General features: G+C 38.4%; 3 protein-coding genes across 3 annotated transcripts; 2 read left to right on the top strand and 1 right to left on the bottom strand.

Annotated features, from left to right (window-relative positions):
* Window positions 1-18,683: 18,683 nt before the first annotated feature.
* adamts15b (ADAM metallopeptidase with thrombospondin type 1 motif, 15b) lies at window positions 18,684-24,565 on the bottom strand. The gene is made up of 8 exons (XM_030778109.1): window positions 23,702-24,565; window positions 22,445-22,577; window positions 21,624-21,791; window positions 21,171-21,454; window positions 20,743-20,920; window positions 20,351-20,553; window positions 19,575-19,750; window positions 18,684-19,458 (listed from the first exon to the last, which is right to left on the bottom strand). Exons 1-8 carry the CDS (start codon window positions 24,563-24,565, stop codon window positions 18,684-18,686), a joined length of 2,781 nt encoding a protein of 926 aa, XP_030633969.1.
* Window positions 24,566-27,188: 2,623 nt separating this feature from the next.
* LOC115815143 (A disintegrin and metalloproteinase with thrombospondin motifs 8) lies at window positions 27,189-64,893 on the top strand. The gene is made up of 13 exons (XM_030778108.1): window positions 27,189-27,950; window positions 28,832-29,071; window positions 29,779-29,911; window positions 30,166-30,333; window positions 31,438-31,730; window positions 31,996-32,182; window positions 32,280-32,452; window positions 32,647-32,822; window positions 32,957-33,075; window positions 59,297-59,397; window positions 63,410-63,449; window positions 63,821-64,122; window positions 64,492-64,893. The coding sequence occupies exons 1-13, from the start codon at window positions 27,189-27,191 to the stop codon at window positions 64,891-64,893; spliced, it is 3,096 nt and encodes a 1,031-aa protein (XP_030633968.1).
* On the top strand, window positions 39,283-42,981 carry LOC115813942 (zinc finger and BTB domain-containing protein 44-like). Its single transcript, XM_030776634.1, has 5 exons — window positions 39,283-40,325; window positions 40,568-40,652; window positions 40,909-41,060; window positions 41,482-41,782; window positions 42,692-42,981. The coding sequence occupies exons 1-5, from the start codon at window positions 39,308-39,310 to the stop codon at window positions 42,975-42,977; spliced, it is 1,842 nt and encodes a 613-aa protein (XP_030632494.1). The 5' UTR covers window positions 39,283-39,307; the 3' UTR covers window positions 42,978-42,981.
* Window positions 64,894-72,089: the final 7,196 nt, after the last annotated feature.

Genomic DNA, 72,089 nt, shown 5'->3' with positions numbered 1-72,089 from the left:
TGCATCAGTCAAGTTCAATGAACAATAAAAATGCTATTCAGTCGTATTTTTACACTTCTGAATGTACAAAGAAAGATCTTGCATCCCTATCACTCCAAGAAGCAGACATTTTCATTTTCTGAACTTTTTTTTAAACATTCTTATGATATGCAGTATATTTTGCAAAGACCACCACTGTTCTTACTAGGACTAGAAGTCCATTTGCATGAAAGTTTACCTTTTCTTAAGTACTGAACAGGCTAGGTCACTTCTTGGCAGCTGTTCTTACTGAATGCCAGGCAATGAGATGGTTTATTTGTAATGAATTCACAGGGATGGAAATAGTTAGGCAGCCACCTGGTGCTCTGCTGTTTTTTTTAACAGGCAGGTGATGCGGAGAGACCTTCCAAAGCCAAATCATGGTCCAGTTTAGTACCACTGCTCATTAATGTGAAGTTTTGTGAGGAGAGACAGCAGTGTCTTCCCCTTTGGGACCTGTTTTAGGATTCCACAAATGTATTGTATGCTATGAAGAGTCCACAAAATGCATTCAACTAGGGTCAAATTAAATTGCTTGGAGCTTGGAGCTTGCTCCGTAATAAAATGTATGATAAAATTTATAATAAAAATTATTACTGTTTTTTGCTTTGTGCAGAGCATTTAAACAAATTTCTCAGCTTTGTTCTGTCAGATTTGTCGGAAGATGTTACCACTATAACACCTAAAGGATTTCTATCAAATATTATATTATTATGAAAATCTAATTGAACATAGGTGATTAAAACATTTTAGAGCAGTCTTTAGTGGTCCCAGAGTATCAAGTGACATGAGGTGCAGTGACACATACTGAATGAGGGAGGTGGCCCAGCTTTTAGTGACAATACGAGAGGATTGCCTGGCATGAGGCGGTCAGTCTGGGGACAGTTTTGTTTTTGAAAGATCGTTGTATCAGCAAAATTCCCAAATGTCTGAATGCAGTGTAAGCACTTGTAATGGTCTGTTTGGTGATGCGCGCACACGCACACGCACACACACACACACACACGCGCACACACACAAAGCATTTCCTGAACTGATTAGTGAATAGTCTGTGTCGATATGACCTAATCTTTGTTTGAAGGGTAAGTTCCTGGAGGAAGGTGCAATTACTTCAATTATAGTTTTTCTGTGAGAGGAGTGAGCGAGGGCATGTTATCAAAAATGTGTTCTCTCGGACAACTTTTATTAACAGTGGTGGTTTGGATTCAGCCAAGCATTTGCAATTTTATAAAATACAGCACAAATAATAAAAGTAAAATAACCAAATTCAGCTACAATTTGAAAAAGTATAACCTACATGAGACCTGAATGTTTGAGTAAGCCTATATCCTTTATTTACTATAAAGTGTAATCTTAAACACCCATCCCAGGTTCTTCCAGTTGTGAGACAGTTTTTGGAACATCTGCTATCCAAAGTACTGTATCTGTTTTTGCTGTATTATGCTGAGAGAAGTTAAGTCCAGCAGTCTCATTTCTTATACCTAGCTACACAAGAATAGCTGAGGGAATCCTGTTGTTGTTGGCTCATTGCTATCTAAAAATCTTTGTTTGAAGCACCATAACATTTAAAGCAAAACATTCAGACAATTTTCAAGAGCTTCCGCAAGCTCCACACTCACAGAGACTCACAGATTCTGTACTGGACCATAGATCTGTTTCCAACTCAAGACATCTGCAGTAAATCTAGCTGACCATGCTACAGGTTTTACAAGATCATTTTAGGGGGCCTAGCTTAAGTAACAAGCTTTACTTTAAGACCATCTAGTGACAAAAGGCACAGAACTCCATAACATGTAGAGAGACACATGACAATATTTTAGTCCCTGAGGAAGAGGATGGTGTGTATACGAGCATGTCCCAGACTGGAGATGAAGTTTGCTTAGTTTTAATCATCTGAAGGTACAATTGTTTGTAGGGTTTACAGGATTTAGCAGAGGCACACCCCTTTTTTAGCCCATCGCTTGGTGATTGATTCATCTGCTCATTAGACATCTCTGAGAGAGGCTCTCTCATTAGTCCTCCCAAGTTCTAAAGGGGCATAAAAGAGCATCATGAACTGCTGGCGCCAAAGTTATGTCAACAGCCTGACTGAGGAAGAAGAGGAGCCATCTTGAAGAACTGCAGTGGATGCATCAAAGGCTTGTGGTTTAAACAGTCAGGGATTAATTTATCTGTTGATATAACATGACTGCATTTAATTAATCTATGTGAGTATTCATTATCTTGACTATTTGTGCAGTTTAATCTTTGAAGTCATTCTGTTAGGCTGCAAACAGATGTGTTTGTACAGAAGGATATTCTACAAACCAATTTCCTTGCCTCAAATTGTACATAAAATCCAAATAACCTTTTTTGAATTTTTAGAAATATACCTAACATTATCTAATGACAGGCATATAAAACATTATTCAATATATCATAGAGTTCTGTGTGCTCCATGAGATCTCTGCTATTATATGTTCGCTCTGTATTGCATGTAAACCATACAAATCTCAGTATTTCAACAAATTGATATACAACAACTCATTTTTCCTCACCCATTACAGTAGAAGCCACTGCCTTGTCTGAGGAAAAACTGGCATTGACTTAGAATCACCCAGACTTTTTTTTTTCTTTTTTTTTTTTACTACAAATTCTATTATATACTGAGAACACTTTTAAATAAGTTATAAAGTCAATCAGGGTTACGTTTTACTGGAGAGAAAACTTCTGAGCCATTCTTCTCTTGATCTATGTGTAATGCTTTGAAAATACTCAGTGTGTGGCTAAAAGTAATACTGATATATCACTTCATTCTTTTTTTCAATTATTCTGGTAACACAAGGACAGGCTGCAACCCCTCTAGTTTAATAGATCATTGGAAAAGGACAAAGTCCATCCTTCCCACACACCCTTGAGAAAGAACTAATAAGGGCATAATTGGGGATTTTCCAGTTTTAGAGAAGATTTAGGTTGCCATGGTGAAAAGGTGGGGTACACATCAAAATAAGGGCTGAGCTGAGAAGTGCATTGAGTGTCAAAAGAACATTGTGAAATGAAAAGCATTAAGGTGGAAGAAGTGAAATCATACACTCTCTGAATCCCCCTCTCCTCAAATTAAAGTCTCACACTGTCTTTATGTAACCATCAAAAAGCTGTTTTGTAAATTACCATTATTGTTTGCTGTGAATTGCCTTGTACATACTGACACTTTCCAGCAAAAACCAATGACAGTAACTACACAATTAAGGGGGATAATCATAATTTAACAAACATAAAAAATACAATCCAATAAGCAGTAAACTGTCATGAAAGTTACATGTATATTCACACCCTTAACTGCAGCTGACTTTTTATCTCAAACATGAACAGACCTCTCCACTAAAATGCTGAACAAAATACTGTCGAATAACCTTGTTCAACTGAACAAAATCCTAAATCTCCCAGGAAACAATGTGTTTTCAAGCTGTGTTTGGTCATGTCTTTTGTCCATATGCTGAATATGAAACCTCAATCTAAAGCCAACAGAGAAACGTCATGATGTAATCCATTGGCAAAGCTTTGGCCTCGCGGTCACATTTAGCTCGGCCGCTCTCCCTTTCTTTCTCTGTAACCCCACTTCCCATGTTTGCGCATAATTTATTTAGACCTATTCACACACACCCACAACCCCCCCCCCCCCTCTCCCCCCCCCTCTCCCCCCACCTACGCCCAGCTCCCCATTTTCATTGACTGCCTTCCAGTCCACTGCATTCTTACAAATGAAAGCAGCCTGTGATTTTGTCACATAGCTTCTATCTAGTGGTTTTAGATGTGACTTTGTCAGAATGAGCTTTGCTCCCAATACGTGGTAAGGCAAGCTGATAACAGTGTTCAGCAAGGGTAGCCGATGATGAAGTGTGCTGAGGAACTGAACAATGACCATTTCTCTGCCTGCTAGCCTATGCACAATTTCAACGCTTGCTTGCCCTTACACAACAAAAACGCCTATTGTTATCTTAAGGGGATGGAACTGATGGATGCCAGGAATTCACAGTCAGTGCCAACGCTTTGATCCTTCACTTGGTCTTCACCCCTGTTTGGCCTTTCAACAGCTGAAAGAGTAGGGTTTTTTTTTTTTCTCCATCAGAATCAAGACTTTGGCTGCACAGTGCATCGCCTAATGTGCTTTAAAAAAAAAAAATAACACACGCTCTCCTATTCAAGTAATCAAAATTGTCAAATCACATAACACAACTGTACAGATAAAGCTGATTCACAGCTGACTTGTCGCCTTTGAGAACTCAAGTGATTTAATTCAGTTCTTCTGAGTTCATTGGCATTAAGAAAGACAGTGTGGGTTTAATCTTGCTTTGCCATGCTTGCCTGACCAGTTCACACTGTAGTGATTTCTCCTGCCTGATACTGTCACTAGCTCCTCAGAGTGACAGAACAGAGGTAATTTGCCTTTGCTCTGCTCTGCAGGGCTCAAAGTAATGAAATCTTCCACTGTTTTCTCTTTCAAGTGACTTTAAGAATAGTGGCCTGAAAAGCCCAATTAAGAGAACAGCGGGACGTCCAGTGGATTGTTCTTGCTCAGTGCTCAATTATTCTTCCTTCTGAATCTTTCTATTGAATAATCTGTCTCAATAAGTAAACGTAGACCAACTGTAGATGCCCTTTTTCAAAACATTTAAATGGTAGTATTAACCATACAGTCATGCTGCTTCAGGCCATGAATGAATTTGCATCAATGGTATTTAATAATCTTACATTCACAGATGACTTAACTGACAGAATAATGTTTTCTAAACATGTTCCACAGTTTAAAGCAAATTTACTCAGGTTCGTGAAATGCCACATGTATGCATATATCAGATTTTAATCACATCCTTCATTCTTTACATCACCTACCTTTACAACAGACAGTGTCACGATTCTGATGGACATGCATATCTAAATCAACAAACGGAACGTGCCGGATCTACTTTCTGGCTGCACGCGCTGACAGTTCGCTGATGTAACGTGGGAGCTCAACCCTGCCAACACGCCTCATCAATCATGCAGCTCATCAAAGGATCTGCATGTCACACAGTTAAATGTCCACGACTCACTTAAAAACGTGAAAAGTGTGGTTATAAAGCCTTCAGACGACTGACTGCTGTTGAGATTTTTGACACTTTGTGGATCGGTGATGTAGTGGCAAATTTGCTCATGTCATTTTTATGTCTATCACAGAGGTTTTTTAGGGGAGGAAAGATCAGTGCTACAAAAAAAAAAGTATTGTAGATCCACACCTACACTCCTCAGATGGGAGTTTAGATGTCTGAGCTGTACCTCTCAGTAGAGATCAAGTGTGCGTCAATCAGTAATGTGTTTCAACAGATCAGAGATTGGGTCAGCTGTCTGCTACAAAGCCATACTGTCTTCGATCCGTTTCTTGTCATTGCTCTGTCAATTGTTTATGAGGTGATAAATCCATCAAAATCCAGCTGTAATAGGTTATTCTTTACTAGACGTCCTATACCTTACACAGTAATGTAACTGAGTGAGCTCAACAAAGCTGTATGTGTCTGTTGAGCAGGAAGCGTTGTGTGAGAGGAAATACTGTATTGCCTAGCCTCAGGAGTGTGATAAAAGATAGGGCTTTATACAGCACATAAACAAAGCAACAGTGTAGCATGTGTTCCAAGCATGAGGGTACTCTTAAGAAGCCTTCATTATAGCAATGCAGTTTGGCCATCACTCCCATTTTAATTCAACCAATTATCATCTCGATTTCTGACAGAAGCCAGAAGTGTAGCCCATGTTTATATATTTTTTACGCATTTTCTGAGATCTTTCGGAGCCAAATTAAATGGATTTAGTTGTGATTAGAGGGGAAATTTCTACTACTGTGTGTCTGGCTGTTGTACAGAGTTGCAAGCAGAAATGTACTGTAAAGCACAAAGAGTAAGTGTTTTCTTGGTTAAACTCCTGCTTTCATTACAATTTTATCCTACCTATAGACAGCAATTTTCACATTGACCTGTAATGTACACATAGATCATTAACAATTACTTCACAATTTATGTTTGTATGCATTTACCATGCATTTTAATCACAGAAAAAAACTGAATGAGAATGGGAATGTTTCAAAAGCCCAGGATTTTTCTGGATGTGGAGGAGTGCAGCTGGCTGAGGTTTGATATCTAAAGCAACATATCACTCAGCCTGCAGGCCTCTCTTCTACAAGGTAACAGTTCAATTTGTCAGCTCTCTTTCCGCTGAGCCTAAGAAACAACGCAGTAAGAGGGTTTGAATAGTGATAGTCTGGATTCAGTTGTCTGCAGTTGTTGTCAGCACTACCAGCCAGGGCCAAGTTCTTCTTATCCCACTGAAGCCCTGTGGACTTTTTGATGTTCTCATGATGGATTTTTCTCATCCGGCATTTTCGCTGCCTAAAATCCCACATTCTCGCACGAGGGTACGGCAAAGCGTATGAAAGAGCGCAACGCCTAACACCAAACACATCTCAGCTGTCACAGTTCATCTTTCCAAACTGGTGATGAAATCAACTAAGACTGGAAAGGAATACTAAGCTTGGGGAGAGTGTTCTTCAGAGATATCCTTGGGGAGAATAAGCGTTGTAGAAATATCCTTTCTTTAGGCAGAACAGGTGCTTAACAAAATACAGTCTCTCTGGGTTACTGGAAAGAGTCTTACTTGTCAAAACTACCAGTCTGTCATTAATCCAAATGAGATGTTTCCGTTACCAATGCCGCAAAAACAAACAAACAAACAAACAAAAAATAGCAAAGAAGAAATCTCAGTCTCACTCAGTGCAGAGAGAACTTGCAACGTGCTATACCTACTGTATTTCAAAACTTTGCTACCTTTTCATGACATGTTTTATGTTTAATTAGCAAATGTTTCTTGTCTTTAATGACACTTAAAAGCTTCAAAAAGCTTAGCAAACATGTGACCAGAATCTGCAAAGGCCTGTGTGGAGATCTCTTAGTCCTTTATAAGCAAACTTGATAGCTTTAAGGTTTAGCATGGAGGACTTTACAAGGCAAATGGCTCCAGTGTTCCTCAGCAGGACATGATGCATCTGGAGCCCAGGCACACAACAGAGACTGTCTTATGAATGCTGACTGAGATGTCCTTTTGACCTGTCTTTAATTACAGGTTACAGTGCACTGGCATTTTATCAGGTCAGCAGGATCCTTGTTGGCATACTGAGTTACATCATGTTAAAAATCCCTTTTTTTTCATTTATAATTTGAGAACTTTACAGTGTTGCTGCAACAAAATGCAAATGTTGATTCTACAAAATCATAGTGACAAACAAGATATTTCTGTTTGTTTGATATAGTTCAAGTGTGATTTTTGAGGAGCAGACTTTTTGACAATTATACTCAACATCATTCAGTGACAAAATAAAGGAAATATTTGAGTTAATTGGGGATGGACATGTAACAAATTAAACGTACTTCCACAAAGGTTTAAACAATTAAAGAGGATGTTCACCCTTGCTTGCCCAGAATTGTCTCCTTGCATTAATCTGTCAACAATAATTTGTTATGTCATTGCCATTGTTGCTATTGTTGCTATGATAACTTGCTATTGTGCAAGTATATCAACACAAAACTTCAGAGGACGTCCAAATGAAAATAGTATTACATCATGTCTTGAAGTCTCCAATTAATGGTAGGAGCTGCTGCTTATCATCACTTCTGAAAAGGAATAATAACATTATCAACAAGATTACATATGATTTGGAAAACCCAGATTAAATATAATTAATCCCAATGATACTGGGAGATTATGAAGGGCTTTCTGTAACAGCACTTTTACCAAAAATGAAACACTTAAAGATAGAATTTCTCATGGAAGAATGGTGTCACAACACCTCAAAAAATTTCCATTGGTGTAGAACCTTTTACTGGTTAACTGAAACTTTAACTGTTAAGGAGACTGAGTACATCTATCAAAATGAACTATGAACATGGACTGTGAAAACTGTGTGAATCAGACGATACATAGTGCTAAATTTCAAACTTTTTTGCTCCTTGAACCCTGTAGATATATTTGATAATTCCTATCAGCTGTTAAAGAAAGATAAACATTATTTTTTCTGTACATTGTGAACTGCTTTGTCCAAGAACATTGGTCTGATCTCAGAAATAAAGAATAGCCTCCAAAGACATTACAAGGCTGATAAGCAAGAGACCCATTTTGAAACCAATGAATGTGGGTGGTTTGTATGGACATCTGTGCAGTCACTGAGTGATATGACTTAACACTCTCAGTGGATAAAATTTCTTTTGAAGAGTGTGTTTCATGTTGGGATCGAGGGACCATCCTTTTGAGATGTCTCTCCATGATTTTTTGTTTGTTTGTGAGGAAATACACTACGGTATAGTTGTTCCAAAATGCTCTCACTAAGAGGGGATACTTTATCGCAGGCTTGGTCTCAGCTGAGCATTTTGGGTGGAATAGCAACACGTATGTGGTTTGAAACAATTCTCAAATCTAAACCACAATTATTTCAAGACCAATCGCTTCAGCATGAGTGATGTGGGAAAAATATTAGGCGATGCAGCTGCAGCCAGAGTAATGCTTTCCAAAGGAAAATGAGGAGTATCATCTATTAAAGAGTGTGTCAACAACACCAGAAGAGAGAAAGATCACCTGTTATTAATGTTTATAACTGTACATATTATGCAATATATGTGTTACTAAAGTGGTATTAAAAGAACACTAACACAAAATGTTTTCCTTGGTAAACTAACACTAGCAGTTCCCATTATGACGAAGGGACAAGCTGTTTGGTCTCAAGAGTGAGATCGCTTTTCCGAGAATAGGTTGCTAATTTGGCTTTTACCAGACGAGCTGGACATTGCTGAACAATTCACACTTTGAAGGAGCTGTTGCTGAGATGTTATGAGAGCAAGAAAACAAGGTTGAGGGATAACTCTGGGTTACAAGGCTCAACAAATGTCAAACTTGTTTCTGGACGCGTCATTCATCATGAAAAAAAAGGAATTCTTCGTTCAGGACATGTTAGCTGAGGGAAAGAAGCTCTTCTTTTCTCTAATAGTGATGGATCACTCACACACGCTGCATACCTCACAGGAATTCAAATGAAATCTTCTTAGAGTACAGGTAGCTCCCCGGGCCCTGGAACACACAAAAAGCTTTTTCACAACAGCTTGTGAAAGACCCTCCCCAGATTTTTTCAGCTATAAATCTCAGACCATGTGTTTCTCAGCGGTTAATCGGGTCTTACTATTTCATCATCATGTTCAGAATATACACACTATTTATTGACCTAGTACTACGCATGTCTTTGTACTTTAGAGCACCTGCAGTGTTTCAGAGATGTTAATTTTCTTCAACTCAGAAGGCATACTCAGGCTTTGTGTACAAAAAGGTAGTTTACACAGTAAGTGTTGGAGCAAAGCTGACAATTCTTTCCAAGCTCAGCAGTTTTCCAGGAGCAATAACAAATAGGCTTATACAGTAGAAGTATATACATTTGAAACTTTGCTTGATGATTTGCCAGTTCAGTGATATCATTTATTCAGCTAACCAAAAGATGGCCTGCAAATTGCAAAGGAAAGACAGCTATATGCAGGATCTGTCACAGTGAGACTCTTTTACTTGTCCGTAACCATGGTGAATGCATACAGTCATGGTAAATACTGACTCAAAGCTTTCTGTTCTTTTCAGTCATCCTGTTTGCCTTCATACTTGAATTACTGCACAAGCCGTCAGCTCAAAAAGAGTTTTATCCTCTGAGAGAGATTATATCAAGTTTTTATCAAGAAAAGTAAAAACAAAATAAATACTGTCATTGTAGGTAATCTAAACGTATTACCTCAAGTCATGTATTGTGAAAGGTAATGTGTTTAATACTGGTTATTAAGGAATACTGGTCAGATAATCTGTAGTTGTCATAATTGGCGGATATTATCAAATAATCTCTGTGATGCAGACAAGCAGAAAGGATGACTTCAGGGGGGATTTAAGATCACAAAAAAACCCAAATATTCTACAGCCAAATCAGAATCAGATAACATATCGACAGTAACAACCAAAAACACATAGTCATAATCATAGAGATTTAAATACTATGCTCACATCTCATGTCCTTTGCTACGCTTCAAGCGTGCGTCAAGATAAGTGTGATCTTGCACAGAGAGAATTCCACTATGTGTCACATAAACACACAAACTGCTTTTTGAAACCTTTTGCACAAAAAAAAGACAAAATAAGTCATGAGCCCAATGCCAAAAGATGTTCCTATTTATCGATGTTCTTCACTGATCATCTTTCCGATACTCATGCTAATGTCTTAAATGAGGGAGAATGTGCACTTGTGTTTGGATTTAATCCCCTCAAACACGGACATTTAAAACAGGGTATGGAGCTGATTAAGTCTGGTAAACCACAGCGCACTGATCCATAATTACCTCACCACCAACGTCTACAGAGAGCAGTTTTGGATTATTACCAGCATGGGAGAGTCAAGCACTCCGGTTTCATTACTAACACCTGCCACTTGTGTCTAACGTATGCACACACGCTAAAACACCGTAATTAACCTGTATAATAAAAGCCTTGCTGTAACAACCTAACAAGTCAATACCATTGATTTAATGAGAGCTCCTAAAGTTCTGCATATTTACTGCTTTCACTGCTTCTAATCTCCGTCCACAGGTAATTTTTGAGGAATTTTTTCATGAGGTCATATTATGTATATTTTAAGCATACATGTGAGCATGACATGACATCATCATTTACCCCGAATAAATTCCTCTAGGCCTTGCAAGGGGCAGTTTGCTCAGATTTTAAAACTGTTTGATAACTATTTTGCGTTCTCCAAACCATTTGAATTTACTTAAACTCGCCGTAGCTAATTTTGTCAGTTTTCTTTGTCAGACTGTTTCAGCTTTGGAGTGGAAGTAGTCTGTACATAATGCTATTTCTCCTTAGCAAACAAAGATATTACTCAATGATTACTTGGAGTCACCACAAAGAGTATTTTTTCCTACCGTTGATCGGTTACACCGGCTTATTTTTTCATCAAGAACAAAAGAGTGATATGGGTTGACTGAAAGAGTGGAAAGGAAGGCGCTGCTTGAAGCACTCTAAACCTTACAAGTCTCACACACAGAATGTGTGATTGTGCTGCCAGCTCTCAACATACCTCTGTATTCAGTAAACAGAAAGGCCCTTAGACTCCAACAGAGCAAGGCTCAACAGGCTGGAGAAGAGGGGGGGTTGGTAGTGGTGGTGGTGGGGGGAGGGGGGGGGGGGTGGACGGGGTACACTCTCACTTCAAACACCCAGCAGATGAGTTAACGCACAACAAACACCTTTGCTGACGCCCTGAGTCTACCTGTGAGTTCAGAGCTGTTAAAAGTCAGAGTACAGCAGCTGACACTTCTTTGAAGTACCTGCCAAATTATTCACAATGTCTCTTACACCTACAGCGACATTTACTAAACAGTAACTTCTTGTCCATCTCTGAGAGAAGGTATCTTTGTGTGGTTGCCTTGGGGATTTCAGTGTGTTTTGTCAAAACAAATGACTGACCACTGGCAAGTGATGACAGTAACACATCTCTAAATCTTTCACCATTCATAAATTGTTATGAATCTAAATAAATCTCAGTGGACAGATCATACACCAGAGCTATGTGTGGCATCATCCTAGAGTCCTAATATACATTATTACAATTACAATGAGAAAGTCAATCAAGAGATTATAACGAGAAATGAGAGAATGAGAATCTGTTTAAGTTCACAGCATCAGTGTGTCTGATTTATGATCCCTTGTCACATTAATTTGCCTGAAATGACGGCTGATAAACGTGGACCTGCAGTCCATTGGTATCCTCTGTGAAATACCTAGAGACAGTGACTGACAGGCATGTCACAGACGCCTAATGGGTCGTATTGTGATTCTACATGCCTGTTCTCTTTCACTTCCTCTCAGCTGCAAACACAGCATGGAACACCAAACTATGCACTGTACAGTAAGTTGAGCTGAGTTCTCAGCTGTTAGTCAAAATGTTGCTGCCATTCAAAAAAGGAAGCTCATGTAAATGGTTTAGCCTTGAAAACATTCCGACTCAAAGGGATGTGAGGAAATTTGTCTGAACCGTTAGGCCAATTTTCACAACTTTCACTGTTGTGACTTCTTTAATTTTTTGAATTAGTTTCATTCTGATTTTATATGCTGTATATAGCTTAAATGTAAGGGTAACGTACATTTACTGCATATGACTGAAATAAGTTACAAACTTATAGTTATAGCCTTCACAAGGCTAATGATGAGGTGCCATTGTGGGTAGTTGTCTTACTGTCTTACTCTCCCAATAAACAATGCAAATCTTTCCTTTTCTCCAGTTACTACCACTAACTAATTAAATTACAGAAACTAAAAGACTGTTTTTGTTTTCTTATTATTTACAATGCCACAAACCCAGGTTCCATGCAGACCTCATCAAGAAAACTGCAGAATTATTGTGCTGTAAGATATTCATTCAGTTAGAAATATGACTCACATAACTGTGGACACTACAACAGCATTACACATGGTTTTTCAGTCAGTCCTATGACACTGAATCCAAGTTGGACAGGCCAAAAAAGGGAAGGAAATAAACATTCATCAGATTTATCTACACAGCTGTTGCGTGAATATTCAGCTCAAATCTCCTTTTGCAACAAGAGGCATCTGCCTTTTCCTATGTCCTAAAATGATCAACATTTCACACTTGCTCCCCTGTCTAGTTTTCTAAGAAAAGAATGACAATAAAATTAAGGAAACACGCTGGGGACATGACATTGAGAGCCTCCTGTTCAGTAGCTGAAAGACTGTAAAAGAAAATCTGATAGCATGCCAATTCTCCCTTGACTGGGTAAAGTCTGCATATTGTTGTTAGTCATAACCAGCTATGCTTGTCTTATGACCTAAATATTTTAACGGCACATTTAAAACGAGGGTGATAGCCTTCTTCGGAAAAATAAATTAAGCACTCTGTATGGTCCTTCTAAATGTTCCTTCTCTTCTTCTGTGGAGATTACAACAGCACTATGAGCACTTTATTGGACTGCAACGTCTGAATGTACAGACAGCCTTACATCAAACCTTTGTCTAGTAAATCAGCATTGTTTTTAAGAGGCATCATTTAAGGAAAGAGCAGAAAAAAAACTTTTTTTCTGAATAAACACGTTAGCGTGTACACAAGTATACACCGTGGTGTAAAGTAAAAAAAAATATGCACAACTGTATTTCAAAATTTGCCAGTATGGTTTATGGCCAACTCAATGAGTCAGTGGAACATCCATTACATAACACATCTGAGAAAGTAAAATACATATGATGACAAGTGTGATTCAAATTATGAGTCTGCTTTCATTACCACTCTGCAAATATATACATATTCTGTCTTCCAAAATCCAAACCATAAGCACATGCCCTGAAGTATGAAAGAATGTGCCATGAGGCATGCTATAATAGAAGACTAACCAGTGATCTGCATACTGAGTTTTAGTATGTGTGCAGTTTTATTAAGGCACAGAAGTCTTAAAAATAATCATTCTTACATCTGAAAATAATCATTCATCCCATGTAAAGATTTTGTCTTGATGATAAATATAGCACTCAACCATTAAAACAAATAAAACAACAACAACAACAACAACAACAACAACAATAATAATAATAATAATAATAATAATAATACAAGTAACATAAAAACACAGTGTAAAATGCTCATGCTGGAGGGTTTACAACTACAGAGGGTTAATAATAACCGCAAAGCCAAATTCATTTCATGTGAAACAGTCAATCAAATGGCAAATCAGATTCTACTGGACTGTTACCAATAATCCAAAGTCCTATTTACAGGATAAACATCATTATCACCACTGAGCTGAGCTGCTATCAAGAGAAAAAAAAAATCTGTTCACTTGAGAAATGGTCATTATTGTCAGTGGTGTTACTTTAAACACAGAAAATATTTACAAAGTGCAAACAAACTTCAAAGCTTTGGCATTCCATGTTGGCTCCTGTGTCACTGTCATGCATTCCCGTTGCTAAACCTGCCTGAGCACGTATGAACTCACAAATGTACCACAAAACTGTCAATGGCTAAAGATCCTTACACTAAATTTAATTTATTTCTGTTGGACTTTTTCCAGTCCTAGACTTCAGGAAGACATTGCGTATAAGTCGTCCACATATTTCTGAGGCGTGTGTAATGCAGCAGTCATGTTACGAGCTTAGTTCAATTTCTGACATCCGGCCCTGTATTTCAGAATACGACTGAGCCAATGTGGAGCACCTGTTTAGCCAAGGAACACGCTTTTTTCAACCAGCAAACAAATATCCCTATGCTGTAGTGTTAACTTTTGTCCAGCTGGCTATAGGAGGAAATTTGTTTTCTATTGAATTCAGGTGCTTTCCCAGTCAGCCCAGTCTTGTTATGGCTGATTTTTTGAAACACTGATGTGGAACTTTTGAGCCTTTACTCTGACATGTCAAAGATGAGTCATTAATCAAAAAAGGAACAAGAACACTCTCTGACCAATCACAACCCTTAGTCCTGCTTATGCTGACAATAATAGGCTTGCTGTTTTCATTTAGACCCTCCATCCATCATCTCCAAGTTAAACGCCCTGAGGAGCAATTTTTCAACATCCTAAAAACATCGTCCGACTTGTATGGCTGACAGTTTTTCGTTTATGGTTCCAAATGTCTTTCCTGGGTTCCAGTGAGAATTCACTGAGGTTTCCTGAGAATCTTTCTTGACAAGTTAACTTTTTAGTTCAAACCTATGTATTGTAAGTTCTATGTATAGCCAGACTTAACAAAGTTATCAGCTAGGCTCACAGTCAGAATATGATATGGAAATATGTGAACTGCTGAGGGACAGGGAACAAAGCCTTCTTTTTATCAATACACAACATGCAACACACATATGTACAATGCATTTACATACAAAGAAAGATACAAAAATTGCAACCAAGCATTAGTGTAACTTTCAATACATTTAGTTGAAAAATTGCTGAAGGTTTTTTGAATTCTCAGTTTTCAGTCCACAACCCATAATTGAACAACATGAATTAACAGCTTTAATATCAACCAGATATACTGGATACAGCTTTGACACATATAAAACCTACTATGTAGCTACAGGAATGGTTTGTGTTGAATGTTTTGCCTGGAAGAATTCTCTCCAAACAAATGTGCTCCTTAGATGCTGAAATGGAAGGAAATATTTCATTGAATTAACAAATAACTTTCATGAGAGAATTAGCAGCAATATTAGTAATCGACTCCCTGATGAGAAGTGACACAGTGTCAAATGCCAAATGCATACCTGGAAACACAGCATATTACACATGAGTGCTGATTCAGTGATTCAAGAATTAGAACGTCAAACTTCAGTTGTTGTTAAACATGTCTATTCAAATGCTGAACTTCTGACATAGCTTTTTTCCAGTCTGTTGTTTATTTTTAAAGGTTGTGTATTTAGTCTGTATCTGTAATTGGGAAACACTGTGACGAACAGAATTCATTTAAAAAAAAAACAAACAATAGATCTTCAAAACATAGCAAAACTTCTCAAAGCTCACAAAACAAAGACACAGAAAAGACAACAAGTGCAACAAGGCCATACATCATTTGATGAAAAAGCACCGTGTTTGTCCTATGTTTATGATTACTCTTGATCATATGTCATAACAAGGTTGGCACCTTAAATGTGATTGTCTATGACCTGCTGAAGGAATTCATTGTGAGAAATCATGAAAGACATGGTGGCAATGGCAGCACAGACCATAATGAGTAGGTCACTAGCATAGATGGAAAAGGTGACCTGAATGAGGGTGACAGAAGTGTCAGGACCAAAGTGTACTGGAAAAACTTTGTGTTACACTTTAACTTGGTCATCACTGCAAAATTATTGGAAATATGAATTGTTACTCAAAAGCAATCCAGGGAAGAATATAATGAGTTAAGGAGTTCTACCGGTCGCATATGACATGCACAAGCTTTCATCTCTATCATTTATTTCATAAAGGATGGGTAGAACTCAACTATTTGAAATAGATGTTCATTTGGAATAGATGTTTTCACAAAACATGAGCCGCTTCTTTGAATAGCACAAGCTAGTTAACACAAACCTTGCCTCACAGGTCAAATAACATCAGCACACCGGTGGAATTTAATGATGTTACAGTATGACAGCTAGTTTGAATGATGGTACCACCAAGTAGTGCTAAGTTATACCAAAAAAAAGAGAGAAAAAACATGTGGAAATGAGGTTGAGATTCAAAAACAGAACTTATATTTATAAATCATGTGTTACATCGGTTAAGAAGTAGAATAGAATGGAATAGAATAGAAAACTCTTTTATTTCGGAATCAATTTAGTTGTCATTTATAAGGGATATAAACAGGTTCACTGGAGGACGTTAAAGATTGCAAAGTCCACCACTCCTTGTTGTTGCTGTATCATTCAACTGTCCTTCTTGGAAGTCAAGGACCATGACAAAAGGAGATGTATGACCTCACAATCCCACTCTACTCCTCCATTATAGTACACCAGCCTCTCATGGCCCTCCAGTCAGTAGATATCCATTACTTCAGATGTCCATTGCCAGCTGATGACTTGGTGGGTATAGCTATCTTAAGTTTTGGTTTTTATGTGGGTACAAACAATAGCATGGTATGGTCAATGTTTCCAAAGGGGGAGTGTGGGGAAGATCAAAATGCCCCGTTAATGGTGAGGTAGAACAGGTCCATGTGCTGGGCAGATACTGTGGTAGATCAGATGTCATACAGCTGTTATTGAAATCAGGAATATGACCAAGTTTGTTCTCAAGATCATGAGTGTGATCAGCATAACATAAACGTACTAGGCAAGTTCTTGTGGATTCAGATGAACTTTCACAATCTTCATTAATGCCCTTAGAGTATTCATGACATCTTTTTCTCTTTTTCTCTTTCTTTCTTTCTTTCTTTTTTTTTTGAATACATAAATTCAGTGTATCTCTAATTTTGCAGCTTGATCAGATCTTGTTTTCTAACTGTCCAGCAGTTTCTATCTACTTCTTTAACAATGATCTTAGTAACTACTACGAAATTCAAATACTAATTCACAAAAGTGTATTAATACAAAATTAATCTCTTGAAAAGTGAGCATGAGAAAACACAATGATGTGTAATTTCGGTATTTATTTGTGCACAAATACATGTATGTATACACAGTATACAAAAGACGCTGAAAGCAAAATCCTGCTCCATAAAGCGCAAAAGATTAAGAAAGGAATGTTCAAATAGAAACAAAGGAATGATCTTTTACAAGTCAGATGTGGGTCATTAAAACCAATATCACCAATATATATATATATATTAGAGAGAGAGAGAGAGGGAGAGGGAGAGAGAGAGAGAGAGAGAGGGAGAGAGAGGGAGAGAATTCTGTTGTTCAAGTACTCTGGTTATACCAAAAAAGATGAGGATCATGTCAAGCAGGCAATGGTCAAGCTGCTTCGTATAATTTCACCGGTTCACATCATGAAAATTTTCATGGTTGCATTCAAAGTTTCCAGTGTTCAGTTGTGAGTAAGTCACTGGGAAAATTTATGACGTCATGTAACTGTAGCTGGTCAATTGGAAAGATGGGACATGCAGCTTACTGTTTTTTTTTCTTAAATCCAACTTAATGGTATACATCACTGAAAGAACGTGGATTGAAAATTTCAGGTCTAAATGATCTGAAGTGATACAAGTATTAACTATGATGAAGTGTCACCTGGTCTAGGTTAAATATGAGCAATGGTTCATTGCAGTACCAAGGCATTTATCAATACCAGTGTAATTTTAATTAAATAATAATCTTGGCTAATTATTTAATTAACAGACAGAGCATTTTCAGGTATGAGAATAGCACAACATTTTGTCTAAAATAACCTCTGTGTGACTAACTTCCTCCAGTTCACTTTTGTTACGCTCCTTATGTTATGTTGCAATGTTTGTCACAATCTGTTTATTTATTCACACCTTAACATAATTTATATAATTTGCCTGTATACATGCACATGGAATGTTGTGTCACATTGTCATGTTATGTTCAGAAAAGTGACCAAATACAGGCGAGAATTACATTAAACAATGAATAATTGACAATTAATACAAACTCCACTGATGTATTTTAAAATTTATCTGTTACAATTCAGTATTATCAGTTTTCTCTCTAAAAATGAAACATTTCCATAGTGCATGGCCCATGCAGGCCTATATTTTGCAGATATTGTGCTTCACATTAAAATCAGAAAAAAAATTGAATAATGCATTGAAAAATATGCAGTCAGATAGAAAAATGACAACATAACAATCTAGCTCTGACGGAAAGATGCATAGTATACAGAATACATTCCCTTCAGATAATTCTTCATATCTCTGAAGATGTCATCATACCTTTGTACCTTTTGCCATATCCACCATAGAAATTCAGTACTTTTACCTATGCATTAGGAAGAGTTCACTGTGTGTTGTTTTGGAACTGTGTCCTATCAGAGGTAGATTGTGTATGACTTCACCTGACTCACTCCAAAGATATCTATACCCAGATACTACAAAATACAGCTTTAGTGATTTCCTCCTCCCCGATGAGACATTAGAACCCTAATATAAAGCCCTAATACTCAACACAACTGAACAATGCAGAAGTCCAGCTCCTGAGGCTTCATCTTGCCAGAACAGTGATTTCTGGGTAGAGGCTGTCCACTCTGCGTGATGCAGAGCAGCGGGCGTCTTTTAAACCCTCTCCCACAGCTTTTGGAACAAGCAGACCACTCCCCTATATTCCACGTGGGACATGGGTCACCACACACCCTCACCGCATTTGGCCTTTGGGTACTGTCACAGTCTGTTGCAGGCTTACCCTCTGAGTCCAGACACTGAACAAGTCGCCTCTGAAGTCCATTCCCACATGTTACAGAGCACTTCTCCCAGCTCCCTACTGTCCACATAAAGGAGATTCGCCGATAGGTAGGCTTTTTCAGCTCCACTTTGTTGCTGTCATCCAGGATCCTGTTTTGCACGAGAGTCCTCTCCTCCTTCTTGAGGATCCTCTCCTCTTTGCTGTCTTTGTTGGCCATGTAGTAGGAATAGCGCACTCGGGGCGGTGTCATTTTCCCCACAGACAGTAGCTCCACAGTCAGAGACTCCTGTAAAGGTCTGGAGGCTTGGAGGATCTCCACTGCTGTTGTGGTTCCACTGTAGCGCAGCAGACTGCCCTTGACAAGGATGTCTCTCTCTACAGCGGACACCACGTAATTTCCATTCAGGAGGTATTTACCCAGACGGTTCTTAACTGCCAGGTAGTTGTCATCATTGACCATACCCTTGTAGCCACGCTGTCTAATGTCTATGTTTGTAGCTCCAACAGGCAACACTACTACAAGGTTGTATCCATGTCTGCAAACAGAAGTTCTTGCTTAGCTGTCATCAATAGGTCACTGGATAGCATTATCACTCACTCAGATGACTACAATATACCATAATAGATTATTGTTTTGTTTAAGGAGACTTACATTGGTTTGGTGAACATGCCTGCAACCTTTTTGCAGTTTTTGTTGTCTCCTCCACACACACCGCATTTGTCATACTTCATGTTAGAATTCAGCTTGCCATCACAGCCTGCCTTTATGCACTTCCCTTGAACACACACTGCCGAAGTATCGGGAGAACAAGGTGTTCCATCGACAACCTGCATATGCAGATAAAAGCAACTTTGGCAAATCGACAGTAATGGACCTGCACTACACATCTACTCCCACTACCAGTACATAACTGACAAATCTAAAGCACCTATTTGAATGTAATCTTTTATAAAAACTAATCTTTTAGAAGTGAGTAGTTGAAAATGCTCTTGGAATCATCAGCAGACGGTCCAGTGAACAAAGAATATTGGAGGCACCAAGGATGAGGCTTGGTCTGTCATTGATTCATAAGATTTAAGTTCAGAACTGGTTGTGTAAACACTTAGTGCTAATAGGCAACAGCTGAATTAAACACTGTTATTCTAAGTGTGCCTGCAGTTTGTCTCTCATCCCTCCCACCCTTGGCGTGATGTGACAAAGCCCCTGCACCTCTCACTCCACACATTCATATCTACCAAAGATAGACCGTTGGCCTGACCCTCTAGAGCATTGCGCCACACAGTTTTTAAAGGTACGCATTAATTATGCCTGACTTTAGTCTGTGAATATGGAGCACAGTACATTTTGTAAGCTAGCTGTCAAATTTCTGAGTTGTTTATTTCCAATTTTGTCCATAATCTGTTATGTGCAGAATATGTCTCACTCACCTTAGGAGCCAGAACATAAAAGTATCCTGTGCCATTAGCTCTGCAAATGAGTTTGCATCTGTCCTTTGGGGAGACTCCAGAGTACTTAGGCACCCACACCACAGACGAGGTCAACCTGTTAGAGTTAAGACTGACCCCATTGAAAGCTGCACACTGCTCCTCGCGGAAACTTTTCCCTGCCAATGACATGAAGTGTAAGTTAGCTACCTGGTTAAACACAGCTCCAGTTATATTGTTGCATAAGGATAAAGATTCATTTAAAGTTTTTTTTTTCCAGATGACTTGGTTCGCAGCAGGCCTTATCTTGATGAGCTTTTATCAAGATTAGTTACTGTAATCAGAGGAAACCATGGGGATGTTGATGATTAAGGTTTAAAGAATTTAATGTTTACCTAAATCTTTACAAGGCTCCAAATTACAAGAGCGATGTCTCACGCGGAGTCCTTGGCAGTACTTGCCACCGTTTTTGGGAATTGGATTGTTGCAATCCCTTTTGGCCAGTTGAACCCCTCCTCCACATGTTCTAGAGCATGAGCCAAATAAACTCCACTTTCCCCATTGTCCATCTACCTGTTAGGAGGTTTGAGCAGGTCAGGACCAATGCAAAGTACATTTAAGGTGATCCACTATATTGAGGCAACGGAATCATACAGCAGCCCAGTCATTGGCAAACATCACTGCACAACACACTGGATGTTTTTCTTAGGTACACTGAAGGATATCTGATAACAAGTTGCTAGTTAAACACAGTGTGTTTGGGTGCATTGCAATTATATCTGTCTGAAATAGACACAAATGAGACTACTGTAACTGTACTCACCTTTTCATCAATAGTGTTATGTTTGTCAGTGCAAACCCCACGGAAACACAGCTTGTTGTTGCCACAGCTGGTCCCATCAGCCCAGGGGAAATGTCGTGTCTGGCACACTAGTTGTCCTCTGGCCTTCCCGGTGCACCACAGCTTTGTGCAGGGCTGCATATAAGGACATGGCTTGGAGCCTGCGCCAAATGCAAGCTCACACTGGCGACTGAGGCCATAGCTGGTTCCTGGAAGACTTTCTGGCAGTGCAAGCAGCTTTTGAGGTTGGTCTAACAGACAATCACCTTATGGAAAGAAAACCATAAAGGTCATCTGGTGCCGATTACTTGCTATGTGTTACCAAAATATTATCTGAGTAGTCCTTGCAAGTTAGGTTTAGATAGTTATACACTGTAATCTCTGGTACCATAATGGCTTGTGAAAAAGGTATAGAAGAACACTGCTCTCACTAACCGTGGCCGCTGTCAAGGAAGTCTGTGACAATGGCTGCACTACAAACAGACCAGGGACTGTTACGGTCAATCTGGATAAGTGTTGGGGACATCATGTGGTTGTCTTTCAGCTTTCCAAAAGCCTCCTCACAAGCCCTCACATTGTCATGTGGCATACTGAAGACATGACCTGGATAAGAACCAGACACACACAAAGTGCTTTTTTTAGCACATATATACATCTTTGGGCCCTATCTGTACAGGATCCAAAGAGGTATATGTGTGATGATACTTAATGATTATAGTAAACACATTTTAAAACAAATTAATCTGGTTCAGATTCTTCTTTGTTAAGGTGGAGGACTCTTTCAGCATCTGTTAGTGCTTTCTTCATCTGGTTTGAATTAGAGCTCTCAAAAGAAGTTAGCAGCTGCCATTGTAATTATCATTCATTATGTCTTCTTGACAAAGAAGATGAGGATCAGCTTTATGACAATCATATAATGGGATCAAAGGAGCCTTAGAAAATGGATCAACACTGAGAACTACCAAACTGACAGTTTGAGAATGCAATTCAATTACACTACACAGAGGAAAACAAAAGGCCCAGGGAGTTCATCCAAGGTGTTGGCAACACCGAGATATTCTGATATATCACTGTTACTGGTGTGTGTGATTAAGAAGCATAATGTCTACTTCAGATCACAGCCCCAAAGAAAAAAGTGTCACCACATGGTGAGAATTTAGCAGCACAAGTCATACTTGCTTAATGGTTTTTAGTAAACCATTTGGATAAACTCAAGCTATTCCTACAAGATGACATTAAGGTCTGGCGAAACTTACCCAGTTCATGTGCTGTAGTAAAGGCTGAGGGCAGGCCATCATCCTCAATGACTGAACAGCTTCTTTTTGGGTCACACATGGTACCCACATCTGCCATACCAAGAGTGTCACAGGTAGTGGATCCACATAAATCCTGGTTGTCACAGAGAGACATGATCAACCACTTTACACTGGGTCATGACCCCACAGAATATACTTCCAGTTTCAAGCCATGTCATATGTCAAATTGATACCAATTACACATAGATTGAAATAATGACATGAGTTCAGTTCATATCCAGTCAGTGTGATTGCTCATAATTGCTGCTGAGAGAAACTATTTGCTTCAATGTAAGACCAGAATATCATAGTATTGATAAACTGGATGACAGTAAGAGGGTACAGGTGTCCAGATAACGAGAAGCACAGGAATGCTATGGCCAGCAAGGGTGGCCAAGAATGTCTATAAAGTGCTGTAGCTGAAACACAGATGGAAACTATGAGTTGGAGGGTCATTATAAAGTCACCTGTAACCCTCACGCATAAAGATAGAGAAGTAAGTGTATCATGATAATTTGTGTATTCTGATCTTAGATTTCCAGTCTGGTTTGATGTTACAGATGGTCAGTGTTCCAGTTACTGACAGTCACGTTTCGTTTGATTCCTCGTGGCCAAACTTAGCTAAATGAAAAACAGACTATACTACGAAATGAGAGTGGAACCTTGAATATCAGACAGTTGAGTTGACAAAAACGGACATTTCCGTGTGTTAAATCTCTGATACTCGGCGGTGTTTCTGATACCAAATGAATCAATTGCTTACTTTAAGTTCCCTTAATTTTACATGGTCATTTAATTAAGGGCATCACAGGCCAAAAAAATTATCGGAGAAACTGTAGAAGCTGTTATTATCTAACAAAGTGTTTCACGTGCCGTTTGAGTTTCTCGTCGTTGGTTTTAAAACCTGCCCCACGTAGAATGAGCGCTCAAAATTTGAGAACAGGTGCAATACCTCCGCCTCTGCTATATCCACATAGGCTACTGAGTATCGCATGAAAACGAAAGTATGCTGTGCTGCGCAGAATAAGACATAGCAACGCCAGTCGCATTAATCGAATGGCACGTTTTTCTAAAACACGATGATTTGTTGTAACTTTACAGGAAATGGTAAGATAATGGAAACTGGAAGACTTTACATCGTTTGAGAACAGTATTCGCTTATAGATCAATACATTGTATTACCGTGGTAAATGAATTTTAAAAATCACCTCGTCATACCTGCTTGGTGAATAGAATGGCAGTGTCCCAGTAATCAGGGTGTTTGTCATTATTCTTGTTCAGTTTCTTCTGCCACGTGCAAAAATTTCGAAGAGTTAGAGCGGCGTTACTTGAGACTTTTGGTCCTTTCTCAGCTTCGTTTATTACCATAAACTTCACGACCACGATGTTGATGGAGTTCCGAATACTAGGGTGCTTGTACAGCCTTGCAGCAACAGACATAAGGGTGAAAAGGTAATGTTTTAGGTCGTCTCCATGGAAGTTGGCCATGGATTCATCAGCAACGACTAACACCTCCACATATCTAGGAATAGAGGCAAACCTTTTAGATCTGTGTATGCTTTTAAAAACAGTTTCTGTCATGTTCTTTTTGTGTTCTCTCAGTCGCCTGTATTTTTCGAGTGTCTCTAAAATGTCTTGGTTAACACCAGATGCTACCCCACACCTGGATGTTGAGTTGACAGGATTATGAATGTGCCTTCTACGGCGAATGACGTGGCTTTCTTCTGCACTAAGTGCCAGTCCTGATGTGGTTTTATCCTTTATCCGTTGAACGAGATATTCCATCCCTCTGTATGAAAAGGCTCCGTGTAAGCCCCTACATAAACTCACCGCTGCATAAGAGTCACGGTCTAAATTAACATCACCAGAGTAGAAACAACGTCGTAGATCAGCGACTTCAGATTCGTTATAAGGAGCTATATTAGGTGCAAGAAAAGTGGAATCAGACCGGAGCTTTAAATAAAAATCCTGTTTGAAGGCGTTTATCCTATAAACAATGTCTGTGTCCTCAGTCTGTTGTCTAAAATGTTTTGGTAAATTTTCATATTTGAGTCGTTGAGGTTCACAGAAATCAGTATCCATACAGAGGTACAAACTGGCATAAATCAGGATATCCAAAAGAAAAATTAAAAACTTGCTAAAAATGTACATTTTTGATAATTTGTGATAAGTACTGCGCAAAGTATGGTCGTCTTTTTTATGTTATATTTGCTTGTCCGTCCTCAGAGACTGAAATCCCTCAAATAATCTATTCCCATCGTGCGTCTTTCTGAGGAGACGTGTCTCTCTTCTTTGAGTTTTATTCTTTTGCGTCATATGTAAACAGTAGCCTACAAATTGCAATCAATCAGTTTTTGGGAGGTGCTAAGGCAAACCCACTGAATAATACCTCGTGCTTAGTGTTATAGCCCACAGCCACTTGAGGTTCTCAAAGCACCGTTATCCCACACATGCCGTCCGAGTGTAGCGGTTGCCTCCCACTTGAAAACTGAGCGTAGTATGTGATGCCGCATCGCCTAAAAATATTGTATGTCCGTCATTACAGTGTGATATTCCTACAAATTTCTATCTATCTATCTATCTATCTATCTATCTATCTATCTATCTATCTACATGCCTATCTGTGAGGTAGAGAGATTGTATGATTGTAGATATAATTCCGATAATTATCTATCTATCTATCTATCTATCTATCTATCTGGCTATCTAATAAACTCTAGTTTATCCCAGATTAAAGTAGGTGGCTTTACAGACTGATTTGTGGTTAACGTCATTTGATTAATGTCCATCGTTTGTCTTATCCACACTACCATGTGTCGAACTTTGTGCCGCAGTTACGTTGCAACGCTTTAAAAAATCCCGAATTAAGCGAATCAATGGAATCACCGTTTCCATCATATTACTATGTACTAAACCTTTTATGCCCCCTAGTGCATCAAAAAGGCTTCGTCATTCTTTCTCCATGTAGGCTATTTGCGAACTGTCTGAAGAAGAAAAGCAGCCTAGAGTAAATTCAGATTTTTGCATGACTTGTTTCGCAACCTCTTATTAAACAAAGAATTATTAAAACATGAACCCTCTATTGAAATTGTCGTGACATCTGAATAATAAAACTGAAAAATAGTATAGGTTTGTTATCGATATTATCCAAACCACCTGTGAAATTTGAGTGAAATGGTCTACACAGAAAGTAGGTGCATACAGTATTTATAAATTCATGTATTTGCAGCATATCGCATTTAATTCTTTATAGCTTGTGTCATGGTGAGAAATGTAAATATAAGTGGCTTTTATAAAGTGGAATCAATAAAATTATATGCCTTTTCCAGTGAAAATACGCTTTTTCCGTTTGTTTTGCTGAATTTTTGTTAGCTTATCGCTGATAAGGGAATGAATGATTCCGTTTATTTTTCTTAAATAAAAGACCACCTCCTGAGAACGGGATCTTCCTTTTTACTGAGAGGAAGGGGTAAATGAAATTTCTTGAAAGTACATTGTTGAGCCAATAGTACAAATAGCAGTCTGCGAGAACACATATACATCATTTCAAAGTTATGATGAAACATTAAGTTCAGCTACAAAATATTTCACGCCAATGGCAATGCAATGTGATTGACAGATTACGACAACACAACACCACCACCTTGTGGAAACGCAGTTACATTACAGGAATTTCCGTCAAGTGTCAATTTGAGACGATAATTTGGTTCAGAATCCTGACAACCATGTCCAGGTTATGCGTTCTTCTTGAATGGGCGGGGAAAAGGCGGGGTTTTGTGGTCATACCCTTGATCTCGCTCCATGAGCGTGTCAGCACTGATTCACTGTGTTTGGCTTTGATATTTGGCTCAAAACGGCCTTATTCTTTACAGTCTTTGATGTTCAATCCAGAGGAGGGGCTTTGTGGTCGTAGCCTTCAATTCACCCCAAGAACATTTTATTATTTTTTATTCATATTAGCCTGCTCTGAGTCAGACCCCTAAAAGAACCTTTTGACGGTTTTGACACAGGTGATTTCTGGGTGGATTTCAGGTCTTATTGCAAAGAATCAGAGAAATCAATCTCAGTGGTTTGTAGCACCACAATAAGCGCTGCATGGCGAGTTAATAATAGCTATCCATGTTGTCAAACTGTGGCTATTTAGGTAGGGGGTGTGTCGTCACTTCTCATTGGATAATTCTGATCCAGAGGTTTTCAAGAGATCCAAGTGGGAGGAGTGAATACCCGCAGCAGAGGATATCAAAAATAAACCTCTAATTTCTCTCAAGAGTCAGAAAGTATAAATACCAACGCCACCATTCAGACTGTTGTACTGCGGAGCGAAAAGAACACTAATTTGGCTCCGGCATCAGGGTGATTGCAGGACTTACGTTCCGCAGTAGGAATCTGTGCGTTTAGATTGACCTCTCACTGGTGTCAGTGCAGGCACGTTTATCAATGAAAGCATTTGCTGGATTTACTAGTCGCTGTGGTTTGTTGTTCGTGTATGCTCAGTGTCGGAAGATCCGAACTTCCTGCTGTCAAGTCACAGGTGCTGACGAAAAGGACTGAACTTGGGCATTTATAGGGTCAACCTTACATTACCGTCTGTTATTGATTCGATTTGAAAGAAGATTGATAGTGAACGTCACAAGAAGTTTGTATTGTGCAGACTATTCAGACCTTTGTATTGCGCGGAAAAGTCCGTGTGGTAAAGCTACAGAAGATGCGTTCTTGGTGGTGTTTTGTTGTCTTAGTGGTATGTTTGTCCGATCAAACATTTTCCCAGTCGTTTGAATTTGAAGAGATCGTGCCAGTGAAGATAAGTGGAAGAAGTAGCCGGCGTGTTTCAAAGAGAAGTGAGGAACAACCAAGTTTCAGGCTCACTGCCTTCGGTAGAGATTTCACTTTACACTTATATCCGGACAATAGCTTTTTAGCGCCAACACTACAGATTAAGCGAATTAAAACAAAAGAGTTCTCAAAAACAGATCGCACCGCCGATTCTCAAGACAGCCTCCACCTACCTGTTATTGATAGTGAGAGAATTAATCAGACAGATGAAGCCGATGGGGATATCAGAAGATGCTTTTACACGGGGACTGTAGACTTCAGTGAGGACTCTGTTGTTGCTGTCAGTCTTTGTCATGGGATTCTTGGAACATTTATTACGGGGGGCGACGAATATTTTATTGAACCAAAACTTTTTGGAACGGGGACTAACAAGGGATTGGCCGAACAACTGCATGTCGTCAAAAGAAGAAACTCAACTGAAAGGCAAAATGACTCAAAACGTTTACTAACAGAAATGTCAGGTGGGGATTACAAAGGATATGGTCTGTTCATACAAAACACACATTTATTGCAAGACAAAGCTGCTGGTCAAAAACCGCTCCGTCACAGACGCTTTGTATCAACGCCCAGATTTATTGAAACTCTGGTGGTTGCCGACTCATCCCTTGTGCAGTTCTACGGGGACGATGTGAAGGTATGTACTTTAGCCCAAACAACAAAACTAAAAAGCTATGTAACATACCTGCAGAGATTCAGAATAGATGCATTTACTTTTTCACTTGATGAATATTATTCATAACTTTGTACCAAAGTTGCTGGGTAATAATAATAATAATAATAACAATAATAATAACAATAATATGTCTAATAGGGTTGCAATAATTATAACACCATTCTTTATTCAAATTAGTTTTGGTTTGATGTATGTTAAAATCATTTCACTGGAAAGAAGATTTTTTCTTAAGAGGAAATCAGATTGCTTAAACCTGTCAGTTAAGATGTCTTAAGATGTCTTTAAAGCTTCCTTCAAATGTGTGTATACTTTTGCCTCAGGACCCAGCAAGAGTCAACTTCATAACAATGGTGGTAGATTTAATACACACCAGATCTATGATTATGTTTTGTGCAATGTTTTGTTAGTCACAACAGTGACATCTGAACAATGCATCACTTTCCCTACTCTGTTTTATCATGTTCCCTATAGCATTCTCCCCCACTAATCTTGGACCACAAATAACTAAATAAAAAAATAAATAAATAAATAAGCAGTGTGAATAAATGCTCCATGTGGGGAGAAAAGGACATCCAGATGTTGTTTTTGTGGCCCTGCTCTTCTAATTGGTTATTAGGAAAACACATTTTTTCATGAAATCCACCTAATAGTTCTCCATTTGGGCCATTTCCTATTAGATAACTCAAATTTATGCAGTTTACCCAGCGAACATGTGTTTCACTGAGCTCTTCAAGATAATTCTGTTTCAACAGTTCTCAAGTGGAGTGTTTACAAAGTGTATCAGATCAAATTGAGGACAGCATAGCACAGAAAATCTTAATGTTGTGTTTTTGACTCTACAGCACCATGTCCTGACCCTGATGTCAGTGGTTGCCCAGATTTATAAACATCCCAGTGTGAAGAACTCAGTCAATGTGGTGGTTGTTAAGATGCTGTTAGTTGAAGATGAAGATATGGGGCCGTCCATTTCCAGTAATGGGGGTGTAGCACTGCGCAACTTCTGCTCCTGGCAACAGCTGTTCAACCCAACCAGCCAAAGGCATCCTGAGCATTATGACACCGCCGTGCTCTTCACTAGAGAGGTTGGCAGTCTTTATTGTGTCATTACTACAAGCTAACCTCAACAAGGCAGCATGCACTGAACATGTGTTATGGAATGGCTGTGAATTAAATGGATGACATGGAGCAGGCACCCCTGATACCCAGTGGACTTTATAAAAGCGAGACACATTGGTTCAATAGTATTCTGCAGTGCTTTGAAACAAAATACCTCTGAAGCTCCCATAGCATGAGCTAATTTTAGAGATGCTACAAATCAAGCTTCACTCAGTGATATCTCTAAAAATGGATAGGTTTTGCAGTGTGCTGCAACTCGGCACGAACTTGACCTGACAAAGAATGTGCACCACATAATTTGCCACAAGACTAAACATTACGATATTTTGAAACTAAAAGCTAGACTGAGTAAAGAGATTTGCCGAACATGCTTTCTACCGGGTGTACACAAATAAACTTCATGCAATTGCTATGCTAAGACCAGATGTGATTTGAATCATGTTTTAGTTTTGTGGTTCGTTTCTTACCAAAACATCTGTGTCAGACCCTTAAACTTGCCACAAATTTAATGTGAAAGCAGCCAAATGTGTTATATATGAATTATTACACAGAGGAAGTGATGAAAAATCGGTTTTGTGGCTTCCCATTTTTAGGAGACTTCAAAAACCCCTGCTAGAAATATAATTATTTCTTCAGAAGATTCTCACTTTTTGAAAACCTTACTGCATTTCAGGATATTTGTGGACATCAGAGTTGTGACACTTTGGGAGTAGCTGATGTGGGGACCATGTGTGACTCTAAAAAGAGTTGTTCTGTCATTGAGGACAACGGCCTTCAGGCAGCTTTCACAGCTGCCCATGAATTAGGTACGCTCGTCAGAATATGAATTATTTGGTACCATGTTTACAGCTGTCATCGATATCTTCTTTCTATCCATCCATCCATCCATTCATTCATCCATCTATCCATTTATACATTTACTCATTTTAGGACTGACTGTCTGACTAACTGATTAACTGACACACCTACTCAGCTATTCCTTCCTTCCTTCCTTCCTTCCTTCCTTCCTTCTTGCCATCTGGTACAAAAGGGTTGAACATTACATTATTTTCTTCTGTAGGTCATGTGCTGAGTATGCCTCATGATGATTCCAAGATATGTGAGAGGCTCTTTGGACCTATAGGGAAGCATCATGTCATGGCCCCTGTGTTCGTTCATCTGAATAAGACTTCTCCCTGGTCTGCCTGCAGTGCCTTCTATGTCACAGAGTTCTTTGACAAAGGACATGGTATAAATAAACCTCACACATCCACAACACATTAATGTCAGAATGCAGTATTATGTTTTTGTCTTTCTTTCTTACTTTCTTTCTTGTTTGCTTGCTTGCCTTCTTGCTTTCTTCTATACTGTTTATACAGTGTTTTAGGTAAAAGTATGGGCATTAAGCTGGAAAATTGGATATGCTCTATGACAAAAACACTGTACTCTGCATGAAAATGACTGTAATCCTTTTACCAGCTTCTTCCTACCAGACGAAAATCATCCATTAAGTACCTTTGTACTCAGTTAAGGGCTTTCTGTGCCATGAGTCATTTCCTAAAAGTATTTAACCTACTAATACATAATTCAATATAGATAATGTCTTCACGTTTAACTGTTTCTAATAAACATATGGTTCTCCTAAAGATGCATAAGTCAGAAACAGGAACAATTTATTTTGTCCTCATACGTTAGTTGTTACTGTACACTGTTGATTCACTTAACACAGATGATTTGTAACGACATAGGGAGTCAGCACATGGAAATACCATTAGAAAAAATCTGTCTGGATGATGTATTGGTGAGTCAGTGGTCCCTGTTCAGAGCAACATGCTATTTAGACAAAGTTTAGCAGAAAAGTTCAAAGTAGACATAATTTATCACCAAAACATTTTAAATTTTGTTGAGGATTCCCTGATTGTGGATTCAAAGTCACACACTACTCTCAGCAAAATGAGATATAGCTTAACAAACCTGCTTTTAGTCCACCATAAATATATTTTCAACGTGTACAATGAAATCAAGTCAAACAAATGGAACCTGAAACACTCAAATAAAGAAATGTAGATGAAAAAGTAACAGACATCTGTTACTTCTCCCTACTTTAAAAGGAACAGCTATGTAAAAGACTGCAGATTTTGGGTTTTGGCATTACCTGTTTCCTTTATCTACTGCACTATTTTGTAGTTGGCAGTGGCCTGTTGCTTTCCACATGGCTCTCACACACTCTCCCAGATGTGTATTCCTATAGGACTCCTGAAATATAAGTCATCTGAGCCAAAGGTGCTCCTGTTACACAATCCTTTGATGTCTTGATTTATTATTGTCCCTGTCTCTCTCGTAAACCTAACAGGGGATTGTCTACTGGATCGTCCTGAGGAGTTCCTACCATTGCCCAAGGAACTGCCTGGCATGACCTACAGCCTGGACCAACAGTGCCAGCAGATTTTTGGGGAGGAGTTTGCACACTGTCCCAACATTTCTGACAGTGATGTGTGCAGCCAGTTGTGGTGTAAGAAGGATGGTCAGTCCCTCTGCACCACCCGCAATGGCAGTCTACCCTGGGCAGATGGTACAGCCTGCGCACCCAACAGGGCCTGTCTTAACAGTGCGTGTATGCCAGCAGAGGAGGTCTTCAGGCCCAGGGTAACTCCAATTCCTGCTGACTGATTACTTATGTGCCCATTTGTTTATTGTGTCAGTAAATCATGCATGAATATTTATTGTATGGGTTTGAAAAAAAAACAAAAAAAAGGTTTTGACTGCATCCTGCTGTTTGATTGAGATCCTTTTTCATGCTAAATCCCAATATAACACACCAAATTTGTAACCTTACACAAGAAAACGGCTACATCAAATAAACAACATTTTAGAAATGCAAGTTTGATGTGTTTAGCTGTCCGTTTTCCAGGAACCGGTGAATGGGGACTGGGGAGAATGGGGGCCATGGCAGGAGTGCTCCAGAACATGTGGAGGAGGCATCATGTTCTCCTATAGAGAGTGTACTAATCCTGTTCCTCAGAATGGGGGGAAGTACTGTGAGGGTCAAAGAGTGAGGTACCAGTCCTGCAACACTCCAGCTTGTGCAGACAAACATGGTAATCCATCTGTTTTACCTTAACTTCTTTTGCCCAACACTTCTTAATCTGATTCTTTATTAAAATGGTATATTTATGCTCTGCTGTTGTATCACAGGGAAGAGCTTTAGGGAGGAGCAATGTGAGAAATACAACAGTTATAATTACTTGGACATCCATGGAAACGTCAAGCGGTGGATACCAAAGTATGCTGGGGTACCACCGCGAGACAGGTGCAAATTGTTCTGTAGAGCAAGAGGAAGCAGTGAATTCAAAGTGTTTGAATCCAAGGTAGCTGCACATATACATTCAAATTACTTTAACATAATACTGCTGTTAATAGCACAATAATAAAACAATTGTCTTTCTCGATAAATTCAAAAATAACTGTCAGTTGGGCTGCTGTTAAAACAGAGACTTTGTGTAAACTTTTTGACCTTTCCTGTGAATGGCAAACAAGTTATAAGTGATAATGTCTCCTCAAGGTGATCGACGGGACAACATGTGGACCAGACACCACGTCAATCTGTGTCCAGGGCCAATGCATCAAAGCCGGTTGTGACAAAGAGATAGGTTCCAACAAGAAACTAGACAAGTGTGGTGTGTGTGGTGGAAATGGCCTGAGCTGCAGAAAGATATCTGGATCCTTCAACAAAGCCTTGTAAGCATATATCTGCCTCCATTCATCATGTTACAGTTATTGTGTTACAGTTCAAGAGTACTGTTTTTCTCATCATACTATAATGTCTGAATAAACATGTGTTATTTAGAGTTCAATATTTAATTTATTTTTAGCTATGGATACAATGACATTGTGACCATCCCAAGTGGAGCGACCAATATTGATATCAAGCAGCGGAGTCATAGAGGCATAAAACATGATGGTTATTACCTGGCTGTCAAAAAAGAAGATGGTGTATATATCCTGAATGGGAACTTTTCAGTGTCCACTGTGGAGCAAGATATTCCAGTTCTTGGGGCAGTGATCAAATACAGTGGATCCTCCACTACACTGGAAAGAATTCAGAGTTTCCATCAACTTCGAGAGGCCATCACAATCCAGTTGCTCTCTACAGCGGGAGACTTTACCCCACCTAAGGTGAAGTACACATTTTTCATTCCCAAAGATGTTTCATTCAGTAAACGGACAGACCAGAGGACATCAGTTCACATGATCCATCCTTTTGGGGTACCACAGTGGGTCTTGGGAGAGTGGTCTGAGTGCTCTAGAAGCTGTGGCTCAGGGTGGTCCAGAAGAAACGTGGAATGCAAAGATAATGCAGGGTTCTACTCAAACCACTGTGATAAAGACCTGAAACCCATAGACATCAGGCCCTGTGGAGACATACCGTGTCCCATTTGGCAGATGGGTCCTTGGTCCTCTTGTTCACAGACTTGTGGGCAAGGACAACGTCGTCGCAGCGTCTTCTGCATTGACCACACTGGGAAGATAGTGGAATCGGAAAAGTGTGACCCTGCCAAGCAACCCAAACCAGTCTCAGGAGAATGTATATACCAAGATTGCTAATAGATCGTTCCATGCTTCAGCCAAAGAGGTAGTTTGATGAAAAGTTTTAAGGAGCAAAATAGTGAACTACTAACCATCCTGACCGTGCTACAGAGACAAGCAGGGAAACCTTAGTTTGCAGCTTGAGGACTTCAGTGCTTCTGAAAGAGTTTGACAGTTTTGCTCGCCTTTCTGAATAATTGTTATTTTTGTTTTGCTGTCAGCATTTATTGAGATATTAATGACCACTATTGATGTTTTATCCAATAGAGATCTACCTCAGAATCTACATATTATATTATATTATATTATATTATATTATATTATATTATATTATATTATATTATATTGGAAACCATAAAGAGACATCTTCATAACAAGAGCTTACTATTGACATTTAAAAGACAAGTAAATATGCTTACTTCAGCATGTATAAAAGTCATATGATTGAGGCATTTGAATGGCTGGCCTGGTTATGGCACCATTTTGCAATGCAAAGGTGCTACATTTGCTGACTGTGCCACCCAATTTAGTGGAAGTCCCAAGAGTTCCATAAAGCTGGGTGGTGTAGCTAGCAGACTGCCAGAAATAACTGGGTGAACAACTGAACAATACTACACATGAATCGCACTCAGATGTGTTTCACTCCTACAGAACTATGCGGGATAAGGCTCATTAAAATAAAGGAAAAGAAATTTTCCCAGACTGCCTAGTGCTATAATGAGCAGTCAAATACCTGTATAGATTCTGATGGTAAATTAGTTTCCATGTGGGTTCATCAAATGTACTCCTCTCTGTTCTACTGTAACTCAAATTTCTTCTGTACTATGCTAAAGGTGCTATACTCAAGTACTTCATTGATATTTCAAATGATCAATTTTAAGGGAATGCATTTCTTTTACAGTGCCAGAGTTATAGCATATTATGAATATTTGATTGTCCTGCTTTTTGCACTCATTGTAATTATACTTTTTTTTTTTTTTTGCTTGTGTATGTGTTTTTTTGTTTTGTTTTCTTTTTGGATGATGTAAATCATTTTCAGTGTTTAAATCATTTTCAATCATTTCCATCACTTGTAATGGTTGTGGAGATCTTTAGCCATTCTAATATAATATAATATATTTTTAGACCATTTGGATTTGAAATATGATAGTTTTATAAGAATATTTTGTCATTAGACACAATAATTGTTTAATAATAGTATATTTTTTTCTCTATAAACAATTGTTCTCTTTGAAAGTAAGCATAGCATAATGCTGTTAGTGGCATGCTCTGTCAGTGGTAGTAAGGAGTTTGATTGGTTAGAGGCAAGCAAACCCAGAGTTAGTGTGGTTTACACACCATATTGTCTCTCTTCTAGATATAGTTCATGATTAAGAACATGTCAGAGACATTTGATATGAGATGATCTGGCTGCTGTTATTTTAAATCTAACCTGATGAGTGTGAAGAGATGTGTATATTGACTGTTTTTGAAAGACAGATTTGTCAATGTGCAACAACAAAATAGTGTCCGGCAGAAAGAACAAAACTCACAAAACTATCAAGTCATTGTAACATTACTGTTCTTTGATCGCAGACTGAGAGGATGTGGCTCCCACACAGTACATTCAGTCTTTGGATTTACTGTTGTTTATCATTCCATTTGTGTACAAACATCAAAAACAAAGCGGACATTGCATTATCCCTTCAGTGAAGGACTATACTACTTTAACTGTAACAGCTTCCTATAAGGGCTATTTATTTTTATAAGGGTTTTACTTTGTCTGACTATGAAGATGCTTTGGACAAAGTTATAACAGATTTTCAAATGCTGCTGTCTTTTGGGTTTATATGTAATCTATCAGATGGTTAAAATTTAAATACAAACTATGCTCTGAACTGTCCTTGAGCTGTCTTGAGTCGTTGTGTGTGTGTGTGTGTGTATCTGTGTATGTTATATAACTGGCATATGTATGTAATTACTCATCTGCCAAATTATTAGAAACACCCCCATTGCCGATACACCCTGCATGTATATGATTAGAGATTATGGCCCATATGTTGCCATGCACAGTTTGTGTCAGTCATCTTCTAGTCCTTCATTAGTAGTCAGTTTCTGACCAGAGGACTGCAGCTGGCTGAATATTTTTGGGTGGCAGACCATTCTCAACACTACACGTACAGCTGAGAATGGCCTGCCACTCTAAAACATCCAGCCAACAGCAGCCCAGTAGTCAGAAACATTACACTGATGAAAGGGGTAGAGGGTTGCTTGCAATGCATGGCTAAGGATGCTTTGAAGCATACAAAGTGAATGTCATTGAAAAAAAATAGAGACAAGCTAAGTTCATGATTCATTTAATACCTTTGTGGATCTCGAAGTGTTCACCCCGATGAGATCTTCTTCCGAGCGTCAACCTTCATTTTCAAATCTTGAGAACTGTCTCTTCACTTCATGCAGAAAACAGCGGATTAGTAACACAGACTTGTGGTGTATACAATACAAAACAAATATATGCAGACTGGTTGATGGTTTCTTTGCATAAAACAAAGCTATTAAAGTATGGAATGAATGGCTGTACTCATCGTATTTCAAATGTGAAGAAGCGCTTGAATGATTAAAGTAAAGTATGTTAAAATTGTTGCGCTTCGGGAAATGTTTAAATTGCATTTTGTGATTAATTGAAGATACAAACATACTGATGATCTTAAGGTCTTGACTGTTTTCTTGCGGTTGATGAATGTGTACTATAAGTAACATCATGTCGCTCGTATTTAAAATGCCGAATTACATCAGCTCCTGAGTTCGCTGAATCAAATCGGATCGACTTGTGTAAGGCTACAAATATCCTGCCGAAATGTAGAGGTTGCTTTTATATGGCGCAATGCATTCTGGGGCAAAAATAAACTCCAAAAAATATCAGCACAGTGTGGACTAATCACCACGTAGGACAAGAAACCGTGACACCTCGAGATTAATTTCTACAAAATTTTGAAGATCTGGCATCAAGTGCCAAATGCTGGTAATATGTGAAAATGTAACGAGAGGTTTTGTCTTTCTTCATCTAGCGTGACGGAGCTTTTCCATAACCATATCAGAGCTACGTTAGCTAGTTCTCTGCTTTTAGCTTTCCCAGCTAGTTAGCTAGTAACTCTGACATTTTACGCAGCTGAAGAAGTCAGTCCATTCTGTCACAACCGTACTCCTTAACCCGAGGCTTTAAACTGAATTACAGGCCGGATTAACAACTCTCTCCAGTACAAGGTAATGTGGCAAAGAACACCTATATGTATCGCCCACATAGTCTATAACATTACATGACTATGTAGCAATTCAACATAGCTAAAGTAGCAAGCTGATGGTTTAACGGTGGTAAAGTAAACCACTTAGCTAGCCAACTAGCAAGCCCTCCTTGCTAGCTACCACAAGTGATTGTGTGGTCTGCGAGTTGTTAAAATCAAATGATGCTGTTTGCAATGAGACGTAGTTTATTGACTTGCATTCCCTTTGTAAATGCAGTCCCAGATCGCGGAGTGACTGGCACTGTTAGTCTTCACTGGAGTTTTCATTTCAAATGCACAACTGTTTTGAACTACTTTTTGCATTAATTTTCTGACTGTTCATCCCTGGAAATTTGCGGTAGTTTAGAGTGCGGTTACATCCTACACATTGGTTAGTATGCGTTTGGCACGTGTTGCATGCTGATTGTAAACAACGTGTGAATACGATTTACGTCCATCGGAAACCACGCCCCCGTCCCGCTAAATAGAGCCCTCACAGTTGCTGAAAATGTACTGGAAGCTACTGTAAATGAAAATGAGAAAGGCCCAGTTGTGCGCAGTGCGTTTAGGAAATCGATAAGGGTCGCACGATTTTGCAATGTCAGTTACAATTGTAGGAAAACCCCTCCCAAAACCTGTCCTGCACAAACAGTTACAAGAAATTTACAATGCTGTGTCTCAGCAGAGTCAACTGACAATTTAGGCTACATTGGAGATAGTTTTGGCTCTGTTACAGACGAGAGAAGAGTTGAACAAACACTAAGAAATTACAGGTGAATAGAAGCTTTGTACTCCGTAGTATATAGTTTATTATCATAAAACAAACCTTTGCGCAATAACCTTTTTCATTATGTAAGTAGGATCTGACACCACAGCATGCAGTTTTACACCCTAATTATGATAGTCAACACTGAATAATGATGTAACAGTGACAGAATCCTTTGTTTGTGTGCAAGTAGATTCTGAACTGGGAGAAGGGCACACACAGACTGAGCCAGAAATGCATTACTTTTGTATTTACTCACTCACTCTCATGCATTATCTAAGCCTAATTAGGGTCGCGGGGGTGCTGGAACCTATCCCAGCATTCGCTGGGCGAAAGGCGGGGAGACACCCTGGACAGGTCACCAGTTCATCGCAGACTTTTACATTTATATTTATAATAGTATTAGATTTGACTGTTTTGATGCAATGTCATTGAACCTTGACATCAAGAAGCACATTATGGCTAGGTCTGCCTTTAAACATCTCTGCGCTTAAACCATTTAGATGACAAAGTTCAGAAAAAACAGACTGAATATGTTTATGACAGAGTGCTGCTCTTTGAGAAGACAAGATAAGATAAGCTATACTTTATTGATGTGTGGGATGGGGGGCTATAGCGAGAGAGAGAGAGAGAGAGAGGGAGATGGAGAGAGTATGAGAGTAAATGAATTTATTTTCCCTCAGTAGCTCAAAGGAGATTAAGACATTAAAATATTAAGAAATGAGAACTGTGGAAAGCAGCATTAGAACAGTAAGAGATAGTGTCACCCATGTGTCTAAATAGTCTTCAGCAGTTCTTGCTTTTATACAGGGTGTTTAATGGTTAACCAGTTAGTTGTCAGTTAAACTGGCAGTTGTGCCTTGTTAACAAACGTTAACGGTTAAAGGTATATCCCCCCTGGCAGTGCATGATTGCTTTAAGACACCCAACTTAGCAGTTGAATGTTGTTGTATGTATTATTAGGGGCACAGCATTTTTTCCTGCTGATAATTTTTCAAACTGCTGTATCACTTATGCTTCCTCTTTACAAAAACTTTTGAAATTTGTATGGCCGGAGAGATTACTTTGTCTGCCCTCGTATTCAAATGGCTACAAACCACGAGAAAACAACATTTCAGCGCTATATTCAACCCTGACTTTATTGGGCCAACATAGCCTGGGAGTATTTTCCTTTTTTTCTGAAAAGAGAATTCTTTCCTGTAGTAGACCCCAAAGTAGGAGCATTTGTTTGATGGAAAATCTCTCGCCTCACAAAAAGCACATGTCTGAGAAGCAGCTGCACTGTGTCCTATAGAGGACTCCACATGAATCTGGCCTTCTCTAAGGTGCATGTGCTTCTCTTGTTATGTAACCTTCCACTACTTTAAGCCAATACAGAATTTTAAAAAGGCCCAACAGTTCAAATGGGTTGTAGCCTTGATAGTGAGAATGATCAGCTTAACTTCCTCTTTGAGTTAGAAATGGCCTATCATAGAAGTGCCTGAACCTGCACCTGTAACATCTCTTAGTGTATTTTTTTTCCTAAGCTACATTATGTTAATGACTTCTTGATTTATTCCTCTATCTCTAGATCTTTTTCAACACCTAGTGCAGAGAGTCCAAGCTTGAGGATGGGAATCAAAACCTTCACACACAGTTCTCCAACTCACAGCCAAGAAATGCTTGAAAAATTGAACGCTTTACGCAACGAAGGACACCTTTGTGATGTCTCCATCCGTGTCCAGGATAAAGTCTTCATGGCCCACAAGGTGGTCCTTGTATGTTGCAGTGAGTTCTTCCGCTCTAAACTTCTCAGTCGACCAGATGAAGATGACAAATTTGTATTGGATTTACATCATGTGACAGTCAGTGGATTTACGCCTCTGCTTGAGTATGCATATACATCTACCCTCTCCATCAGCACAGAGAATATCATTGATGTTTTAGCTGCTGCCAGCTACATGCAGATGTTTACAGTGGCCAACACATGCTCTGAGTTCATGAAGTCAAGCATCCTCTGGAACTCTGAGAACATATCACCGGATAAACCGCAAGAATCTGCTCCTGAGAGTGCCTCCAACTCTACGCATACTCCCCTGGATGGGAGCCTGTCCCCCGTGTCTTCTGAATGCAGTATGATGGATAGGGCCACCCCTGCGTACCGCGAATCTCGCCGCAAGCGCAAGAGTTTGATCATGATGTCTCCAGAGGGTCAGGTCAAGACGACAGGCCAAATAGCTTCACCACAGTTGCCCATCCCATCCCCCTCCTTCCCCGAGACCACCGCACAGTCAGTGGATTCATCCTTGGCGTTTCCCTGGACCTTCCCATTTGGTATTGATCGACGGTTCCTCTCAGAGAAGCCGAAGCTTCCCGAGAGTCCTCGGTGCTTGGAACAGGCAGGACCCTCTGTTGTGAACAGAAGATTTACTGATTTCCTGACCTGTGAAAGTTCCAAAGCACCGTCCTCTCTTTCCGCAGAGGAGGATGTTCGAGTGAAGGTGGAACGACTGAGCGATGAGGAAATACAGGAGGAGGTAGCCCAACCTGTCAGCGCGTCTCAGAGTTGTCTTAGTGATCCGCAGGCTGTCCCAGGGGGTGAACAGGTCCAGGAGGAGCTTCTCATCAGCCCACAGTCCTCCTCGATAGGTCAGGGTTTGCCTTCACCACACCATTTATCACATAGGACAGTCTCATATATCGATTTTGTTCTTCTTGCAGCTGGATTCAGGGAAGTGTTTCTACCCGAGAGTATCAAGTCTGAACTGTGTGCTCTCACTTCGTTTTTAATAATGTTCTCCTGTAGATGAAACCAATACACTGTTCAGAACAATTTAATGTTCCCCTGTGGAAAATGACCGATTGTAAATTGTGGAAATATCATGTCATAGGTTCAATTGATGAAGGAGTCAGTGACGGCTTAACATCAGTTCAGAGTACGTCCAATACTGGCAGTCATGCAGATGATGATGAAAGGTAGGCAAAGCTTTAGTTTTTCCTTTTAGCTTTGTTCTTTTAGCTTTCCTTTTAGTGAGAAAATGGATCCCAGGATTGGAAAATCTTGAAATATCAGTTCAGGTCAGAAAAACTATTCTCTAACACCCCAAGACAGACTTTTGTCTTCAGAGTTTCCAAGTTCAATAGCATTTATCGTAGTCAACAACACAAGATACTGTTTCTACTTCTCTTTCATTTGTTTTGCACATTGTGTATCCTTCACTCTGTTTTCTAGATTAGAGAACGTTCAGTACCCGTACCATCTGTATATAAGTCCCTCCACCCGACCTGGCACCAATGGCCCGGACAGACCTTTTCAGTGCCCCACCTGTGGAGTGCGATTCACCCGCATCCAGAACCTGAAACAGCACATGCTTATCCACTCCGGTATGTCCAGCATCCCAGACAGTGCAAAAGGTGCTCTTTTCATGATCTGTAGCTCTGAACTGTGCTACAGGTCTGTAGATGTGTGGTAAATATTTCATTATGATCCTGATGACTAGAAGTCTAAGAGGACTGTGAAGTAGATAGCTTAGTTGAGCCAGTAGACCTGTGCTTTGCCTTTTTCTACTGCTTACTGAAACCTTTTCTTTTATATCTAACATTGGGTGCAAACTTGAAAGATCGGGATACATTGGTTGCAATTTTACTTCTGTGCAGCTTACAATAGAGGATTTTTTTTAACAACAGAATAAATACACTGATAGAGAAGGACCGTCTCCATGTGCTCAGGAAAACAATAATCTGACATCTGTATGCGTTTGTTAATATTTTGTAAATATCAACATTACTGCACTTTGTCCAATAGGCATTAAGCCGTTCCAGTGTGACCGCTGTGGGAAAAAGTTCACACGGGCTTACTCACTAAAGATGCACCGACTGAAGCATGAAGGTAAACGCTGTTTCCGGTGCCAGATCTGTAGTGCCACATTCACTTCCTTCGGTGAATATAAGCATCACATGAGGGTGTCCCGCCACATCATCCGCAAGCCGCGCATTTACGAGTGCAAAACATGCGGCGCCATGTTTACCAACTCTGGCAATTTAATCGTACATCTGAGGAGTCTGAACCATGAGGCGTCTGAACTAGCAAACTACTTCCAGAGCAGGTGAGGAGTTTGGGACATCATTAACTCTTATGTATGACCTTACATCAGAAGACATGAATATTCGTTCTCTTAATGAATAGTAGAGAAAGGCTAGCTTCTCAGGCCTTTCAAAGTAGTATTTTTCCATAGTATTAATGTTTCCAACCATCTGTGAACAAGTTTTTGTGGAGCTGAAAGAAAAGAAACCAGCAAGGTTTTTTTTTTCCGTTTCTTTAATAGGATGAATGAATAGAAACTAATCCTCTGGGGTAAATTTCAGGAAGCATTTAATGTGATAATCAGAATCAAGCTGTAGACCCTAACATGAAGTATTTACAATTACATTCAGTCTTTTGGCAAAGAAGCTTTTGTTCAAAGCAACTTACAAAAGAATAATTGTGTTGGTTTATGACTTAAATCCCTGCTGAAAGACCTGAGTCTAAATTATATATTGAAATAGTTAGGGGCTGTGTTTTCACCTGCACTGGAAAGAAATCAATGGATCATTTGTTTGCCTACTGCCATTATGTAATTCAAATGGAAATAGAAGTTCTTTGCTGTCATGCAATGTCTTAGCAACTGTTTCAATGGAGAACAGTCAGCAGAAAGTGATATGGCTCAAATGATCCATAAATAAGATTTATTGTGTTCATTTTCTTGCCTAAAGACCATTTCGTGGAATGAAAATGTCAGTGGCAATCAGGTTGGATAAAAGTAATTCTCAACAATGTGAAAATGAGCTAACAATCAAGACGAACGTTAAAAGTAAAAGAAATTAAAAAAAAAAAAAAACCCTTAATTGCCTTGCTTTTAAATTCTACCCAAGTCTTAGTTTTTAAACAGTACACATAATATTTGGAAACATCACTGTGATTAAAAAAGAGTGTATTTTTGTGTGTCTGCGCTGTGCCTCTGTATGCTGGTCTGCAGTGATTTCCTCATGCCTGACTACCTGAGCCAAGCACAGGAAGAGACACTGGGACAGTATGAATTGGTGGACCACGGCCTGGAGAGCGGCGGTTCCTCCGTTCAAATGCCAGTCATCTCCCAGGTCTCCTCAACCCAAAGCTGTGAGACCCTCCCCCTGGGCCCTCCGACGCAAACGGAGGAGGACGGAATGGAGGAGCCAAAGACAACTACGTGCAGCAGCTCCCAAGAAGGTTCAGAGGAGCGTAGCCCCCAGAGAAAAGAGCCAGCCTCCATTACGGTGGAATAGCCTGTCCTTCCTTTGCCATCTTCTTTTGGAAAGTGCCTCGATGCTCCTCTCACAAATGCACCTTGAGAAAATATTCATCTGAAAACGTCATCTGAATCGTTTTGGATTTTTGGAATTTCTTGTTCCAACTGTTACCCTGTAATGAGAAAACATTCAATCGCTGTTACTTAAAAATGAAAAAAAAAAGCATCCTTTATTTGATGGAACAAAGAAATCTAAATATTTTAGCACTTGTTAAAGTTGTGATTGTACTTTTCCTTGCCAATATGAATCATGAGATAACATTTGTACACTTTGATTACTATGAAAAGTTGAATATGTGAAACCTTCCTTTTCCTTTGGATGGAGGTCAAGCAAGCTTTATCTGTGCTGGATATATTATTTACTTAATTCTTTGCTGCTCCAGCTCCTGTGAACAAATGATATTGACTGGTCCAGATAGCATGCCTTTATTATGGTGTTAGTAACATTTTATTCATGTTTTACTGTATGTTTGGTAATCGGTTTTAGTTCTGCAGATAAATGGTGCATACCATAAATGACTGTGATACCTTTACGTTGCAACAGTGTGTCAAAGAATCAGTTTCAAAATCGTGTTAAAAAATGACTGTCTGACAATCTGATTTACTATGCTTAGTACTTCCTTGTGATGGAAATGTTTTACCTTCGTATGCATATCTGTACGCCTTTCTCCCTGCAAATTTGTATCGTCCAGAATTTTCTTTGGCAAGGACAGTGTGAAATAGTTTGTTGATATACATGTCAACAAATTGCTTTGCTTTACTGATCTTGGAGTGAGGCTGCTCGCAACATGTATATATTTGCATATTCTCAAATTAAATGAACTTTTAGTTTGTGTTATTGAAATAGGGACACGTGGAAGAAAATAATAGTTTAATATATCTCAAGTGCCATTTGAGTTTAAAAATGTATCATTTATATTTCAAGTGCCGTAAAACACTAAAGTCACTAAAAATATCAGCCATAGACCACATCACATATATATGTGTGGTCAGGGACAATACGTGCTGATATGTCAAGGACCAACTGTAGCTCGCTTTGTTTCTTGTACCTGTATGTTTGTATGTGTCTGTATGTATTTTCTGCATTGGAAAAGCCTTTTTATCCTTTCATAAATATGAATTGCCAAGAAAACTTTTCCTATTAGGAAATTTTCCTAAGACTTGGTCACCAATGAGACTTTTGGTCACCATTGAGATTGTTACTTGAGTGCACAATAGTGATCCTTACTCCCCCTCAGTCACTTGCTTTCATTTTAGTTTGTTGTTTGTTGGTATACATGTTTTTATTGTGTTTGTCATCTGCAACACCAAACAGTAATTATTTCTCCTTTTCTTTGTTTTTGTTGTTGTTGTTTTGTTTTTCAGCACCTACATTGCAGTTTTCCCTGTCCATCTGAGCATTTCTGGCATTGTGTTAATAGTAAGAAATTCTTGACTTCTGAATGAATTTTTACCAAGGTTATATATATATATATATATATATTTTGTCATCGTAGTGTGCCCTACCACTATGAATGTACATTACCATGTTTTGGTTTATATGTGTGTTCCCACTTGGTCACGTTAACTCCAGTATAGCACTCTAACTGCTTTGTAGGTACTATCTGATGCATTGCACTCACATACACAGTACCTGTTTAATAACCAAATTGTTAGAACATGAAATATTGGAGTACAGTGTAAAAAAAAAAAAATCTTCATCAAAATTATACTGCACTTCCAGATGTAGTTATTATGTTTTTAGGCAGACTTTCTATAAAGTGGGTCCATGTGTGTGTTCCTTTGTTTCAGTTGTGATATTTGTAATTTACCCAGTGAAATGCTGCTCTGTGCTAGTGAGAAGAAAGTGCCCGACTGTTTTGTGCAATAAGCGGGGGGGGGGGGGGGAGGGGGGTTGTTTCTGTTTTTGTTTTTGTTTTTTTTGTATCTGAATTGTAGGAGAATAGAATGTATGTTATGAACTTGAGTTTTTGAAATCTTACTGAAAGTAATTGAAAAAACAAAACAAAACATGAAATGATAGGGTTTTTTTGGGGGGGGGGGGTGCCCTTGTTTTCTTTTCTCATGTTCTCCTGCAAATAGTGACAAATCTTCTATAATCATGTCAGCACGTGCCTGCTTGTTTTCTATGGCAATATGTATAAGGTAAACAAACTCTTGTTTTCTCAGCTGAAGCTGAAGTTGAAGTAGTTACGCATGCAATCTTTTTAGCCGTAGCTTCTCTTATGTGCAATGTTTTCAGTTCACTTGATAATATTACACAATATATCTTTGACATATTTTTTGTGTTTTATAGTGTTGGTTTGAGAAAGGATGTTGTTGCTTCCTTTTTGAATATTCTCATGATGTTTTTGTATTTTGATCGTTATTTGATACATTTGTTGTTTGTTGGATGTTCTTGGTAAAACAATCATTTGGATTTAATATGAGCCGTAGAGTCTTAACCCAGTGACTGTATATGAAAAAAATGTACTCCACAGTTTTGTTAGGGAGACTTTGATGTCAGTGAAAAAGTTTGCTGTAATGTGAAAAATTTGTAGTTGTACTGAAAGCTTTGGAAACCTTCATTGCTAGTGTGTTTGTGTGTGTGTGTGTTTGTTTGTGTGTGTGTGTGTGTGTGTGTTCTTATTAATAATGTGTAGTATGATTTATCTACTTTGAACCACTTTTGTATTCTTATAGTTATTGAATGTTTTAAATCTGATCTTATGTTTTGAGATTGCAAGTAGTTTTTTTCATGTAAGTAATAAAACAGTGTTCAAATACCATTCATTCATCACCATTCATTTTGCTACTCTGACCAAATAGTCTAATACGCATTGCAAAGCTGAATTCACAAAAATGACTCCCTCAAATAAGTGTGAAGTAATGGTTTTTATTTATTTATTTATTTTAATAATATATTAACAGTTTTCTAAAATTTAGATAAGTATTAATTTGTCATTTGTATTGTTCATGTTGCATTTTTTTAACCCTGCATTATTGTCTAAAATAGACCTGTAGACTAGGTCACTTTCCTGTGTTCAGGATGACTGCGTTTTTGGGCTTTTTGCTGTAAGGAGTTGTGCTTGGCTGAGTCTTAATGTGCTATGGGAAATTGAATAACCCAGCAATTTGAATTCAACCTTGTGTGTGTGTGTTTTGAAAACTCATTGGAAAAATACCATATTACTGTCTGTTTTTCCTGATCTTGAAACTCAAAAAACATTTTTTAACCATGCAGTAATGACATCAGTTTTCACAGAGCCTGATTTTGGGGGTAAGAAACAGCAGAATGCAGGCCAATCAATATCTCAAAGTTTGATCTCAAGCTATGTCTCAAAATACACGTGAAAAGCTGTCGTTTGTTATAATGTTCGAAAGATTAACTCACAGCTACAGTCTTACGAGCCTCCAAGGTATTCTTCAAGTTCTTTACTATGAACTATAAAAAAAAACAGATTGTCACTTTAATTAAGTTATCGTGCTTAAGGGACTGAATGACAGAGAGTGAAAGAAAACGGGGCTTGGTCACCAGACTTGTTTCTCAACTTCTCAGTAAGGATTCACTGTAGAGCATGAATCAGTAAATCAGTGCCTCTCTGCCATGCTAAAGTGACGGCTAGCTGGCTCATGGACCGTGTGTCCTTTTCTGACGTCAGCAAAGAGGTGGTTGTTTTCTTGGTGCCATGTGAACAGTATCTTAAACAGTGTTCTAATGAAAAGCAAAGCCTATAAAAACAGCAGGATCCCTCTTATTTAGCAGCTGTAAGAGGAGTTGCCTGAATTATATTACACATTAAAGAACAGGCTTGACATTTATAAAGATCTCTTCTACAGCAACACAGCCTGTCGTTAACAGCATTCCATTAAGGATAATGCGTATTAGAGTAAAGCACGGTTTTCAGGATATAGCACGGAAGATGTCTTGCATGTCATCACGCAGTGGATTTCTGTCTGATGATTACATCACTGATTTTTCTGATCAGATGCTTCTTAAGAAAATGTATGGTGCACAATCTGATATCTTTAAATGAATGTTCTCTCTTGAATATGTAACTCTTACCTAACTGAATACATATGCATTTAAGTATTTAAATGATTGTCATACTGTTTTTTGTTGTTCTTCTTCTTCTGCTTCTTATTTTTGTCCTCATTACTAAATACAACAACAGATTTGTTAGGTCAAATCGTGCTAATAGACTCCATGGAGATCCTGGAGAACTATACTGTTAGCATTAGGGTCAATGATCTCGTACACGTTTCAGAGAGTGCTTTAATTTTTACAGATAGGTTGCAAAACCTCCCTAAATGAAAATAGACATGACATTGACTGAAGACCCATCTTTAGCCCAGAGAAATTTCCACAGAACGTGACAAAAGGCATTGTTCTGGAAAAAAACAACAACTTTGCTTTCATACAATTTGCCTTGCAGAGAATGAGGTCCCAGACATTCCTAAGAATGAATTACAAAATGTTGGAGCATTTGCTGTTGATGTCTGATCTAATGCATTTGGACTCGCCTCCTTTAAATACTGATAACGCTAGGGATAAAACCACATGAAAAATTGCTCTCATGAGATTCCTCAACTGGTCCCTCACTGGCGTCTTCTTCTCACGCAGAGATGTTTCCTTATCAGGTTTGGTACACCTTTGGCCATCTCAATTTACGTTACAGTAAGGAATTCTAGTCTGGACAAGATATTAGAGGACTCCATAAAAATGTTTGTAACGTGTGATAGAAATCATGAAAGTACAAAAATGTGATTCCAATTATAATAAATTCCAAACATTCTGGAAACACTCCAATGACATGCAATACAGAATTATGAAAGGGAGAGCTACAGATGTCTCTGGAATGAAATGATCTATGCGCGGAATGTATTTTGATTTGACTAGTTAAGGGTTTTTTTTTCGGAATAAAAACGTGTTACTTCACAGATATTCGCAGAAATTTCCATAAAAGCGTGAAATTCCTGTGACGCTTGACTTCCTGTCGCCGTTCTCCCTTTGGCTGTGTCCTGCAGAATGCAGCCTGCTCTTGTCCTGTTATTGCCAGGGACGCAGTCTGTATATTTTGCCTTGACAAGGGAGAAAAAAAAATTGCTTGTCGTTTTAATATATCCCAGCATATCTGTGACCTCTTGTAAACTGGAAATTATTCTGTTTTGTTTCTTTATGTTTCTGAGATGACTTTGTTATCTTTTCATTTAACATTATTAGATATGTGTCGCAAAACATGTTTTATTTTGAGGCCATGTCTTTTGGACTGTTATGGTCATTCAATACTTTACTACGTGGCTTCTCGGTTGTGCTGTTTGAAATTCAGTCTACTGTGATGGTATGTGTGAGACAGCAACATAATCCCTGGGCTTCAAAGCGTGCAATTAGGTTTGAAATACCGGCTATGTTCTGGGGGAGGGGGGGGGGGGGGGGTGGGGGGGGTGTTCTCAAGCTTCATGACGACAAAAAAAATGGTATTGATTTTAAAGTTCTTCAGCCTCAATCTGTTTTCCACTCTTTCATACCAGGCAGTAATGGAAAACTCAACCAGACACCGGTGACAGTAAAAAAAAAAAAAGACAATGACACCTGTGACATTTTCCAGTAGCCTTAATGTCAGCCAGCATATGAGACCAATTGGTCTGTGCTGCAGACTGCTCTGCTCTGCTCTGCTCTGCTCTGCTCTGCTCTGCATGGGATTTTGCAATGAGAGAGGAGAGTTCTCTTTTTCAAATACTCTGGGTTTTTTTTTTGCCTTCTTTTGCCAAGACTGTCTCTTACTGTGAAATGCGTACGTTTAAAATGGATCCGAAACGACGCTGATTATTACACGCGTGGATTTCATAAAGCTTCGTGATCTTGATTGCATGAGTATTTATGGATTTATAGATATGCTCTAGAGAGATAACACAGACCAGGAAAAAAAAGCTAAAATAAGAGTGTTTTTGTTCAATGCTTAATTAGATTAGCTAACGTCATCCACGTGGGAGAGAAATGAAAGTGGTTTACACAAAGCGCCTTGTTTATAATGGATACATTTTTTTTTCTTTTTCAGAAACTTGTTGAAAGTGGAAAAGGAAAAGGAAGATGACTGAGAGTATTAGTTCATTTTCCCATAGTATGAGTGCAGGGAGAATAGAAAATCATGCCGCAGTGTGAATTACAGCTTCTTAGTGTTTTTTTTTTTTGTTGTTGTTGTTGTTGTTGTTTTTTTTTGGGGGGGGGGGTTAGTGGTGGAGAAGTGAGGCTCTCACTGGCAAGTGTTGGTTGGAAAAGTGTTGTTTTAAAGGTGTAAGAAAAGTATTTACAAGCTGATTTGCTGGTTTAATAATGTATGCAATTAAACTTTACGTTCCTTAAAAACAGTATGGGACTTGTTGTTTTATGTCGGCCCACTCTTTTCTGTTCTCCTCTTTTTCCTTTTTTTCACCTCTGTTTTCCAGGAGAGTCATTATGTATGTGATGAGAAGATGGAGGGAACAAACAAGTTCGTCTATAAATAATCAATGCTTTGATTAATCTTTAGTTCCTCTTTCTGTCTGTCTTTGTTCACTTATTGGAAAAATAAATGGTGACATTATTATAGGTTCTGTTGATAGATTCATTTTGTATTGTATGTTTATATTATTGCTCACTGAGCTCCAAGGGAAGTCCCTGGTCACTGTGGAGGAAGAAGCACATCCCTGTGCATTGCACTCAGGAAGAAGTTGTCCATCACCAGATCAAATGTAGCCCTCACCATTCAGCATGCATTCCTGTAATCTTGTGATGAGAGACGACTATGATCTTTCTTCTGTCAGATTCCCACTTCACAATCCAGTTGTATGTCTTTCAGCTGTTTGATGGAAAGGGTCTGAGCGAAACATTCATGGGCAAATGCATCTTTACCAGACTATGGCCACAGCCACAGAGGCATGCCAAAGATGAATCCGCCATGTTGGGTTCTTTACCCTCTCTGTTAGCCTGGGGAATGCTTTAGTGATGGTGATTAAAACATGTGGGCAAATCAACATTGTAGTGTTTTTCTTAATACTTCAGTCATGAGTAACTAACTCTCTGTTGCTTGACTGTTAAAATGTGTTATATGTTCGTCCATTTATTGTTTACTGTCCTAACATGATGTAAAACATTCAGCATCTGCATTTTTTGAATCTTAAATTTTGTTGTAGGCTCTGGATTTGTTACATTTGTGTGTGTGTCTGTGCGTCTGTGCATGTATGTGTCTGCGTGCATGAATGCATGCATACATATGTGCGTGTGTGTGTGTGTGTATGTATGTGTACGAGTGCATTTGTTTATATTTTGCATGTACAAACAGGTTCCGAAAACCTATAAAGTTGAGAGGGATCTGATAGTGGTGCTTTTCCAAGGAGTGAGAAAAATGCTTCCTGTGTGTTCAGTGCTGATAGAACATCACGTGTTTATATTTTCACCCAACTGAGGTGATGTCTGCTTTTTTTTCAGCCAAAATATGATTTTGCAAAACAATTGAAGAAATCTGGGTATTCATTAACAATTTTGAGACAATGAATGTTGTGTTTGTGGGAATTATAAAAACTGTAAATCCCAGTGGGATGGGTCAAGGTTTTTTTATTAATCGTTTGGATTTCTTTATTATTATGACTAAAACTTACGGTAATCCATCTCTCGGAAAGAGAGGAAATGGAAAAAAGGAGAAAAGGCAAGGAATTTTCACTCACGGTCCTGCTTCACAGTCACTAATTTTGAGGAATATGGCATGTAAGAGAAAAACCACCTTAATTGTGTTTTTATAGGTAGACAGTTACCAGGAAAGTGCACAAATAAGCTTGGATTTGTTTAATGGAGAAATGTCACAAACAGGGCCAGCAGAGAAAATGAAGCATTTAGACAAAATGGGCAGTGCACTGAGGTACAATCAAGCATTGCCTTCAATGGAAGGAGAGGACATAAAATGCTTGCTCCCACTGTGAGGTATTCTCGACTTACATAAGGCCCGATCTTGGAGACACATCTGGAAATCAACTACTTCCAGATCGAGACTGCCAAAACTGAGAGCAGCAGCAGCTGTACAGTGAGCAGACATGATTGCACAGTAAACAACACAGTCAGGCCTCAGATATATCAGAGAACACACTGAAAATAAGGGTATTCTTACCAGAAAGACTCATGAGGGAAAATATAGAAATATTACAGAATGTTAACAAATTCCATCATTCTGTTTATTGTCTGTCTGTGTGTCTGTCTGTGTGTCTGTCTGCCTGTCTATCTGTCTGTCAGTATCTGCCTATCTATCTGTCTATCAATCTGTCTTTTTATTTGTCTGTTTGTCTGTCTGTTTGTCTGTCGCCCAAACAATCCTATAACAGATATCATTGTTTAGACTATCTGGAGCTGCGTTCTGTCTAATCAGTTTTTGGACTGATGAGGAAAGTTTGAGAGAAAAGGCCCGGTTAATTCACGGGTGATACAATGTCATTTGTGCATTTTGTAATGAGTTCATTCAACAGAAAATGAATGCACAGAAGTTCACACTTCTAAAATGAACATGTTCAGACAAACACAGACACAAACTTGTAATTTGTATGTGTGCGCATGTACTTAGTGAACTGTGTCAGCAACGTTTTGCATAGATAGATAACCTTGTATTGCAGATTCCTTTGAAGTGAGAGAAAGCTCTTTTCTTTATGGTATCTTGAAGCAATAATACTGCTGATGACAGGTGAGGCAGTTTAAAGACATCTAGATTAGTATTACGCACACACACACACACACACACACACATATATATATATATGAGTATATATTAGCATTTTTGGATGTGAAACACACTGATTATCCTTAGAAACAGACAGAGGTCCGAAAGACGTCCGCTCATGCATATAGAGGATCACTAGGGGGCGTGAGTGTCTGTTCTGAGTTTGCCTATTCAATTAAAGGTTTTGAAAGATGTCCCATGTTATGATTCTTCAAGCCAGGCACAATCAAAGCACACGCTGTACCAGACACTCAGTCAATAGGCTTAGACATGATAGGTTCAGCCTTTTCCACAGCAATCCCCAGTTTAGGAGAGACACCGTGGAAGACTCTGAGTAGTCCACGCATGCTTTCAATATGTGCCACAGGGGAACAGGACACATAATCTGATGAGAAACCACACTTTAATGAGAGAATGCAAGTGTTGTTATCAAAAAAGTATGCCTCTATGGATATGTTCTCTTATCATACAAATATTTGTTTTAATTTCATTCTCAGACTCTGACGCAATCTGTTACTACTTACGCCAAAATCTTTAGATTAAAAAAAAAAAAATCTCATTTGTCTAATCAAACAAACAAAGACTGACATCCTGACATATTACTAAAACAAAATGAGGCATGAAAGACCTGAAATATATTTTGGCTAAAATATTATTAATGCAATTATTAACACAAGTAATCATATTTATGGAGGGAAGGATTAACTTTACAGTTTTACATGGTATTACTGTAAGAGAAAATAAGTTTAAAAGCTTCCCAAAAAACTGTGATACTTTAAAGACAGAACCCTAGAAGAGCTGGAAAGTTCTTCTGTATGAGCCAAGAAAATGTACTGTGATAAGTCACGGCGTTACAGATATATCAAGCAAATGGCAGCGTATCAACTCACAGCAACGTAACATCATCAATCACAGTAAACGCGTGAAATTTTATTAGCACGCTCAACTTCATTGTCACCTTTGGTCTTATTTGTGTCTGAAATCCATCGACTTCATGGTGGCATTCGCATAGTCTGTGTGGGCAGAAACTTTGTAATTTATGTGGTTGGGATGTGTTGAGTGGGGGATTACGTTCTCTTTGGCTGGATTTCAGTGACAGAGGCTCCTCAGATCCACCACTTATGTAACAGCAGAGTTGGGGGAGTTTAGTGAAGTACTTTGCCAGAGGAGCATCTCTCCATCAAACAAGACAGCGGAATGTGCACAGACTGTTCTCTGCTGACAAAAGAGAGAGTTATACAGACACAAACCACCAGACAAAGAGAAAGATAATGATTCTCTGTTATCATTAATGAAACAGGCTACTACCAGCTCCAGGGGGAGTTCATCACTTTTACTCCCTTTTTTTTTTGTCCCTCTGTCCCTGGGAATCCTTTTGTAAATTATATGTTTCCCCTTGAATGACTTGTTAAGTACCGGAGGGGGGAAACACTGAATATTTTATGCTGGTTTGGTTTTTCAAGTATCGCAAAAAGTTTGGTCGTGGCATACTTATATTGACAAAAACTTGAGAACTTCTGAGATATTTTACAGCTTCTTCAAGTATTCCCGGAATTTCTACTAACAGTTTCTTATCTGTAATAAGTTGACATTTTTTATAAAGTGAATAACAGATGGTTAGGGCAGTTTTGTTGGGGGTTTTTTTTGAGTTTTTTAATTTAACAATTCAAGCTCTCAGTAAACAACACTGTGTTTTACTGCCCTCTACTGTGTAAAATTGAATAAAAGAAAAGATGAATGCAGACGTAAGGTCTGATTATAAGTGAAAAAATTCCACTGAGTGGACGGCTCTCTGGATAGCTGTAAAGTCGCTAGAGAACAGTTCGCCAACTTTTCTGAGATTTTTTTTTTCTTCGAGTGTGTGATGACTAGATTTCTCCACTAGAGGTCATTATCGTGTTACTCAAGTAACACTTCCAAAGGAAGTAATATAACTTTGTCATTTTTGCATTTTTTTAATTTGACATTTTCGGGGGCAAAATGAAAACAGGCTTTGAACTCGTGTAGAAAAATTTCTGCGTGACTGACGTGGACTGTCATAACATAATGCAAAAGCTTATGATTTTTTATTTAGCGATCGGTTCGTACACGTGCCATTTTTTATTTCAAAAGCAGGTGTTTCTGGTGTTCAAGGACACAAGTCAATCTCAAAGCCCCAAGGGAAATTAGAAAAAGTTCTTGCAAAGCTATATAATGAGTGGTTATACAGTCCAGAGAGATTCTGATTTATGAAGGGTAAACATGAAAGCATTGCCTAAAATGAATATGACTTCTTATCCTCCCTTGTCAGATAGGATGTCTGGCGCCAAATTAGGTAAGTGCTTTTTCACAGACACTGATATTTGCCATGATTTTTGCCACAGGAATAAGACGAGACAAGGCAACGCTTTACATAAGAAGACACAACAACAAAACAAATAAATAAAGCAGTAGTCAAATTCTGATACTCAGTGCAAATATGGTACCTCTTTGTTCTGTTAAAAATATATGCTGTGTCTGCCCAGAACATCTCACACATGTACACATGTGATGGAATTTTATGTGAGAAATGTATTTATGGTGAAAATAAAAAAAAGAAAGAAAGAAAGAGAGAAAGAAAAAAATATGTGTGTGTGTGCGTGTGTGTGTGTGTGTGCGTGTGTGTGTGTGTGTGTGTTTTACTGAATGTAAAAACAGTCATATCTACAGTTGTTTGTGTTCTGAAGTCTTTTTCTCTTTGAACAGCCTTTGAAGTTTAGAAACTGACTAAAACAGTACAACTGAAAAGAGTCTTAAAAATTTGAACTTCAAATAGATTGTGGCTTCAGGAACTTTGAGAAGCAGAGCAGTTCTGGCTTCTTATAGAGGAAGAAGTCTGTGTAGCCTGTAATTCACAGAAATCTCGCGTGCACATTGATGAAAATGAAAATGTGTAATGAGCTGCCACTGTTTCTAAAATAGGAACGTTAGTTTTGTTTTATATCAATACAGGTGTTTAGAGAACAGTATTTTATTCAACTGGTAAAATCTTACAGAAATTCTAAATTATTCACACCTTTTGTACATTTTCAGATATAATGCAATAAATACCCAGTTGTTTTCTTCCTTCATCTCAGTCTTGATAAACAGTGGTGTGGGCTTCAACTGGCCTCCAGTTCCACCAGGTTATAAAAACGTGGCAACATGTCAGCATGTGTAAAATCAGCTTTCGGTTTGCCACCAGACAAAAGGGAAATGGCTCAGGAGGAAAAAAAATAAACACAAGTGATTGTTTGCCTTCTCATTAAATGGCAGTAGTCAAGAGGGTGGAACAGAGGCAAAGTGAACATGAGGGTAAGTGCCTTTTAACACCCTGAGCACAAATACAGGTGATTTGGGAGGTAAAGAAAAATCCAAAGGTGATCACTGGAGATCTTAAAAGATTAGCTGATTACTTGAGACAAAAATGTCCATATCAAAGCTACTTCCACATCAATTTTGGCTATGTTCATAAACTCTGAGAATCTGGAAATGACTCATCAGGAATTTGTAGTCCAACTTGATGCAGTGGTGAGATCTGAATCAAAGACTGAAAGAAATCTAAAAAGAGGGCCAGCTAAATTATGTCCTGCGTTTTCAACCAGCAAATGCACTCAGTCTTTTAAGTTATGGACATGATCTCATTTTTAAAACCGCTGAAACTGTGAAATTGTCTATAGTATGTATATAGTATAGAATATAACATAGAATGAGTATATAGTTTCATTGCATAAGTTTGGAATTGTGTGAACCCAGGTCCAGACAGTGACATTTTGCATCAGGGCAGAATTATATTGATTTGTCTGATTTTATCAGTGTGCTAGCTGATTGGGATTGTGGAATAAATCCCAATGTATTTAAATGTGATTAGCCTACGGCAAACTGCACACGTATGGCTAAGTAAATAAAAAAATTAAATGTCTCTCTTTATGCCTCTGCCAACTAATGTAATGCAAATCAGTAAACAGACTGCAGTTGAAAGATGATGAGTCAGGAAGACCAGTTGCATCTACCCCCAATACCCATTCATGATCTGAGAGGTTCTTGCCAACAGGCTTTTTGGAAGCACCGCCAGAGAGGACTGTACCAAGGGTAACCAGTAAAAACTGCAGTGGAACTGTGAATGTATGACCACCAGATAAAAGGTCAGTTTTTGGGGCAGAGGGAAGAATGAAAAGAATTGTATAGGTATGGTGAAATATAATGGTGAGTTATAGAGTATTGTTATACACTTACACGGATCCTGGTGCTTTTCCAAAGGCCAGAGGAAACGTGAACCCAGAATGTGCCAGAAACAAAACCTTGGCTCCACCTGACAGAAAGCTTAAAGTCTCAGAAAATTAATAATAGGCCTACATGTTATTTTGCAATGGCCCATTTCATTCAATTTCACCATATTGGACAAAAAAAAACTGTTTAAAAATTTGAGATTTGAATTGAAGTAAATGAAAAGCTCTGTTCAAAAGATTTGAAGGATGGTGACAGATTCCAAACTGAGGAATGAGGAAAAATGATCACATTATTTTCATATCATAAATTGCTGCGCAAGTTGACTCACTTAGTGTTCACTTCAGGAGTAGTGATATCCACGGAGGGAGAGGGTGCAGAGAATAAAGATACAAAATCACTTTGATTTTTTTCTATCAGTGCATGATAATAGAAAACAATTAGTTTGTTTTTAATGTCAAAACATCATAATTTGCACTATTTTAGTGTCAAAACAACATAGTGTGTTCTATTTACTTTTGTTTTTATTTGCTTTTAACATGAATTTGTAATTTTATTGAAGATGCAACATCACCTATATAAAACCGGAGTGTAGAACTTAAGTATGCTAAAGAGATTCTGTTAAAAAACAAACAAACAAAAAAGATGTAAAAAAAAATGTAACATTAAAGCAATCCTTCATCAAGATAAAGAGGAAACCTTAAGCTTAGGATTGTGGTTAACAAAAGTAGTGTCCTTTAGTATATTGGTCTAATTTTTGTTTTGGGGGACTCAGAAGTTATGGACAAGTCATAAAATACAGCTTTGCTTACAGGAAATATGCCTAATTTCAAAATATGAATACTCAACAACAAATCAATGACTTTATACTAATGATTGTCTTTGAGTGATCATTTTTTCCACATAGACCTGTAGAAGACTTTTTTGTGTCTCTTGTATTGTCAGATGATACGTTACCACTGCACCCAAAGAGAAATACAGTAAAAAAAAAAAAAATGAATTAATAAATAAAAGAACATGTAACCTTTCACTGTATATTTACTTCAGTTGCTATAAATGTATTCCATAAAAGTCAGTAAAGCTTAAATACGCATGACCAATGGGATTTACCTGTGATATAGCTTGACTGCTCATGCTCTTTCCACTAATCTAGACTGTGGATGCAAATACCTGAAAAACGTCCCGAGTATTATTTGCATTTAAACAAATGGCTAAAGGTCACTTCAAAAGCTGACTTCCCATCTGTATCTGCGTTAAAAGGTTCTCTCATCCGGTGTTGGATTTAAAGTCTTTGGTATAATGATCACATTTGGTCTGGGTTTTGGAGGAAAGAGTCACACATCAGTGGAATAGAACACTGGCCGTCAAACTTGCTCACACAGAAACCTAAAACTTTGGTACTATGGAAACTGGTAAGATTCTTAGCGTTTTTACCGGTGGTCAGACATAAGATATTATGACATGCCTTATGTTTTAATGTCACAGTCAATGTGTCAGTCCAATCTATTTTGCTGCAATGTGGTGTCTGAATCTCCTGATCCTTATTGGTATTGATCTATTGACCTGTGGACTGACCGCATCTAATCTATAATTTGACACTTTAATGTAAATGGCATCCATATTATTACAAAGATATCTCAGTCTGTTGTCTCACAGTCTTCTCACTTGCAGTTTGTCTTTTCAAAGGAACTGGTTAAACAGTCAAGACACAACAGTCATTATGGGAACACTGTAAGGTCAAAATTAGTGACAGCATTTAAAAATGTCCTTTTTTTAAATCAACACTAAGGTGGGTAAAAGCCAGTGCACTGTGCTTATGATCAAATCACCCAATCTCATTCACAAAGATGGGTTAGCTGGTCTTTTACATAAACTACTACGCTTTTGCATGCAATTTCCTATCACAATATTTTTTAAATTGCAAATGCACTTCTCTGCTGAGGTGGACTTATGCTTCCCAGGAATATGCGCTCCCACTCGAAAAAAAAAGTCTATTAATATAAATTTAATTTGTGTCATTTTTAATCATTCCATCGCTTTCACTCATGTCCTCTTCTTTCTTCTTTCAATATTGTAGCTTAGGTCTGTGGGTTCAATCTTTCATTCTACAATAAGTCAAATCTGAGCATTTGATTCTTTTTCTTTTAATCATATTTTACAACACTAAGTTGCTAAAAACTGACTGAAGACTGTCATTATACTGTGCTATATGTGTTTAACAGATATTTTAAAACCAGTCAATTTGCGTTATCCGGCACCATAGAGAGTTCTCATGCTATTTATTGATGTCTACCGTGCAACATAGTACTGGAGGCATTAACCTGCAATGTGGCTGATCATAAAGTTGTGGAAACATGCAAATGATGGTGCCTATAGGGTGATCACATCTAATTGCTTCAAACACTCAAGCAGTGTCGCGACTGCTGTTACTCAATCAGGCCGTCAAATGCAACTATTCTGGTGTAAACACCCCCCCCCCCCCCCCCCCCCCCCCCCCCCAAAGTTACGTTAAGTTCACACACATTGCATTTCAGCAGATTAACACCCAAAATACTGTAGCATAGTTTGTATGCACGTTGTCTTACATCTATCATCAGAAAAACCAAACAAAACAGAACATGCAACCATTTCAGCCTGTGATACTTTCTTACGGTCACATTTTATTTAGTTATTTAAACTCAGATATAAACCACTTGAGTGACTGAAACAACAGATTACAGTGTATTGAATTCCTTCATCCAACTGTTTATAAAATGAAAGAATAATGAAATTGTCTTTCACATTTGGCTTTAGATTTTCATTCCACTTCAGTGAGTGGGTTGTTTATACTACCAAGCATGGAAAAAAGAGCCTAGTTGTGATGTCACTGTGTAATAATTTGTTGTCTCTATGGGGCTGGGGGTTTTTTGTTTTTGTTTTTTTACGCTGGGAACCATCTAAGCCTTCATTATTGGCTCATTTGAGACATGTGGTTCTAACAACAGTGAGAAAAAACTCAGTGTAGGGGAAATAAAAGTAATCCTAGTTTGTTTGTTTTTTCAACTCCTTGCACCATGTCTTTCACGCTAGAATATGTTTTAGTGTTTGTAAATACTTTAAAAAAAAGCAACTATAAAAGAGGGTAAAGCAAAAGGATCTGATTTGAATGCACTCCAGTGCGTATGCCACTCATTTAAGTTCTTCTTAAGCTCTCTGTGGTTTGTTGTTAGTTTTTTGTTTTTTTTTTTTTTTAGGAAAGGATCACAAACTGACATACAGTGGTTTGATCTTGTTCACAAAAGCTTCTATGTCGGGGAATTTTCAGTTGCAATGTTTTTTTTTTCTGTCCCCCCCCCCTCCCCCAACCCCCCAGACTATTCTAAAAGAGTGTATCAGGGTGTCAGAGTCAAGCATACAGTGAAGGATCTTCTGGCAGAGAAGAGGTCACGACAGACGAATGGGCCTCGGTATAGTGTAAGTCCTCACCTTAATCTCTCTTGTCACTAAGCAAAAGTGTAGTTTACCCCACCCCCTTCTTTTTCAATCCTTTGTTTTCCTTCATTCATTTTTTTCCCTTCTGTGTGTCCCTCTTTCATATATGCAAACAGACAGTTGAAATCAGTTGGTATGGTGATGTGGTGGTGATTCTTTGGCCTTTCACTTTATTTACCCTCTGGCTTATCTTTTTATACCAGCAACTCATGACCTATAGCCTGTAATATAAGCCTTTGCAATCTCGTCCTATTCTCTCGGTCTTCTCCATGTGATGGAGCAAAGCCTGTTTGTAAACATCGAAACAGAGAAAGGAGAGTCTGAAAGAGATCCAACTGTCTCACAATGAAACTTGTGACAATAATGGGAGTCTAGCGATGGTTGTGACCTCCTGGGCTTGCTGGGATAGCAAAGCAACTTTTTTTTTTTTCTCAGTCTGTGGGATGGCTATGCAAAGTCAAAGTCTCACACACCTGTTCGACAATATTGTTCTTCCTGTAGACCACAGACAAGACTGCCATTGTTGTGCTGGGCACGACAAAATCGTGCTTTTAGACATCTGCTCGGGCAAGCAGGAAAAGCTTATCATCATGTCCTGCCTGTCAGTTCCCTTGACTGGAACACTTTGTGTTTTGTGTGCTCATCTCAGCGTTGGATACATTCCATCAAAAGAAACATGGCTAGGTCTCAGTCGTGAGCGTGAGGAAAGCTGGCAAAAGTGTTTTGTAAATTACAATCCTGAAATTCAACTAATGCTCAGGATTTAGGAGGAGAAACGATACCCTGCGGTCATGTCCATGATGGACCTTCTTTTAAGCGCAAAATATCGCATTCACCTGATGTTAGTCACAACTCTAATTTTATTTATGCTGATTATTTATGCATCGAAAGCAGATGGGAAATGTTATCGAATAACATTCTTAAATCCTAATATAAAATATAAATGCATACATGCTATTTCTTCAAGAACCACATACACTGAGCCCTTGTCACAAAGACAATATCAAACATTAGACATTGCTCAAATATTTGACATTAGTAACATCAGACAAGAACAAACATCTATATCTTTATCTATAAAACCAATATTTTATCAATACCATAAAAAAAAATCAATGCTTTATTTATTTATTTATTTACTTATTTACTTTTTTAACAAAAAATAAATTGGTGTTTATTCAAAGGGTCATTCACTCAACATTTTCAATGTGTATGTTTGCAACTCAAGCCTAGCCCCAGAGCTCTCGTATTTTAGGGTGTGTTTCTCATCTCTAAATCTTTGACTTTGTATCTTAAAATTAACACGTACCTGTGACATTTTAGTGTATGTATTATGTAACATTACTAGAACAGAAGAATATATGAACTGTTTCTTATGATACACACATACAGTCCAGGGGAGTATATGTCAGTCTTTGTTAACAGATATGGACTGTGGTCATAGCAGCACAGCAGTGAAAGCTATTGTTAAGAACTGGAGCGTGTCAAGCACACAAAGCACACAAGTGGCTTCACCTCATGTTCACTCTTGAAGCCTGTTGCCTTTTATTCAAAAGAGAAAAGACATCTGCAGATTTTGGGCAAACTTTCACCACAAATTTCAGGTCCAAACACGGAGCTAAGCCAAAGAGAGATATTTACTATTGATGTGAGGCTTGCTGCTTGAACAGTGACAATAAAGAGTCTCTTCTTTCTTACATAATCTGTGATGAAAATAAACATTATCAATGGCCTATGAAGTGCAATGCAATTACTATTATACAACAGCTTGTTTGCATTTTAAACCTCAAGTAACAATATATGAAAATATTGTCAACAAGGTAAAACCCATATTCCATTGTCTCTCTCTGCTCAAAATGCTTTTTGAGTCAAAAAAGGGAGATAAATTGGCATGCATGTCCCACCCTTTAGCTAATGAAATATTGTTGATGTTTAACTTGAGAGGGAGTGTGCAATGTTAAATAACTACTCGTGTCGGGAGAGAGCTGTTTGTCACTCATAAACCTAAGGACAAGAGAGAAAATGCTCCTTTGTGTGTTTTCAGTACAAGCCTGAGTTGGGAATTTGAAACAAAATAGATAACAACAAATAAACATTTATTTTTAGTCAACCATCCTTCTGCACCTCTCAGAATAATAAAAGCACTCGTAATTCTCTCTGTCTTTAATTTTTTTTTATTATTGTTATTTATCAGAAGTGCCATTTTGTATTATTTTAATGACATCAACACTTTGAAATTTATTTTGACTTACTTTATTTTGCCCGTGCCTTATTTTGACAATTGTTAAATTGTCATATTGTTCAATTATATAATTAACCTAAATCTGTTTGTGCTCTCTGCCTTTTGCCTGAGTAGCAAAATTGTTATATCATTACGTGAACAGATATAGTATTAGTTATAATAAACTGTTTGGAGCTGTGAAAAAGAAAGGCATCACAAGGCATCACACAGGTGCTCACTCAATTCCTGTGGTCTCAGATAATGCTTGAAATGAGTCTCCTAATTACTACTGATAAGCTTTGGACTGCTTTACTTATGTAGATGAAGAGGCTATTCTAAACAGATAAAGAGTTAAAGACCCCTTTAGCCATACAGTCTGTATAGACAAATACACATAAACTCAAGCAGACCAACCCCATGGTTTTATCTCAGCAGTCAGTCAGGTGCTGCACTGGGCTAGGAGAATATCAGCTTTAACAACCTGATTTCCATTTTCTGCCTTCAGAGATGCACTGAGGCATACATGGTCCACACAGGGAAGCCTTGGGTTTGGCAAATGGCATTCAAATCCAAGCCTCAAAATTTGCTTGCCCTCCAGCCAGCTCTGTCTTGATATCAACTCTTTCATGTTTGTAATATGCAAAACCGTGAGGGACTGCATGCCAGTGTACCTACAAGGACTGCGTTTACAGATAAACTTCTACTGGGCAAGCTCATTAAAAGTGTTTGAAACTTGAGTTAAAATGTATGTGCTAATGAAAAAATTGGTCCATGTGTCACGATGTCATTGATGAGTTTGTTGATGAGAACTTTTAACATCTTTGCTCATGTCACTCGTTCGTAAAAAAAAAAAAAAATCAATGTTTTGTATTCACTAAGATACGTGCGGGTTTGGTAATAATAAAATGATAGAACTCCTTGAAAACTGGTTACTTTGAGCAATAATTTAAGAATGACTGATGCAAACAGCCATCGTACTAAAGCAAGATGAAGTAATGCTTCATAGGTTGCCAATCTTTCTGAGGCTGGAGGGAATTGGAGTAGATGATTCTGATAGTGTTTCTCTTGGCAACCAGTACTTCCTAAACAACAACACAATGGAAGCTCATTCTTGGAGTCCTGTTAATCCACTGATAGGAAAATTTGCACAGTTATTACAGAGAATGTAGTATGTTGGTATCACACAGACTCAAAATATTTCAAACGCATGAAATAAAGGAGAAAGAAAATCTAGAAACACGTGAAAAGGTCAAAACAGTAGTATACCACTAAGTAAGGCTGTATAAGTATTATATATATATACATATATATATATATATATATATATATAGAGAGAGAGAGAGAGAGAGAGAGAGAGAGAGAGAGAGAGAGAGAGAGAGAGACAGATAGATAGACAGACAGACAGACAGATAGATAGATAGATAGATAGATAGATAGATAGATAGATAGATAGATAGATAGATAGATAGATAGATAGAATGATAGATGTGTGTGTGTGTGTGTGTGTGTGTATACAGTATCAACTGAAACTTTCTATTTATTTATTTGTTTGTTTGCTTTATTTAATTTATTCATATACATAATAAATTGGAAAAATGATGGTAATAGTAATTACGTTGCAGCAGAGCCAAAGATATTAGATCAATTTTGACAAGCACCAATGTTGTCCAACTTGTAGACAGACAGGCTTTTTTTTACTGTGTTTATTTAATAAATAATCCTAAGCTATGTATTTTTAACTACTGTCTTTTTTTATGTGCCATTGATTTATAGGGAACATCTACTCCTCAGTCCCCATTTGTTCAAATGCCAGGTGAGACATAATAACAATAATCTCTCTTTTACTTGTACTGTCTTTCTCTCTTTCACCAGATACAAAGACCAGTGACATACAATCATTGAATTTATTGTATGTAATACAAATGGATCTCAGTAAACCACTACCTTAGTAAATAAGGCTTAACTCAAGAGTTATGTGAAATCCATTGGTGAATATGACAGAGCTCTTGACTTATCAACACACATTATGGTTCTCCATTGCAAATATCACCAAAAATGGTGTAAAAACTATTTTTCTTCACAACAAATGAACATGAATATATATATATGTATATGTGTGTGTTATGTCCTCATCAAAAAGAACTAAATTCAAGCACGATTTTCTTTTCTTTCATTTTTTCATAGGCTCCCACATGCTTCCCAGTTACTACGGTATGAGAAGGTCCTTTCTGTCTGATTCAGAGTTTTGCTCTTCCAACAAGCCCTTCTCCGCTGAGGTCTATTCTTCCTCACTGGCAGGAAAGCCTTTCTCATGCGACACAGCCTCCATGTCCGGCTACTCCTCACTCATAGACAGTTACTACCCCGATTCATTCGGAGAGTATCGCAGTACAGCGTTCACCAGTGGAGGAGGCACAATATTCTCACCGTCTGCACTGTCATCTCTGCTACCCTCGCTCCCAGCGGAGTCCTCCTACTTTTCTCTGGTATGATTCACTGTGGTGCTGTGTCTGCTAATATGCACTTATTTACATAAGTGTATGTTTTTAGGCACCTGTGACTAAAATGAAACTTTCCTGTGCTGGTGTACAGGCAAACAACAGAGTGTTAAAACTGAGATCACCAAACATGTTGTTCTGTTCTAAACACTTTTAAGAACATTGATTGCATCTCTGTTCACTTCATGCGTTTATTTGTAATATATATATATACATATATATATATACACAAACACACACACACACACACACACACACACACATGCACACATAAGAGGAGCACAGTAACATGCTGAAACTTTTTAAAATGATACCAGAGGACTGGTCCCTTATGAAATATGTTTTTGTCTCCTGCAGAAGGAGTCCTGGGAGCAAGCAGGGACAGAGGCAATGGGTCAGGTGGAGGCTTTGTGTGAGGATAACTTGGCCAACATGCATGTGTCGAGTTCACTGAACAACCCTGAGTCAGTTAGTCCCACTCAGTACCGCTCTTCCTCAAGAGGCTCTTGCATCTCTACACCTCAGCCTTACTCTCTTCACTCACTGGAAGATGTCCACTACCATACACCTTACCAATCCACAGGCAGCTTTGTGTGCCCTCCCTACATGACTGTCTCAACTGACTCTCTTCCCAAAATTCCTCCTCTCACATCAGAAGAGCCTGAAATCACCACGCCAGTCCTGAGTGACAGCCTCTCCTGGGGGAAGGAAGATCCTGGCAGTGCTTGGTCACCGTATGAGCTGCGGAGGACCTTCTGAAGTTTGTCTATGAGAAAGTGAAGATTGAAATGACCTGTTGCTTTAGTTTAAAAATAACAAAAAAAAAAAAGAGGAGGAAAGAAAAGAACAGACATTCATAGTACTTGTGGATTGCAAAAAATGCGTAATCTATTTGATTATTTATTTAAATTAGCTGCACAAACTATAAATATTGCAGAATGTAATGTAGCTGTGTTCTGCATAGTTAAGATCAAAGTTTTCAAAAAACTTTGGAAAATTGTGTAAATAAATAACGCTAGCACCAATATTGTATATTTGTTCCTATTTATATGATCTGTTATTACACTATATTATTTTTCTAATGGTTGCTTATGTATTACACATAGTGTGCATTATGTGTATAAGGAATTACCAGTGTGCAGATAATTGTGATCAAAAATACTTCGGAACAACAGTTATTTGCCTATATGGACCTTGGCTTTAGACTGTCTAACTCGAATACATAAATAGCTGATGGTTAGTAAGCATGAGCTTGAACCTTGTTCACCAAAAAAATAAAGTCACAGCCCAGAACATATCAGGTCAAGATATACTTTATTGACACAGCACAGAGGAAGAAATTGAAGAAATTAGGCTACATTTTGGATAGTACGACACGGAACCCCACCAACTGTGGAACTGGTACGAACTCTACTACTTTAGGTTCACAAACCATTCAGTTTAAATGCACTAGGGAGCGCTATTTCAACGTGACATTATCGAGCACTATCTATGAATGAAAAATTAAATCATCCGTGTGATTTGTTGAGTGCCTTAAGTGCTAAGCATTGTTTTTCACAACGCTAATTAGAACACAGTTACTCGACAACTCACGTGCACGCTCCCATATTCGGGGCGGACGGACCAGTAAAAAGTGGTCCAAGACATCGCAGATCCCCCCACCTCCCAACCCCATACCGTGCCTGTGCCCTCAGATTTAATAAATGCGAAGAAACAGAATGGGTAGCCAATTAGACCAGCACTTCCGAGTAACTTCTCTGAGATTTGCTTCGTACTTGTAACATTTTATAATGTGAAACTTTAACACAGACTGTAGTTAGATTGAAGAATTATCTGTCCTTCACTGTCATCACTGTATTAATTCAGCTGCGTTGCAGATGTAAGCGTCACGTTTTTATAAAATAAATAACTAATTTTAAACAAAATACGGGGCTGATCTTTACCTTGTAGGCATATGTGTGAATATTTGTATTCATGTCTAATACTGCGATGGGTTTATATAGAATGCGATTTAACTACTGTTTGACGGGCCTTCTGTACATGGTTAACCTTTGGTTTCACAGATTGCCTACTTATTAGGTTTTACAATTTTCCGGTATATTCAGTTATCGCCATGGGGCGATAACTAAGATTTTTAAAAATAAGAATTTTAAAAAACATTTAATCCACAAAGAGAAAAAAAAATCTACCAATGTGTAGCATACAAAGGTGTCTTAATGTTCATCATAAGCGAATTGGGGTTGCCACATAAGTTGCTGATTGCATATTTTTAAGATGCAAAAATCCTCTTACAGAACTATATTTAAAGTCAGTGAATATATTAAGCTTTCAAATGTCGAGGCATAGGCAAAGGCTCCTCCATAAGGTTGTGATGACAAATATGGCCGCTATCATATGCCACGCCCACAAACCCAACATTTTATTAAATATTGCTCACATTTTGGCTGCATAAAGCGATATTTTCGTTGTGAATGTGGTTTTCCATATTAAAACATATTTCTAATGTTCTGCTTAAAAAGAGGTTTTGTTTGAAAGTGACATCTCAAAGAAATTTTGAAATAGAGCTTAACTGGGGGACTAATACTACCATAATCGAAGTACAGATAAAATGCTTAAAATATTTCTTTTCTTTTGAGTTTGGTGTGAAATAGCATAACATTCTATTACAGGAAGTGTTGTTTTAAGCTATTTTAAAGTGAATATGGCTAGAATATTACTCTTTTTGCGAAGCCTTTGAATATTCAAATTGAAAGTATCGCGCAATCAAATCATTGTCAAATCATTGAGTTCTAAGGGTTTTAAATAGTAGGGATGGGGAGAGAAAAACTCAAACTACTGTATCCCCAGCTATATTACTATATTATTGTATGTCCTGATAGTGTTTTGAGACTTCTTTGTTGAGACTTTGTGAAATTTTTGTGAATAATTCGTTCTTGCCCATATAACAGAGCTAAGAACAGACGTTGTAGGATCTCAAGGTCTTCCACAGTTGTTCCACTTGTTCCACTCAGTATGTCTGGTGAGTATATACTTGTCTTCTTTCTTTAAAATTGTTCCTCTCTTGTGTAGCCTGAAAAATATTAAGAGAAAGAAGTTATTTTTAAACGATGTGCAATTACACAGTTCTTAACAGTTCAAAGTTCAGAGGATATGTTGTGGCTTAAACATATTTCACAGCAAATAGATGGAAACTTTAAAGAGGCAGAAAAAGATATATATGTGTTTGTGAACCTATGAATAGGTCTGTGCAATGTCTTTACAACATTTATTTAATGTGATGAGGGCAACACGTGTGCTGCTCAACAAGTGTCTAATGGCGACTTTGACACACTCGTAGATACTTTTACGCTATATTTGAAAGTAAAACTTTGTTCTATTTGTAGGCCTTGCTTTTTTTTCGATTTTCCTGCGAACAACCGCATTCAACGAATTTAACAGAAACAGGTTTATGCATTTATTCATATGCTTATATTTAATCGCAACATTGTAGCAGTAAGATCATGCTCAACTTTGTGTCTTCATTACAACTCATAACATGATTTGACCTGATCATGTAATATGTCTAAGCTGTGTAATATGAATATTTATCAGAATGGGTCTGACTGATAGGTTAGACCTATCAAATACCTGCGAAGAAGCTACTGCAATCTTAACAACATCAGCGCCAATTTGCCACTCCTGGATCAGCCGTGCGCGCATTTCACTGCCCCTACTAATTCAGCCATTGCGTGGCGTTGTTGCGAGCGTTTGTTGTGAAAGTTTATTTTCAATTGGAGAGGAATTTCATACTTATTACTGTGAGTTAGGAAGTCGTCCGCTCACTGTAACAAGAACACATCCAAAGGAAAAGAATGGCCCTGTATATATAAATAAAGTGCTACCTATGCGTTTTACCGCGTTTATATGGTCAGGCATGACACTTACAGTTTCACAGGACTATTACAAGCCTGTTTTCGTCTGTTTTTCTTTTATTTTCTCTTACGCCCCATAGACCACTTCAATCCAATTTTATATTTGAACGATTTAGAAATTTGAGCAACTTCACGATTTGCGTCTGAGTACAAGACAAAAGAAAGAGAACAATGCGATTCGTTCTTTATAGCGTACGAAATTTTGGCAGTGACAATAAAACTTGGTAACCAAACATTCCTCTAAAACAGTTGGACGACGCTTATCATATTAAATTCCGCATGTTCGTGCATGGGCAATTATTGCGTTTAAGTTACTTACTGTAGTTTTCTGACGAGACCCGTGTTTTCCTCAGCTCTCTCCAACGTGGTTCCTGGATTTGCCCCAGTCTTTCCAACATGCTTCCTTACGCTCTCCGGGGGCTGTTTTGTCTTTCACGAATTCCTGAACGCGACTTTGAAAACTTTTGTGTTTTAATTTTTAAAAACGCACTAGTCCTATCGAATATTAAAACACTTCGATTTTTGGCCACTAATACTCGTTTCACTCGTGTAGTCTGATAAAAAACGACCCGTAATGGCTGAAATGATTTTTTCTTTAGAGACTGTAATTCTCCATTACCCATTGTAATTCGAAACGTTAACCCGTTCGTTGCTGGCTCACCAAGAGAGCAAACACAGCTTATTGCCAACTGGCAGATGGACAGACTCTCTGATTATAATCATTTAGCAAATATCATTCTAACTGATTTTTTGGTTTCACTGAAAGTTGGACAACATAGTTTATCCAGTAGGGAATTTACAAATCCAAGTAGAGCAAAAGAACTCACTGGAAGTTATTGATTATTTCGCCTCACGGCTTTAATATCTCATACTCTGGTTTAGCAGCTATCGGCTGTTCTTGTACATTCATGGTTTTCTTTTCTTATTTTCATACGTTGGTCTTTTTTTTAGAACACTTTTGCCCATGATTGGTGTAAAACTTTAAAGTATCCTTGAAATTGACATAGGTATAATTGAATGTTTGCCCATGATGTCAGCAAATTTCTGTGTTCAACAATTCATTTGCAGATAAACCGAACAAAGTATACCAGGGTGTTCGAGTGAAGACCACTGTGAAGGAGTTACTACGGAGACAGAGGGCCAGCCAGGCTGCCATTAAGACTGTATCGGTAAGACTACTGCTGCAACGGAGAACTTGGGAGCCATTGCACCATTTTGTGCTAAAATGAGCCACTTAAAATGAATCATCCATAAGACATTTTGGTAAAGGCGTTTAATAACTATGGACATATCACAGCAACATAGTTGCTGAACCACTGCACTACCATGTTCATGTTAAAATACCCATCCTGATGTTGCTGCATAGCGCGCATGCGTCACTGTCCCTGACACCTTGGCGTTTCATTCTGAAACTCAGAAAATACAGACGGGAGAATGATAACCAAACTGACAAAGACCCATTCTCTCTCTCTCTCTCTCTCTCTCTCTCTCTCTCTCCCTCTCTTCTAAATTATACCTGTACAGAAATCACAAGGCATGACGAGTCCTCCTGATGTGAGCTACACACTTTTGACCGGTAGGTCAAACAATATTTAAACAGTTGCAATATATACCGAACTATATAGAGGGAATGAGAAGATCGTCCCAAAATGCAGATTAGAGTAAATTGCAAATGCTTCCATTCACTATTCATAGCAGCATTCCTCAGGAAGAAAAGAGCCATTTTTGATGTGGGAAAGCATTCAAACATTCCGAACTGTAGCGACTTGGCATGCACATACGCTACAACAACGAAATCGCAAATTAAAGTGATCGAGTCAAACATAGAAACTGTCCACAATTAAACGTAAAATAAATTATTAAAAATACTGTAAATCTCCAGACTCCAACTTACATGTAAAGCCAACGACGTCACACAGAAAAACAGGCTAAACTGCCGCTCATCTGAGGGAAGAACAACAACAATAACAACAACAACAACAACAATCACACCATATTCAGGTTCTTAGGGACTGTGTATGTATGGGCCCCTTTTTATAAACTTCTATTCAAATGTGATATAGCTGTTGGCTGATGGTCTCGTGACATCATCTCAAGTCTTTACTAGCCTAATTTAAATGCCTCCCTGTCCTTAAACACCTCCGTATTTTTTGTCAATCAATCTTACTGCCCAACATTTAGATCTATTCTCGAGAATGCCAGCTCCAGAAACTTGTGTTCAACCGCGAGCAGTCGCTGATAATGTCTACAGCTTCCCGGTGGAGAATACTTACGAAAATCAACAATTCATGAACGTGATGCCCGCTGAAAATTTCAACACCTGCAGTAGCAACACCAGCGTCGTGTGTTCAACACCTTCAGCACAGCACTGGTCCAACGGATGTCTCCCATCGACCATGGACTATTACAGTAATAATTTGGTATGTTTTACTGCATAACTTTTGGGTAGGTGAGAATGTGTATCATTGTTTTCTGAAGAACATTTTCATAAACATGCAGAGTAAGCTAACTGGTAGTTTTGATGATGTGAAATTGTTGACAGTTTTATGTTGACTGAATTTTTTTTTCTTTCTTTCAGGTTTCAAGCTCGCCATCAGACTCCTACAATCTACCAAGTCCAGTTGATTACAACAGTTACTCTCCCCATCAGTCTCACTCCGCGTCCTCTTCATGTTACAACTCTCCCACTCGGATGGACTTGGGTTGCGGGTTTGCCCAAGATAATTATCACTACCAGCACTGCAACCTTCAGCACTGCCTCGGTCTAACACACTGGTCGGGTTTTCAAGAGAACATGCAGTCCTCAGACTACGTGTCTTATGGCACTTCAGACTGTTTGTACTCTTCAGTCGGGGAGGACAATTATTTAAGGAGCAATACATTCAGTTCAGAGTTGTGTTACTTATAAAGTCATTCGCATGACATTGTGTTGAAAAAATTATACATCATACCAATAGTAATTCGATATTGTATTTGACATTCATTTCAAAATGGCAGGGCTTAAGATATAGCCTACTCTTCTCTGAAGCAGACGATTTACCTGAAAAACTAAAAGTATGGATGAATGGATTAATGAATGCAGTGTTTTGTTGTTGTTGTTGTTTAGACCAACGATCAAATTTCATTTTTTTTTTTACAATAAAATTTATTTTTCTTACTAGCTTGATGTTATCATAAATGAACAATAAAGCATAACACTTGGAAAAGACATATTGCCCTGATAGTGTACAGAATAGGCCGCTCTGCCTCAGAACTTGAAGGATCAGCATCGCATTCCGTCGCTGCTTTAAGGACTTCTACACGCTGCTCAAAACAAAGCAAAGAAAAGAAAATCGTATGTATAAGCAGCTCCACATTCTGCTCATGTTAACTATCAGACTATCATATTCATTCAAAAGCCAAGAGGCAGACCCTGACACGGCAGGTAATTAAATGACTAGTTATACAAAACTCAACTCTGCATGTCAGTGAGTAAACCCTTCTCATACAGCCAAAATTTGTATGACTTGTGCTTGATGAAACATAAAACGTTCAAAAATTGTGACTTTCCATACATTTTTCTCGAGTCGGCGACTACATCTCGCCTCTTAACCTCTTAAGTTCAATGCGGCGATATTTTCCATCCCCTTCCCACTTATTGTAGTATAGAAAAGGAGGGGGAAAGGAAAATATATACGATAAGAAAAGGAAAGGGAGAACAAAACATCTGTGATATTACACTAATAAGAAATCGTGCAGTTGAAGTAGGACTCTCAGTGTTGCTCTACCGTCTTCTGAACAGTTGGATGGAAGTGAAAGTGTCGTACTCTGCAAACAAGATAAGGGAAAGAGAATAGACTTCTCTCCCAATCGAAGATACTTGAGATAACAAAGAAAACGCGACACCTGGATTATCACTCACATGAATGCGGGTTTATAATTTCTTTGACGTGCCAGACAATTAATGGGGAGACCAACATGTTTCAGGGAATTTCAGCAATATCTACGCCATACGCCCCTTTATTTAGTGAAATGATTGCACTTTTAAAGAAAGCAGTGCACTGA

Source organism: Chanos chanos, chromosome 6 (genome assembly GCF_902362185.1).
Source record: "Chanos chanos chromosome 6, fChaCha1.1, whole genome shotgun sequence".
NCBI classification, from domain to species: Eukaryota; Metazoa; Chordata; class Actinopteri; order Gonorynchiformes; family Chanidae; genus Chanos; species Chanos chanos.
This window is presented reverse-complemented; position numbering and strand designations above follow the sequence as displayed.

What these genes read in the sequence shown, in the direction of transcription:
- adamts15b (XM_030778109.1), bottom strand. Translation starts at nt 24,565, where the DNA reads ATGGATACTGATTTCTGTGAACCTCAACGACTCAAATATGAAAATTTA. An exon ending in TTTATGTTCTGGCTCCTAAG is followed by an intron (nt 19,751 to 20,350) that starts GTGAGTGAGACA and finishes CTGCATATGCAG; the next exon opens with GTTGTCGATGGAACACCTTG. An exon ending in GGCATGTTCACCAAACCAAT is followed by an intron (nt 19,459 to 19,574) that starts GTAAGTCTCCTT and finishes TTCTGTTTGCAG; the next exon opens with ACATGGATACAACCTTGTAG.
- LOC115813942 (XM_030776634.1), top strand. Translation starts at nt 39,308, where the DNA reads ATGGGAATCAAAACCTTCACACACAGTTCTCCAACTCACAGCCAAGAA. An exon ending in CCCACAGTCCTCCTCGATAG is followed by an intron (nt 40,326 to 40,567) that starts GTCAGGGTTTGC and finishes ATCATGTCATAG; the next exon opens with GTTCAATTGATGAAGGAGTC. An exon ending in GCAAACTACTTCCAGAGCAG is followed by an intron (nt 41,783 to 42,691) that starts GTGAGGAGTTTG and finishes GCTGGTCTGCAG; the next exon opens with TGATTTCCTCATGCCTGACT.
- LOC115815143 (XM_030778108.1), top strand. Translation starts at nt 27,189, where the DNA reads ATGCGTTCTTGGTGGTGTTTTGTTGTCTTAGTGGTATGTTTGTCCGAT. An exon ending in CACAGCTGCCCATGAATTAG is followed by an intron (nt 29,912 to 30,165) that starts GTACGCTCGTCA and finishes TTTCTTCTGTAG; the next exon opens with GTCATGTGCTGAGTATGCCT. An exon ending in GGCTGTCAAAAAAGAAGATG is followed by an intron (nt 33,076 to 59,296) that starts GTGTATATATCC and finishes CCAACCCCCCAG; the next exon opens with ACTATTCTAAAAGAGTGTAT.